Genomic DNA, 72,089 nt, shown 5'->3' with positions numbered 1-72,089 from the left:
GGTCATAACTTCTTCGTTATAACTCGGATTTCAGCGTTCTTTATATATTCGGAAACCGCGTCACGACTACTACAACATTATCCAAGATATCGACTTTATCTAACATTTCATTTTGATGCTTATTTTCATTCTTAATTTAATTAAGACACACAATTAAGCATAAAACACATAATACTCAAATAATACACTTCTATTATTTCAAAATAAGTTACAAAGGTTAACCTAGACTATTACAACAACATTAACGCTTAGCCCAGAAACACGGGCGTTACAACTCTGCCCACCTTAGAATGATTCAGTCCCCGGAATCACACATCAACAAACAAATGCGGATAGCGACTCATCATGTCACTCTCCGTCTCCCAGGTGAGATTTGCCCCATTCGCATGTTTCCAACGGACAAGCACTAATTCGACCATCTTACGTCGTAACTTCTTAGTCTTTCGGTCAACGATTGCCTCTGGTTCTTCAATCAACCTTTTGTTCTCATCAATTCTCAACTCCGAAAGTGGAATCATGTCGGGAACTTCTCCCGTGAACTTCCTCAAATAACACACATGAAAAGTGTTATGAATTCCACTCAGTTCTTCTGGTAGTTCAAGCTTGTAAGCTTGGTTCCCAATCCTCTGAAGAACTTTAAACGGTCCAATAAACCTTGGACTTAACTTTCCCCTTTTACCAAATCTTATGAGTCCCTTCCACGGCGAGACTTTAAGCAAAACCGAATCTCCAACTTCAAAGGTCATCGGTCTTCCACGGCGAGACTTTAAGCAAAACCGAATCTCCAACTCCAATAAACCTTTGACGATCCTGATCTGCTAACATTCTCTCCTTAATTATTTTCAACTTTTCAGCAGTTTGATGGACTATCTCTAGTCCCATAAACTTCTTTTCCCCAGCCTCAAGCCAACAAGACGGCGTACGACACTTTTGTCCGTACAAAGCTTGATAAGGTGCCATCTTTATGCTCGAGTGGAAACTATTATTGTAGGAAAATTCTACCAAATGTAAATGTTCATCCCAGTTACCTTGGAATTCCAGGGTACATGCTCTCAGCATATCTTCAAGTGTTTGTATCGTTCTTTCGCTCTGACCATCAGTTTGTGGATGGTAAGCTGTACTCAAACACAACTTGGTACCCAACTCCTCTTGTAGACTTTTCCAAAACCTTGAGGTGAAACGGCGGTCACGATCTGATACAATCGTTAACGGAACACCGTGAAGCCTCACAATTTCCTTCACGTAAGAATTCGCGAGCTTATCCATAGACCATTTCTCATTGGCTGCTATGAAATGTGCACTCTTAGTGAAGCGATCAACGACCACCCAAATCATGTCGTGACCATTCTTTGTTCTGGGTAGTTTAGTGACAAAATCCATAGTGATGTCTTCCCACTTACCCATAGGCACAGGTAAAGGTTCTAAACTCCCGTATGGTTTTTGATGTTGTGCCTTGACTCTCACACAGGTCACACACTCTGCCACATACTTCGCAATGTCGAGCTTCATCTTCGGCCACCCGTAATAGGGTTTCAGGTCCCTATACATTTTAGTGCTGCCAGGATGAATTGAGTACATGGTTTTGTGAGCTTCTTCCATCAGAAGATCTCTTATTCCTCCTGACTTAGGTACCCAAATACGATCTTGGAATACCTTCAGTCCATGACCGTTTGTACCAAACACCAACGTTTTGCCCAAACGTTCCTCCTTTCGGTCATTTTTCTCAGAAGCTTCTTCTTGAGCTTTCTTTATACTCTCCACAATTGTTGAGACAACTTCTATTCTCAACGCTCTTGGCCTTTTTCTTTCAAGATTGACTTTCCGACTGAGAGCATCAGCAACAACATTGGCTTTACCGGGGTGGTAAAGTATCTCACAGTCGTAGTCCTTAAGTAACTCTAGCCAGCGTCTTTGCCTCATATTCAATTCTTTCTAATTAAAGAGAAATTGGAGACTCTTATGATCAGTGAAAAGTTTGCACTTCGAGCCATAGAGGTATTGCCTCCATATTTTCAGAGCAAATACTACCGCTGCCAACTCCAAATCATGAGTGGGGTAGTTCTTTTCATGCTCTTTCAGCTGTCGAGACGCATATGCTATCACCTTTTCTCTTTGAGTCAACACACAACCCAATCCAACACCGGACACATCGCTATAGACATCGAAGTCTTCAACTCCATCGGGTAGAGAAAGAATCGGTGCTTCACATAGCTTCTTCTTCAGCAACTCGAATGCTTCTTTGTGTTTATCACTCCAAGCATAAGTAGCTCCTTTGTGAGTCAAAGCTGTTAATGGAGTAGCGATCGAAGAAAAGCCTTGGATAAACCTTCGGTAGTATCCGGCTAATCCCAAAAAGATTCGGACCTCCGTGGGACTTTTTGGTTGTTCCCACTTCATCACAACTTCGATCTTTGCTGGATCAACCATTATTCCTTCTTGGTTGACCACGTGACCCAAGAATTGGACTTCTCGGATCCAAAAATCACATTTGGAGAACTTATCATATAGCTTCTCCTTCTTCAAGACTTCTAACACTTCGCGCAAGTGTTTTCCATGCTCCTCTTGGCTTTTCGAATAAACCAGAATGTCATCTATGAACACTATCACAGATTTATCAAGGAACGGATTACAAACTCTGTTCATTAAATTCATGAATGCTGCTGGAGCATTGGTTAGTCTAAACGACAGAACCAAAAACTCGTAGTGTCCATATCGTGTTCTGAATGCAGTCTTCTCGATATCCTGCTCTCTTACTTTCAACTGGTGATATCCTGACCTTCGGTCGATCTTTGAAAAATAACTTGAACCTTGTAGTTGATCGAACATGTCATCAATCCTCGGCAATGGATATCTATTCTTTATCGTTGCCTTATTCAGCTCTCTGTAGTCAATGCACATTCTCATACTCCCGTCCTTTTTCTTTACAAATAGCACCGGGGCTCCCCAAGGTGATGAACTAGGTCTACTGAAACCTTTGTCCAATAACTCCTGAAGTTGTGTCATAAGCTCTTTCATCTCGGTTGGTGCTAATCGGTAAGGTGCTTTTGCTATTGGTGTCGTCCCTGGTAAGAAGTCTATTCTGAACTCCACTTGTCTATCAGGCGGTAATCCGGGAAGATCTTCGGGAAATACTTCCGGATACTCACACACGACAGGAATGCTCTTCATCTCCTTTTTCTCCTTCTTTGCGTCAATCACGAATGCAAAATATGATGTACATCCTTTGGCCAAACACTTCCTGACTTTCATTAGGGAAATGATACCAGAATTTACCCTGCGTTTGTCCCCATACACCATAAATGACTCTTTCCCTGGCGGGTTTACTTTTACTATCTTCTTTCTGCATAATATCTCGGCGTTATTGGCGCTAAGCCAATCCATTCCCAGCACGATGTCGAAACCATTTAGTTCGATAAGCAATAATTCCTCGTGGAACTCATTCCCATTCAGGTCGATTAAGATGTTTTTCATACGATAGCTAACAGGTACAAACTTGCCACTAGCAACTTCGACTAATAAAGCATTATCTAGTCTATCGACAGGCAAAGCTAGTTTTCTACCAAATTCATGCGAAATAAAGGAGTAGTTGGCTCCAGGATCAAATAAAATTTGGGCAGGCAATTTGTTTACGAGAAAGGTACCTGAAGCGACATCAGCTTCTTCTTTAGCAACTTCCAGTGTCATCTGAAAGGCTCTCGCTTTTGGCTTTGGGGGATTGTTGGGTTTTGCTGCCTCCTTCTTTTTCGGACAATCCCTCGAGATGTGCCCCTCCTCACCACACCCGTAGCATACTTTCTTGGTAAGGGTGCATTCGTTGGCATAGTGCCCTGACTTTCCACATTTGAAGCATGTGGCTTCCCCGCCACATTTCCCAAGATGCTTCTTCTTGCATTTGTCGCACCACTTCGCTTCGCCTCCTCCTCCTCCTCTCGAACTAGACTTCGAGAATTTCTTTTTCTTGTTGGACACTGAAGGCCCATCCAACTTCCTCTTCTCACCAACTTCTGATCTCTCCAGACCCTTCTCCCTGATCTGAGTCTCAACATTCTTAGCAGCCCAGATGGCGGCTTTTGTGACATCCCCAAATTTCTCGGCCAGAAAAGACGGTCATACTCTCCTTCTTCAACGTTAGAATTTGGTTTTCTAACTCAAGTACGTTTTGGGCCGAGCAGTACTTGGCTTAAAGTGCACCAAGAACTCTGTCCAAGTCATTTGTAGTGGATCATTAGGGCTTAGGGTTTTCCCCAATGTGTTCCACCAACGAGCAGCACTACCCCTGAACTGACGTACTGCAAAGGTAGTTTGTAACTTGCCTTGGCAATCACAAGTCATGAAAGCCAACTCCATTTCCGAGATCCAGTCCATAACTCCGACAGGATCTTCTTTTCCAGTGAAGGTCGATGGCTTGCAAGTCATAAAGTCCTTATACTTGCACCCATTTCTCTCCACTCTACCCTCGTGGTTATTCCTCCCAACCACAAGTGGTTCACTATGACCAATCGATCTGCTGTTGTTCCCTTCTTCAGATCGATCGTCATTTAGTTCACGTTGTTCAACAGGAACTGAAGGTTCATCCCTGTTGTTCAGCAACATTTGCCTCAACTCCTCCTTCTGATCAGCCAACATGGTCTGAATCATAGTTCGTACTCCAGCCATAGTGATGGGTTCTGGTGCAGCTCCTACTATAGGCACCTGTTCCACCACTTGGGGTTGAGGTTGTTGGTTTCTGTTCGCGTTTGCCGCTCCACTTCGAGTTCTTGCCATTAAAATCTATATACCGAATAAGGCGAATTTAGGTGTTTATCCTTGTTAGATATTTCAATTCCCTTATCACTCCGAAACGTTTACATGTTAGTTCTAATCTCGTAATCGTACGGTTAGAATCCTATACACATAAGGTTTCCAGATCCGGTCGGCAACAGACCATAGATCCGAACAAACAATGGCCTATATGGCAACTTATAGCATTTAGCACATAAAGGCATTTTAGGCACCCATTCCCATTGTCCTCACTTTACGTCCCTAAACACCTAACACAAGGGACTTAGCCTAAGGAATATCATCGGGTTGGACACTACTGCTAAGGGGATACCTTAGCCATACATGTCCTAAAGGCAACCATGAGGGGGATTGGAGTACACCAATGAACATTTAGTTCATCAATACCTACAAGTTGCGAACTTGCTAGTGTACCACTGGACTGTCTAGAAAGGTCCGTGATCGTCATCTATACTCCGCTAGACAACTACAACGATAACACCAACAACAACACCGACACCGACACCGAGGCCTCTCATAATTTTAACACCCACCGACTATTTTGTCTACCCATGTTCTACCCAACATATTTGTAGATAAAATACATATACAGTTTAAAACTTGTATAAAACATCAATTCAACAGTCACCTCAAATAAACAATTAACATATTTACACATAACACGTATTTTAAGGTAAATACTTCATATCTATGTGTAAATTGAAAGTAACTACACACTCACATGTTTTGATGAAAATCGGGCATCAATTCGTTTCCTAAAACGATCGTTTCTAATAAAACCGGGAGTTTTATTGAGAAACCGGGCTCTACAAAAGTCGGGCTTCGAAACCGAAAAGATAATTTTCCGGGCTTCACGGGCACTTTGTGGCGTATTCCGGGGCTTATAATTGATACCAGGGCTTCGGGGGATGATAATATGAAAGAAATATGGAGAAAGGGGTGAAAAATGGCAAAATTCCAAATCTACCCGAGAAGGCACGCAGGACCCTTCTATTTATAGGGGTCCGAAGTCGATCTGGGAAGGGGGAGTCAGCATGCGAGGACACGCGGCAGCAGGGCGAGGGTGCGCAGCACATGGCTCGCATGTGCGAAGTCTCGCTGGCAGCCGCTGATTGGACCGAGGTCTAGTCCGAGACTTCGGACGTGGCCTCCTTCTGCGAGATTCAGACACGAGGAATAGTACACGCGTTGGACTCCTAGTGGACCTCTTCGGATGACGCAGCAGCCTCGATGACTCAGCAGCTTGGACACGTGGCTCGCCTGACTCACCATTTCGGACACGTGGCACGATCTAAGCGAGGGTGACGTGGCAAATCGTGACTATGCGAATTTTCTCGGTTTTTGTGCAAAAACTTCTAAAATCCATAACTTTTGCATACGAGCTCTGTTTTTGACGTTCTTTATATGCACGCGTAGGTAAAATTATGCTCTACAACTTCCGTTTAGACTTCGTCGGTTAATTTTGACTTTAATTTTTATATTATTATTTTTAACAGACCGGGACAGGAAATCCGTTAAAAATTCATAACTTCTTCATCCGACGTCCGTTTTCGTCAGACTTTTTACCGTTGTGCTACTAATGACGAGACCTTCGATTCTCGTTTAGGTTGTGTCGGATAAAAATCATTCGATCTAAAATTCGAGTTTTTAGCTGTCTACTGCTAAGCTGAAACTTCGAAAAATCATAACTTCCTCATACGAAGTCAGATTTGGGCGTTCTTTTTATCGAACTTCTCGGTTTAACGAACACTACGAGTTTCGTTTAGATCACTAAGGCTAAAAAGTAGTTTATCGAAAACTCACTTTTTACGACATTGAGCACCGTGCCGGTTTTGTCGTGAAACTTCGACAGGTCATAACTTCTTCGTTATAACTCGGATTTCGGCATTCTTTATATATCCGTAATCCTTGTCACGACCACTACAACTTTCTTAATAGACATCGACTTTATCTAAAATTTAATTTTGAAGCTCATTTTTTATTCTTAATTAATTAACTCCTAGTAATTAAGCATAAAACACATAAAACACATAGAATTCACATAATTCCTTTTTTCATTTCTTCAAAATGAGTTACAAAGGTTAACCTAGACTATCACCTTAATATTAATGCCTAGGCTAGAAACACGAGTGTTACAATTCTCTGCCCCTTAGGATGATTCCGTCCCCGGAATCACACACCAACAAACAACTGCGGGTAGCGACTCATCATGTCACTCTACGTTTCCTAGGTGAGATTTGGTCCATTCGTATGTTTCCAGTGCACAAGCACTAAATCAACCATCTTGCGTCGCAACTTCATAGTCTTACGGTCAACGATCGCCTCAGGTTCTTCAATCAAACTCTTGTTTTCATCCAACTTTAACTCAGAAATCGGAATTATGTCGGGCACATCTCCGGTGAACTTCCTCAAATAACACAAATGAAATGTGTTATGAATACCCTCCAGTTCTTCCGGTAATTCTAGCTTGTAAGCTTGATTCCCGATCCTCTGAAGAACTTTAAATGGTCCAATAAACCTTGGACTCAACTTTCCTCTTTTACCAAATCTTATAAGTCCCTTCCACGACGAGACTTTAAGTAAAACCGAATCTCCAACTTCGAAGGATATCGGTTGTCTTTTCTTGTCAGCGTAGCTCTTTTGTCGATCTTGAGAAGCTAACATCCTTTCTCTTATCACCTTCAACTTTTCAGCAGTCTGATAGACTATTTTAGGTCCCATAAACTGCTTTTCCCCAGCTTCCAGCCAACATGATGGCGTTCGACACTTTTCTCCATAGAAGGCATGATAAGGTGCCATCTTAATGCTTGAGTGGAAACTATTATTATAGGAAAATTCTACTAAAGGTAAGTGTTCATCCCAGTTACCTTGGAATTCTAAGGTACATGCTCTCAGCATATCCTCCAATGTTTGAATCGTTCGTTCGCTTTGGCCATCGGTTTGAGGATGGTAAGTTGTACTCAAACACAACTTGGTACCCAATTCCTCTTGTAGACTCCTCCAAAACCTTAAGGTAAAACGGCTGTCACGATCGGATACAATCGTTAACGGAACACTGTGTAGCCTCACAATTTCCTTCACGTAAGAATTCACAAGTTTATCCATAGTCCATTTCTCGTTAGCGGCTATGAAATGCGCACTCTTAGTGAAGCGATCAACGAGCACCCAAATCATGTCGTGACCGTTCCTTGTTCTGGGCAGTTTAGTCACAAAATCCATGGTAATGTCCTCCCATTTACCCATGGGTACAGGTAAAGGTTCTAAACTCCCATATGGTTTCTGATGTTGTGCCTTAACCCTAGCACAAGTTACACACTCAGCCACATACTTAGCAACGTCGAGCTTCATCGTCGGCCACCAGTAATAGGGTTTTAGGTCCCTATACATTTTTGTACTGCCGGGATGAATCGAGTACATGGTTTTGTGAGCTTCTTCCATCAGAAGACCTCTTACTCCTCCCGTCTTAGGTACCCAAATCCTATCTTTGAATACCTTCAATCCTTGACCGTTTGTATCAAACACCAATGTTTTTCCCAAACGTTCCTCCTTCCGGTCATTTTTCTACAAAGCTTCCTCCTGAGATTTATTTATACTTTCCACAATTGTAGAGACAGCTTGTTAGGTGCAATTTGTGCACCTTTTTGCACAACTTTTAGTTCCATTTCATGCATCTATTTAGCATAATTGTTCTTCCTTTTTCTTGCATTTCATCATATTCATGTTAGTCTCTAGAACAACCTTATTTGCACACTTTCATGTCTTTTTCAGGTAAACCGGAGCTTGGAATGCGCTTTGGGAGGTGCCGGGAAGCATTGGTGAAGATTTCGGGATGATCGGACGAAGAACAGAAAAGTTGGAAAAATCAAGTTTGGATTCGGAGTCAGAGGGGTACACGGGTCGTGTTGGATTTACACTGAAAAGTGAGCACGGGGCGTGTTTGACCAAGAAGAAGCTGTTGACCATGCTGAACACGGGCCGTGTCAGTTTAGTGGAAATCAACACGGGCGTTGTTGACTGCTGAACACGACCCGTGTCAGTTTAGCCTATTTTGACACGGGCCGTGTTCGACCCAAAAACTGTCTTTTGGCAGTTTTTCCTATTTTTCATATCACGGGAATTGGGTGATTTTTACACACACAGAACACACCAGAGCACTTTTGGAGAGGAGATTTCAAGGGTTTTAGCAAGGGTTTGTCCGTTAATCATTGGGAAACATTTTAATTTCTTCTTTGTAAGCACTTTAGCACTTAATTTCATCTTTTAAACTTGTTAATCTTGTTCTAGCCATGTGTGGCTAGAACCCTAACTTCTCCAATTTCATGTTTTGACTTTTTGGTTGTGAATCAAATCATATGACCTGATGTTTGTGTTTAATTTCTATCTAGTGAAACTGATTTTATTTCAATCGAATGTTTGATTCTAATAATGATTCTTATTGGCCATTTGAATTAGGGTTAGGTCATTCAAGTTAGTCATTTTGCAAAATCCGTAATTGTTTTGTGAATTGAACTAAGTAACAAGCATTAAATTGATTTCTTATGAATGAATTTAGTGTAAATCTTTTCACACATTCTTACGCTCCCGAGCTTGTGAGGAGTATTGGGTGTTATTGGGAACATTCACAATAAGCTTAATGCAATCTTTTAATCTAATTCTAAGAGCTTGTTTAGATTAGGTTAGCAAGGTTAGGATTAATCAAAGAGCTTGTTTTGATTGATTAATGTGGTGAATGGAAAGTGTTAGAGCTTGTTAACACTTTCAAGTACCAACTTAGATATAATGAAACAAATGTCTTGTCATCTTTGATTCACATTGCTGGATTGTCATACATGAAGTTGGAGTCCTTACAAAAATTTGAACTTAATTCATTCGTTTAGTTGTTTACTCGTGTTTTAAAGTTGTTTGTTTAATCATCGCATTCAACCCCCCCCCCCTTAATCTTTTGTGAACAAATACCTTACGCAAAACAGGTATAGACTGATTGTCCCGTGTCTCTGTGGATCGACCCTACTTGCCTTGTACTACCTTTCTAGTGCAATATAGTGGGATTATTTTGGAGTATATCGTACCCCTATTATTTGTTGGGTCTGACACGCCTAACACAGCTTCAATCTTCAGCGCTCTTGGCCTTCTCTTTTCAAGATTTACCTTCCGACTGAGAGCATCAGCAACAACATTTGCTTTACCAGGGTGGTAAAGTATGTCACAGTCGTAGTCCTTGAGTAGTTCCAGCCAGCGCCGCTGCCTCATGTTCAATTCCTTCTGATTAAAGAGATATTGAAGACTCTTATGATCAGTGAAAAGTTTGCATTTAGTACCATAAAGATAATGCCTCCATATCTTTAAGGCGAATACTACCGCTGCCAACTCCAGATCATGAGTTGGGTAGTTCTTTTCATGCTCTTTCAACTGCCTCGATGCATACGCTATCACTTTATCCCTTTGGGTCAGAACACATCCTAACCCAACTCTAGAGGCATCACTATAGACTGCAAAGTCATCATCTCCTTCAGGTAACGAAAGAATCGGTGCTTCACACAATCTCTTCTTTAACTTCTCAAAGGCTTGCTTATGCTTCTCATTCCAAGCATAAGTAGCTCCTTTGTGGGTAAAAGCTGTTAATGGAGTACCGATCGAAGAAAAGCCTTGGATAAATTGGCGATAATATCCGGCTAATCCTAAAAAGCTTCGAATCTCCGTGGGACTTTTTGGTTGTTCCCACTTCATCACAGCTTCAATCTTTGCTGGGTCAACCATTATTCTATCTTGGTTAACCACATGACCTAAAAATTGGACTTCTTGAATCCAAAATTCATATTTGGAGAACTTTGCGTACAGCTTCTCCTTTTTCAGAACTTCTAGCACTTCACGCAGATGCTTCTCATGCTCCTGCTTGCTTTTCGAATAGATCAAGATATCGTCTATGAATACTATCACGGATTTATCAAGGTATGGTTTACAAACCCTGTTCATCAAATCCATGAAAGCTGCTGGGGCATTGGTTAATCCGAACGACATAACCAAAAATTCATAGTGTCCATATCTTGTTCTGAACGCGGTCTTCTCGATATCCTGCTCCCTCACCTTTAGTTGATGGTACCCCGACCTAAGATCGATCTTCGAAAAATAGCTCGATCCTTGCAACTGATCGAACAAGTCATCGATCCTCGGCAACAGGTACTTGTTCTTTATCGTCGCTTTATTCAGCTCTCTGTAATCGATGCACATTCTCATGCTCCCGTCTTTCTTCTTTACAAATAACACAGGGGCTCCCCAGGGTGATGAACTAGGTCGAATGAAACATTTGTCCAATAACTCCTGAAGTTGTGTCATAAGTTCTTTCATTTCGGTTGGTGCTAATCGATATGGTGCTTTGGCTATTGGCGTCGTTCCTGGTAACAAGTCGATATGGAATTCTACTTGTCGATCAGGGGGCAATCGGAGAAGATCTTCGGGAAAGACTTCCGGATAATCACACACCACCGGAATATCCTGCACCTCCTTCTTTTCCTTCTTAGCATCGATCACAAACGCTAAATATGATGTACACCCCTTGGCCAAACACTTTCTGGCTTTCATTAAGGAAATGATTCCAGAATTTACTCTGCGTTTGTCTCCATACACCATAAACGACTCTTTCCCTGGCGGGTTTACTTTAACTATCTTCTTCCTACACATTATTTCGACATCATTGGCGCTAAGCCAATCCATTCCTAAAACTATGTCGAAACCATTTAACTCGATAGGAAATAATTCCTCGTGGAACTTATTACCATCCAAGTCAATGATGATGTTTTTCATACGATGGCTAACAGGTACAAACTTGCCACTGGCAATTTCGACTAATAAAGCATTAACTAGTCTATCAACAGGCAATGCTAGTTTTCTACCGAATTCATGCGATAGAAAGGAGTAATTGGCTCCAAAATCAAACAAAATTTGGGCAGGAAATTCGTTTACGAGAAAGGTACCTGAAGCGACATCGGATTCTTCTTTCGCAGCTTCGAGTGTCATTTGAAAGGCTCTCGCCTTCGGCTTTGGTGGCAGATTGGGTTTCGCTGCGTGTTTCTTCTTCGGGCAATCCCTCAAAATATGCCCTTCTTCATGGCACCCATGACAGACGTTTTTAGTGAAGGTGCAATTATTGGCATAATTCCCTGGCTTTCCACACTTGTAACAAGTGAGTTCCACGCTGCACTTCCCAGCATGTTTCTTCTTGCACCTGTCACACCACTTGGCTTCGGCTCCTCCTCCGAATTTCTCGAACCAGACTTCGAGAATTTGTTCATTTTGTTGGAACCTGACGTTCCTTCAAACTTTCTCTTTTCGCCAACTTCAACCTTGCTGGCGGCTCTCCCCTTGATCATATCTTCAACAGACTTGGCAGCCCAGATAGCTGCCTCCAAAGTAAGTTCCTGACGTACTGGCACCGCATACTCCCATGGAAGTCCCTTTGCGTACCTGTCAATTTTCGCCAGCTCATCTGGGACAATACGCAAAGCAAACTCCATTTTGTCTGTAAAGTTATTCGTATACTCGTCAACGGTCATACTCTCCTTCTTCAACGTTAGAAATTGGTTTTCTAACTCAAGTACGTTTTGGGCCGAGCAGTACTTGCGCTTAAAGTGCACCAAGAACTCTGTCCAAGTCATTTGTAGTGGATCATTAGGGCTTAGGGTTTTCCCCAATGTGTTCCACCAACGAGCAGCACTACCCCTGAACTGACGTACTGCAAAGGTAGTTTGTAACTTGCCTTGGCAATCACAAGTCATGAAAGCCAACTCCATTTCCGAGATCCAGTCCATAACTCCGACAGGATCTTCTTTTCCAGTGAAGGTCGATGGCTTGCAAGTCATAAAGTCCTTATACTTGCACCCATTTCTCTCCACTCTACCCTCGTGGTTATTCCTCCCAACCACAAGTGGTTCACTATGACCAATCGATCTGCTGTTGTTCCCTTCTTCAGATCGATCGTCATTTAGTTCACGTTGTTCAACAGGAACTGAAGGTTCATCCCTGTTGTTCAGCAACATTTGCCTCAACTCCTCCCTCTGATCAGCCAACATGGTCTGAATCATAGTTCGTACTCCAGCCATAGTGATGGGTTCTGGTGCAGCTCCTACTATAGGCACCTGTTCCACCACTTGGGGTTGAGGTTGTTGGTTTCTGTTCGCGTTTGCCGCTCCACTTCGAGTTCTTGCCATTAAAATCTATATACCGAATAAGGCGAATTTAGGTGTTTATCCTTGTTAGACATTTCAATTCCCTTATCACTCCGAAACGTTTACATGTTAGTTCTAATCTCGTAATCATACGGTTAGAATCCTATACACATAAGGTTTCCAGATCCGGTCGGCAACAGACCATAGATCCGAACAAACAATGGCATATATGGCAACTTATAGCATTTAGCACATAAAGGCATTTTAGGCACCTTTCCTAAAATAAACTAGTGCTCATGTCTAAAATATGGTAGACACTCACCTCACAATCATCACTTAGCATTCTAAGTTTAAGTCTAGAAATCCTACAATTTCTTAGTTCGCTTAAACTAATGCTCTGATACCAACTGTGACATCCCCAAATTTCTCGGCCAGAAACGACTGATTTAATTTATGCTTTTTAAAATAAAATCAGAGAAATCTTTTCAAAAGATGTTGCGGAATTGGTCCCCAAACAACATATGATAAAAGTTTATCAAAACCCTTCTTTAAGAAGGTATATATTTCCCATATATATATATCAAAACTCGGGATGTCATGTTCCGATACAGATCAAAAGCATAAACAAGACATTATATAAGCCTTTCAACAGTTATTTACAACTACTGGCCTATAATCAAAAATCTCTCATCGTCCTCCGACTATGCTCGGGGTCCACTACCTGTAATCATAAAAAGCTGAGTGGGTCAGGCTTGGGAGCCTGGTGAGCATATAGGGTTTTCAACCCACAATAATAATAATTTATTAAGTTCACCAATCAACAATAACCCTGATTACCCATTCCCATTGTCCTCACTTTACGTCCCTAAACACCTAACACAAGGGACTTAGCCAAAGGAATATCATCGGGTTGGACACTACTGCTCAGGGGACACCTTAGCCATACATGTCCTAAAGGCAACCATGAGGGGGATTGGAGTACACCAATGAACATTTAGTTCATCAACACCTACAAGTTGCGAACTTGCTAGTGTACCACTGGACTGTCTAGAAAGGTCCGTGATCGTCATCTATACTCCACTAGACAACTACAACGATAACACCAACAACAACACCGACACCGACACCGAGGCCTCTCATCATTTTAACACTCACCGACTATTTTGTCTACCCATGTTCTACCCAACATATTTGTAGATAAAATACATATACAGTTTAAAACTTGTATAAAACATCAATTCAACAGTCACTTCAATTAAACAATTAACATATTTACACATAACACGTATTTTAAGGTAAATACTTCAAATCTATGTGTAAATTGAAAGTAACTACACACTCACATGTTTTGATGAAAATCTGGCAGCAATTCGTTTCCTAAAACGATCGTTTCTAATAAAACCGGGAGTTTTATTGAGAAACCGAACTCTGCAAAAGTCGGGCTTCGAAACCGAAAAGATAATTTTCCGGGATTCACGGGCACTTCGTGGCGTATTTCGGGGCTTATAATTGATGTCGGGGCTTCGGGGGATGATAATATGAAAGAAATATGGAGAAAGGGGTGAAAAATGGCAAAATTCCAAATCTACCCGAGAAGGCTCGCATGACCGTTCTATTTATAGGGGTCCGAAGTCGGTCTGGGAAGGGGGAGTCAGCATGCGAGGACACGCGGCAGCAGGGCGAGGGTGCACCGCACATGGCTCGCATGTGCGAAGTCTCGCTGGCAGCCGCTGATTGGACCGAGGTCTAGTCCGAGACTTCGGACGTGGCCTCCTTCTGCGAGATTCGGACACGAGGAATAGTACACGCGTCGGACTCCTAGTGGACCTCTTCGGATGACGCAGCAGCCTCGATGACTCAGCAGCTCGGACACGTGGCTCGCCTGACTCACCATTTCGGACACGTGGCACGATCTAAGCGAGGGTGACGTGGCAAATCGTGACTATGCGAATTTTCTAGGTTTTTGTGCAAAAACTTCTAAAATCCATAACTTTCGCATACGAGCTCCATTTTTTTCGTTCTTTATATGCACGCGTAGGTAAAATTATGCTCTACAACTTCCGTTTAGACTTCGTCGGTTAATTTTGACTTCTTCATCCGGCGTCCGTTTTCGTCAGACTTTTTACCGTTGTGCTACTAATGACGAGACCTTCGATTCTCGTTTAGGTTGTGTCGGCTAAAAATCACTCGATCTAAAATTCGAGTTTTTAGCTGTCTACTGCTAAGCTGAAACTTCGAAAAATCATAACTTCCTCATACGAAGTCAGATTTGGGCGTTGTTTTTATCGAACTTCTCGATTTAACGAACACTACGAGTTTCGTTTAGATCACTAAGGCTAAAAAGTAGTTTATCGAAAACTCACTTTTTACGACATTCAGCACCGTGCCGGTTTTGTCGTGAAACTTCGACAGGTCATAACTTCTTCGTTATAACTCGGATTTCGGCATTCTTTATATATCCGTAATCCTTGTCACGACCACTACAACTTTCTTAATAGATATCGGCTTTATCTAAAATTTAATTTTGACGCTCATTTTTTATTCTTAATTAATTAACTCCTAGTAATTAAGCATAAAACACATAAAACACATAGAATTCACATAATTCCTTTTTTCATTTCTTCAAAATGAGTTACAAAGGTTAACCTAGACTATCACCTTAATATTAATGCATAGGCTAGGAACACGAGTGTTACAGCTTTCAACGTGGTTGCTTGCTTAACCATTGGACCATAGTCCGCTGGTAGTCTGAGTGCAAACTTATTGACCTTTGAGAGTTCTGTTGGAACTAGGTATGGGATAAGCTTCATCTTTTCTGTGAAACTAGCAGCGTATTCAGTAACACTCATTTTTCCCTTTTTCAGATTCTGAAACTCATTATTGATTTCCAGAAGGTCCTGCTCGGAGCAGTATTGCAGTTTCAGTTGTTCCACAAAGTCTTCCCAAGACATCTTGCTCGCTTCTCCCTTGGGCATAGAGTCAACTAACAGCTTCCACCAACTCAACACGCCAAATTTTCAACAAAGGGATCGCAAGAGCGGTCTTTTGCCTGTTGCTGCATTCGCAACTTTCAAACATTGTCTCCATTTCGGAGATCCAGTCCATAACTTGCACCGACGTCGGGCTTCCGGATAGACACGGTGGTTTGGATGCCATAAAATCCTTGTATTTACATCCTCTTCCATCATTTCCTCCGTCACGATTGTTTTGTCTAACAATTGGTGGGTTGGCTTGACCAATGGTACCACTGAAGTTTCCACCTTCCGACGGCCCTGCATTCACTTCGGGCTCTTCAACTTGGATTGAAAGTTCTTCACGATTTTGTTGAAGCAGACGTCTAGTCTCTTCCATCTGACGATCCAACATCGTCTGAATCATCAATTGTACACCAGCCATTGTTACCGGCTCAGGTGCTGCTGCTACAGCAGGTATTTGCTCGATTACAGGTTGTTGATTCCTGTTTTCGTTTGCGTTTCCAGCGCCGCTTCTTGTTCTTTCCATCGTTGATCTATACACCGAACAAGGTGAATTTAGATCCTCCTTCATGATAGATAATTATCCAAATCACTCTGAAACGTTTACATGCTAGTTCTAATACCGTCGTCGCACGCTTAGAATCCTAAACACATAAGGTTTCCAGATCCGGTTGGCAACAGACCATAGATCCGAACAATTAATATCAAATATGGCAAACATATAACATTTAGCACATAAGGGCATTTTAGGCATCTCTCCTAAAATAAACTAGTGCTCGCATCTCAAAATCATCGCTTAGCATTCTAAGTTTAAGTCTAGAAATCCTACAAATTCCTAGTTCGCTTAAACTAATGCTCTGATACCAACTGTGACATCCCCAAAATCACGCCCAGAAAAGACCGGTTTCATTTTATGCTTTTAAATAAAATCAGAGTAATCCTTTGATTAAAAGAGTTGCGGAATTTGTTCCCAAAACAGAATATGATAAGAATTTATCAAAGCATTTCATAAAGAAATGTATTTTTCATTATATAACAAAATCTCGGGATGTCATGTTCCGATACAGACCAAAAGCATAAACAATACAAATAGACCTTGCAACCATTACATATAACAACAGGTCTATAATCCAAAAATATCTTGACAAAGTCATCCAACTTATGCCCTTGCGCCACTACTTGTAATACAAAGAAACTGAGTGGGTCAGGCTTGGGAGCCTGGTGAGCATATAGGGTTTTCAACCCACAATAAATAATTATATTTAATTTCACCAACCAATAATAACCTGATTACCCATTCCCGTTATCCTCACTTTATGTCCCTAAAACAACAACTATTACAAGGGACCTAATCTTGGATTTTCATCGGGACGGACATTACTGCAAAGGGGCTTCCTTAGCAATAGATGTCCTAAAGGCAACAATGAGGGGGATAGAGTACACCGGTGAACACATCGTTCACAACACCTACAGGTTATGAGCCTGCTAGTGTTCCACTGGACTGTCTAGAATGAGTCCGTGGTCGTCATCCATACTCCGCTGGATGACTAGATCAACAACGACATCGAGGCCTCTCATCATTTTATTTCATCACACACCAACTGTCTACGCATGTTCTACCCAACATATTAGTAGATAAAATATATACATTTATATACAGCTTAAAGCATGTACAAAACCTCCATTCAACAACTAGTTCAAATAAACAAATAATATATAAACACGTAGCACGTATTTTATAAAGAATACTTCATATCTATGTATTAGAAGAAAACGAATATACACTCACCTGATAAGACAATGATCGGACAACACATCGTCTCTTAAAATAAACTTTTCCGATAAAACCGGGATGTTTTTCTTGAAAACCGGGCTTTTCGCGGGCAGAGTTTCGGCTCGGAAACTATACTTATCGGGATCTTCGGGGCTTCGGAACTTGCTTCGGTGCTTGGGAATGATACCGGGGCTTCGGGATAATTCTGGCACGAAAAACGAGACAAAACGGGAGAGAGAGAAGAGAAATTGAGCAAAAGGATCGGCTGCCCTCGCATCCTTTATATAGGGGCAGAAGCCTCGCATTACGCTGGGCATAATGCTCTACGCGGGGTGTACACTTCGGAAATCGTCACTGCATGCGTCATCGGAGCACTCGAGTGTGAGGCGGGTCATGCTTCGGTGTACGCTGGGCGTACAGCTCTACGCTGGGCGTAGTTCGGATAGGATCAACAACTCCTTCGGATAAGCTTTGGTATGCGTGCCACGATCTTCCAAAATTCATAACTTTCGCATACGAGCTCCGTTTTCGACGTTATTTATATCCACGCGTAGGTGAGATTATGCTCTACAACTCTCGTTTAGACTCCGTTGGCTAATTTTGACTTTATTTTTATTATATTATTTTTAGTAGGCCGGGACATGAAAACTTCGTTATAAAATCATAACTTCTTCATCTGACGTCCGTTTTTGTCTGTCTTTTCACCGTTGTACTAATAATGACGAGATCTTCGATTCTCGTTTAGATTGTTTCGGCTAGAAACCACTCGATCTCAAATTCGAGTATTCGGGCTGCATACTGCTAAGCTGAAACTTAGAAAAATCATAACTTCCTCATACGAAGTCAGATTTGGGCATTCTTTTTATGCACGCTCTCGGTTTAATGTATTCTACGACTTTCGTTTAGATTACTAAGGCTAGATATCGCTCTATCTTAAATTCGTATTTTACGTCCTTCAGCGTCCTGCCGGTTCTGTCGCGAAACTTCGACAGGTCATAACTTCTTCGTTATAACTCAGATTTCAGCGTTCTTTATATATTCGGAAACCTCGTCACGACTACTACAACATTATCCATAGATATCGGCTTTATCTAACATTTCATTTTGACGCTTATTTTCATTCTTAATTCAATTAAGACACACAATTAAGCACAAAACACATAATACTCAAATAATACACTTCTATTATTTCAAAATGAGTTACAAAGGTTAACCTAGACTATTACACAACATTAACGCTTAGCCCAGAAACACGGGCGTTACACAACTCATATATCTCCGTTTCAAGAATATAAGATATAATCGCCTCAAAATTACTCGTGACAAAATCCATGATGTAATTCTTTGGGCGTGGGTTTATCCAATACTTAAAATCTCCATTACTAAGTAGTCATGAAAATTGCATCAAAATTATTGTTATGTATAAAACTCTTTAGACCATCTATAATCCAATTCATGACAATCTTAATTTGCTACTTACTTCCAAAAGTACAATCGACTATGGAATTTTGAAAATGAAATTATTCTGGAAGTAAAACATGCAAATTAAAACACAGTAATAACCTAATTAACAATGATCTCAAAGCTATTGAATATAAATAAAACTCTTATTATTTAATCACCATATTAATTATGACTATATTGTATAATGTTTTGAGTAATCAACTAACCACTTGAATTAAACATCAATCATGCCATGTTATGAAAATGCATACTATGTCTCTCTATGGTCCTTCCTTTGTGAACAGATAAATTGGACACTATTCCAATGATGCTTATTTCACAATTCCAAATTCTTATAAATACTAAAACATGCTAGAGTTCCAACCTAGCATGCATTGTTCTTTTGTGATGTCACGACTTCAAAGTCACAGAGACTTAGCCAACAATACTACAAAATGTTCAATTGGAACTTTGTTACTAAAAACAATTCCATGGTAATGAAGTTTCAAATTCAAGGTACACTCCTTGAACACCATTCTTGCATTAAAGTTTCCTACTCACATGTTGATTTTAATAATCAACTCCCACTATGGAAACATTTGCATATTCCCATATGACCATCAATTTTGACCAAGAATCATCCCAATCTAAAGCATGTCACTATGGTTCGTCCAAAATAATACTTCCAACCGTCTACAAGCAACCAATCTTTTGGTAAACCTCATAATATTCTTAACAGTTGTCTAACAACTTTAGTCACACAAAGTTTCTAGTCCTTTTTCCCTCTCAATTCCCAAGGAATTTGGAAAAATCAAAACAAGTGAATATTATAACATATGTAATTGATCCTAATCCGAAGCATATGAGACTTGATTCATTATGTCTTACATAAAGACCTTGTATCTCTTGACATAATATTCCCAAATATCAAATTTCCTATGTTTAGTCATTTCAAAATGATATTCATATATGCCCAAAACTAAGTTCTATTGGACCCTTCAATCTAAACTTTTAGATCTGAAATGAAGTATGAGTGCCCTCTCCTTTAAATCTTTCATACAGAAACAATTCCCAAACTTTGCAACTTGCAAATTGAAAACTTTGTTTCCTACAAATAGTATTACCAACTTGAAACATTAAGCATAACAATTATACTCCCACTAGCATAACAATTATGCTCCTAATAGCACAACAATTATGCTCCCACTAGCTTTGACATGTACCCAGAAATCAACCAAACTTTTAGAAATCAATACTCTAGATTTTCTTACCAAAGTGCATATTTCTGATACGTGATGCTTCTATAAGTCTCCAATTGGATTTCTTAAGTTCACACACCTTTATTAGATAGCATATGTGTGTGTTTAAACCCTTTAAGAAATTATAGCTATGTGTCCTGAAATTTCAAACAATTCCTTGCCATTTCTTACAATTCGAACTATGAAAAGGGATGTCCTAATCATATTATGCATTTGAGAATGCAATTAACAAAACTACTAACCATAATGATATTTATCAGATCTTTAAAATCTACTAGCGAAAGTGTTTCCTCATAATTATTCTCATAAATTAGAGTGAAACCTTTTGCCAACTAGATTTTATGGTGTATACATTCCCATCCATATGAATCTATCATTTCCAACCTACAATCATAAGATAAGATTTATGACAAAACCAAACTCAAATTTAGCTTTCCTTTCATGGACTAAACTTTGTTTATTCTTAATTTCTTGCCTTCTGGAAGCACAAGATCCTACCAACACTTTTGTGTTGTTACTCAGCACACCCATATTGATCAATTTACTATCACCGACCAGCGTGCTTTGCTTTTTCAGTCAAATGAGAACTATAGGACCCATAAGCGTTGCCAAATTAATTGGAAGGAGCACATAAACAAGTATGTATCAACTTAACATGACTGGTCATCAACCTCAATTCGTGTGCTAGTGATAACTAAAAGGTTTATTCTCGATTGAATCCTGAAAATTTCAACATTAATAAGACTCCCACTGACTTCTTGACATATAAGTTTTTTTCTCAAGAAACATTCCATGACAATAAATCCTTAACACTTAAGGTTACATGCAACCTAAGGGTCTATCTCATAACTCTATTAAAGTAATATTCTATTGAACAAAAAAACATGGAACCCTAGGCTAATTTCGAAATTTAAAACAACAAATTAAGGTTTACTTACCTTTTAGTTATTGTCGTGCCTTTAATGGTTCACACCCAAACCCTTGCAACCACGGAACTTGAAGATAGAGAGGAGAGATGTGGAAATTTTGGCCTTAGCTTCTATAAGATGTCATGGATGAAATTTAGGTCTAAAGGGTCTTTATATAATACTGTAACATGGAAACCCTAGATAAGCCCCAAACCAATAAAATAACATTATCTTATTTTTTGTAATTATCTAGCTTCCTAATTATCATCCAAGGATAATTCTAGATCCTCTAGATCCTTACAAAAATCGTCCAAGGTCTTTTAAAGGTTCTAGAATGCCGCTTTCTCAACTATTAAAAAATTACACTTTAACCCCTACACTTTTAAATAATTCTATTAATCCTAAAACTAATTTCAATTAATTTCTTATTAATTATTAAATTAAATATTACTATTTCTAATTAATGTAGTATTCTTATAATATATTAAAAAATCATTTATTTTGATTTCTAATTAATTTATTAATCATATAATTAATTAATAAGTCAGTCTCTCCTATAAAAGTTGCCTATTCAATTACTAGGTTTGAGGGCAACCCAAAAGGACTGTGCAATAAGCAATCCAAGTTTATACCAATTATAGTTATGGGCTTAGACACCTAATCCAACAACTTTCACCTCATTAACACCTTTCTCTTATTTCTTTTTGACAGCTCGTTACCAACAATCATCTGCTAAAGAAAAAGAAAAAAAAATGTAAATTAAGCCTTCTTAAATCAAACAAATAAATCTATATGTTCAAAACCTTTATATCATGAGTTGTTCAACCCTTCTTTCATTAAAATACCAAAGCACTCTACTGAACCATGTGAATTACATAAAAGAATCCCCAAAAAAACAAAATGAAAATAAAAAAATATGGAAAGTGAAGTAATTAGGTAGCAAAGGATTATGGGATGAGAATTAGGTTTTTGTGACATAAAATCCAAACACTGGTTAAAAAAATAACACATCCCCAAAATGATGTTCATAAAAAAGCCTCAACTTCAAAGGGGAACCACAATAGAAACATATGTTAAAATGAAAGAGACTCATGGATTACAGGATTTACTGATGATGATCAAAATCAACAACTAATCAATTTCTAGAGAAGCATATAAGAACTCAGTTGAGAAATAGGTCAGACAAACCTACATACCTTTAGCACAAAGCTCCAAGTCTAGTATCTTGAAACCAACAGTAAGAATCTGGAACATATGAACAAAACTACTTCATATACAAATATAACATAAATAAAAGTGAATCAATACTTAAATAGCATCCAAGAAAACCATTCACCCGAATTCAAACTGTAGTAAAAACAAGTCAAACTTCATAAGGCTGGAAAAATATTAGGAAATATAAACTTTGTTTGTGTGTTCATGGATTCCTCCTTTAATGATTACAACCAGGTAAAATCATCAAGGATTTTTGGTGCAAATAAGGTGATTCTTTTTCTACACGCCAAGTGTTTGATAAAATGTTTAAATGAGTTTTCAAGGGCTACAACCAGTTTTAGACTAAAAAAGATGTAGAGTTTCTACCCAGTGTTGGATTCATTGTGCACACGCCAACCTTTTGTTGGAGTGTCACATTTTCCTTTGGGTTATTGCTTATAATTTTGGGTCTCACCTTGAGGTTTATATAAACTATGCCCAAATGGTATTGTAGGAAGTAAATGGATTTCTCGTATGATATGTTATCTCAAGAGCTTACACCTCCCTACAGATGAACACAAAGTTCTGTTACAGGAGGCTAATACTTCTGACCGTGGATTGTTTATGTCTGTAGCAGCAACATTGAAGGTGTTTGGTCAATGGATATGTGGGAATTGCATGAGTCTTCATGCCCTGATTCGTTCATGTTACCACCCGGGTGGTCTGATAAAGTTTATTGATGGGGCTGATGACATGAGTGGGTATATTGTTGGCATTCCAAAGCCACCACCCAATGAACCGGAACTCGACCTTAATGATGGGTTGGTGTTGGATACTCATCTACTTGATCGTGTTTTTAAACTTCCTATCACCACCATCAAAAGCATCCCCTATAACTGTCGTATGGCCTTCTCTCAGGCTTTGAAAGCAACCCTTTTCATGGTGGTAGTGAAGGGTTTTGAGCATTCTAACACTCCTATGGTGTACATGCAACCCTAGAAACCTTGGATCTATGTTTTTCTATGATACATGCAAATTTGTTTTTCCAAGGTTTATAACCTATCTAACATACATGGGGATCTTTTCTACATAAAAGTTAGTAAGAAATACATACCTTTAGTTGCTTGGATTCCTTGAGAACCTTGTGAGCCTAGCACCTCAAGTGTGATGCCTCAAATGTCTCACACAACACCAATTGCACTTGGAATAACTTAGAGAGAAATGAAGAACACTAAGAAATCGGCTAGCCCTCACTTGTCTTACTTAGTGGCCGATTTTGGTGAACATAAGGATGCTTATATAGTGTGTTACAATTAGGGTTACACCATGTAAACCCTAACTGTCATGGATGTTCATTTCCATGATCCATGGGTTCAAAACACACCATGGAGCATCCTATGTGTTTTAGCCCAACTTGATAATACATGGAGCATTAGCCCACTACACAAGTATGAATGATTTACACAATCAACCCATATATTTAATTAGTCTTCTTTTGATCACTTAATTAATTCCAAATTAATTCTTGATCAATACTAATTAAATAATATTATTAATATATTAGAACTTATAATATATTAATAAACCATAAGTGTTATTTCTCTCATTTTAGTCTATCCAAATGCATGATGCCATGCAACCCAAATGGACCATGCTAACCGGGTCAAGTACATCCCAGAAATAGTTATGAACATAGACACCTAATCCAACAGTCTCCCACTTGGATAAGTCTAATAACTATATCTGCGAGAATAACTTCAGAAACCGATCAACAATTGTAGCTCTTTCAAGGTCTCGTGGAACTGAGATAAAGAAGATACGCCATTTAAGATAAGTGATCATATAATCCTCTGTTCTAGATATCAGCCGGACAAATACATGGAACAATGTCTTACTTATTGTCAAGCAGTTTGTTTCCCGATTTACGATTTTTTTGACATAGAACTTATTTGAACACATCAACTTAGTTCTGACCGGGCCCGGTACACGGGTCAACACAACATCATCAAGGGGCCCAGATATCGCTTCTAATCCAAGAAGGAACAGATAAACTTCGACTCATATGCTTGTTCTACTACTTGTTGAATCATACACAAAGGCACGTTTTATAACATCGATTTACCAATGCGTTTACGTACAATCAATGTATAACCAACTCATAGGCAAAAAGTCATATCTCTAGGTTTGAAGACTTATATGATATTACCGTCTCACGATCACTCAAGATAAATTCCATGAAGTGATAACAGTGAGCGTGGGTTGAATCCAATACTCAGAACTTATGAGCACTCATGAATGTTGCAGCAATCCTTGTTATGTCCCATACCTTGGACATCTACAATCCAGCTTCATGACAGTCTTGATTCATATCTACTTCCAACATATGACCGACTGTGGATGGTTTGAATAACTTAGTCATTCAGGAATAGCGACTTAGTTATTCTGGAAGCCAAAACATGCAAAGTGAAACACAAGAATAATCGAATCCAATATGGTCTCAGAACTTATGAATATAAATAAAAGATCTTTTATTTATCACCATATTGATTACCCATCATTCATTGCATGCTGTTTTAAACTATCAACTTTATACTTGAATTTAAAAAACAATAGTTGTCCCATGCTCCAAGCATGTACACCATGTTTTTCTAAACACTAGTCATGCCATACACCAAGTATGCACACTATGTTTTCCAAACATTAGTTATGCCATACACCAAGTATGCACACTAAATTTGTCTATGATCTTTAATCTGTGAAATAGATCGATTGAACATAATTCCAATGATACTCATTTCACAATCCCAAATCCTTACCGCAAATGCAAGAATTTCAAATTCCTGCCATTTACCTAAATCTGTTAGATTCTAAACTTATATGCATTGGTCCTCTTGTAACGATTATGCACAAAGTCACAAAGACATGTCAACAGACATTATAGAGTATTCCAATAGAGATCAACTCCATGGAAACGAACATTCTTCTTGCATTAAGTTTCCTAATATTACACAGATTTAATGAATAACTTCCACCTATGGGAACATTTCCATATTCCCGTTTTGACTATTACTCCTGAACAAGAGTTGACTCTTTTCAGAGTATGTCAATATGGTCCTTCCAAACTTAACACTATACTTCCAACTGTCCCTGAGCAACCAATCTTTGGTAAACCTTAGATTGTCCTCAACAATTGTTTAATCAAATTAGTCATATCTAGTTCTAGTACTTTTTCTCTCTTAATGCTCTGGGCATTTGGAAAAATTTAGAATAGATTATAGCACATGCAATCGATCCTATATCCGAAGCATATGGGACACGATTCATAAAGACATGATACTAGACCAGTCTTTTGCTATAATATTTCTATTTCTATTTTCCAAGTTCTCATAATTCAGATTATGAAAAGGGATGCCGTAATCATAATCGAATTTTAGAACGCAAATAATGAACCCATATATAGAATTTCCTAATGTTGAGCCATTCCAACATAAAATTCATATATATATATATATATATATATATATATATATATATATATATATATATATATATCCTTGACTAAAGATGATTAAAACCTCAATCTAAGCTTTTAGAATTGAAATGAAGTATAATTTCCTCTCCCTTAATTATAGCAAAACAACCTTTTCCCAATTGAAACCTTTTGTTTTCTATAATTAACATTGCTAACTTGTAACACTTATTATAATTATCATGCTCCCACTTGCATGATGATTATTAGCATAACACTTATGCTCCCACTAGCTTTGACATGTACTCAGAAATCAACTGGACTTCTAGAAATCAATACTTTATTGACCTTCTTACCAAAGTTCATATTTCTGATACGAGATGCTTTGATAAAACTTTATCAAAATCATACACCTTTCCTTAGATAGAATACATGTGTGTCTAAACAATTTTAGAACTATGAAAAGGGATGCCGTAATCATAGTCTCAATTGTTTAGACGTTTGCCATTTCTCACAAGTCCAAGTTAGTGTGCCGGTTAACCACACACACTCCACTAACGACTTTGAGAATGCAAATATCACAATTGCTATCTACTTAAAATCTACTTAGTGAAAGTGTTTCCTCACCATCATTTTCATGAATCGGAGAGAAACCTTATGACACTTAGATTTTATGGTGTATGTGTTCCTATCCATGTGAATTTTTCAAAACTATAATCACCAGATAAGGTTAGTGACAAATCCAAACTCATATGGATTGAACTTGTGCAGTCTCAACCTCTTGCCACATGGCAGCACAAGGGCCTGCCATTGCTTCCAAGCTGTTATGCAACCAATTGAGAACTCTCAGAACTCATATGCAAAGCCAACTTTAACTGGAATGGGCACATAAATAGGAATATGTCAACACGATAGGTTATAAACCTCAAGTCGTGTGCTAGTGATAAACTACAGGTTTTTCTTCTTGATTAGATCTAGAAGCTTGTCCAAGATCTTTAAGCCTCCCACTGTCCTCTTGACATATAAGACTCACTTGCCAAATATTCAAGAGATAGTGTGGATTCTTTATTAAGACAAACACTTCACACAATTGGCCTTAGTTGGTCTTTGTTTTATCCAAAACATCACAACTTACCAAATTCAAATGTACAAGAGTAGGATACATTTTACTCTTACATTTGACAAGTGTTATAAACCTTTCTTTAAGATATTTCACTCAAGTTACAATCTTGGAGTATGAATCTAAGACTTGTTTTGGAACGAAGTATGACTCATCTTCTTGATTTAACCACTTCAACAATTCATGATTCCTCTTCTTAGCCATAAGAATGCACTAAGAAGTCCTTAGAGAACCAATTGTGATATGGTTTCTTAATCATTAAGATGATCACTAAACATGATACTAAAGTACTGTCCCATCTTTTCAGATATGAGAAATGTTTATCCTTCTGCCTAATTTGATTCTTCTCATTCGTCCTGCAAAACATTGAAACTTTTCCAATGTTTCAGAATTATACTTAAACTGGTAAGTATAACCACATTTACTAAACTTTAGTAAATCATGACGAATAATCTTATCGATCTTTTGTGGTGGACTTGACCAGTGCACAAGAATGTTTACTCGATCCCTTAGTCCTTCACTTGACTCACATATACATGTGAACAAGGAATTAGCCTTAATTTTCCAAACCTGAAAGTTCTCATTCATCATACTATACAACTTGTATGATTCCAAGTTTCTATCCAACTGAACACTTGGGTGATGAGAATCTTTCCTTATTTGGTAAATTTAGACACTACCACAAATGAAAGAATCAAATTCATATTTCCATTATTGCTAGAAACATATAAACATCAATTTTCCATAAAAGCCATTGCAAGGAGATATAAACTAAAATAAAATCAAAATTTATTTATTTATAAAATGCGGAAATTTTTTTTCCTTACAATGCAGCTTTAAATGAAAACTATGCTATTACATATTTCCTAGCAATCTATCATAACTCCTAAGTAGTTGCTCAAGAATCCGATCTTCGAACCATGCGATTGAAATCCATCTTCGCGGTCAGATTCAACATACTCTTTCTTTAAGTGTCCTTCCCTTTGCTTGATTCTTCCAAACACCAAAATGTAACCGAGTCACATTTTGTATTAAGAATCATCAATAAGGAACTTAACAGAGTTAGATAGTGGACTTACCTAAAGCAGAATCAAAATTTCTGACTAGACCTTCTCCTAGATCTTTCAGGTAGTTAGGGAAGCTTTGCAACCAATGCCCTTTCCTTTTTGGCAATAGAACCATATGGACCCTTTGGGAATGGTACACAGGACTATCTCAGACTTAGCCTTTCTCTTTACCATTTGGTCAACCGAGTTGACTATGGCCGATCCCTTTCCATTGGGAAGAGAAAGCTTTCTGGATTTCCAATGTCACCAATTTGTCACTGTCCATGGTAGTTTGGGAAGTTGATCTACTAATAAAATTTCCTTTACCAGAGCTCCAAATCATTTCTGATTCAGCAGCACCAAGCAAATAGATAAGATCATTAAGGGTCAGTTCATAGTCTTTTACATCTTAGTCCCAATGGACACTCACTATGTTCCTTAGAAAGTGATTGAACAACCAACTTTCTCAAGACTTTGACACCCAACTCTCCTGACTTATCAATATGTGACTTCATCTCCAAGGTTTGATCACACATAGACCTTGCTTGCCAATAGGGCTTGAGTGACCTTGAACTTATGGGTTAGGGAGAATAATTGGATGAGGTGGAGGAATTGAAGTATGATTTCCATGATCCAGTCACGGGACATCATCTTCATTAGGAAAGCTTATTCCAAGATTTTTGGGAAGATCATAATTGTCTGAACCAGACATCTTTTGGGAGATATTCAGGATAGTTGATTTAAAGTCCTTAATATAACACCCAATATGAAGTATTAAGGCTAGGACCCAACACAATATTTTATAACTTGGAAGAGGGATGCCGTAATCCAAGCTATAAAATATTTGAAGGTAGGTGAATGACGATTCACCAATTTCCACCATGAAAAACGAAATAAATTATTAGGTTTTAATTGGATTTGAAACTCCTAGATCTTTTGAGATTCATTGAGCTTTCAATGGCATGTTTCAATCTCGAGTGTGCCCTTCAGGTTTTGTGACTGGGATGCCGAGGATCACAAAACAAGGTGTGAAGTAACCATGCAAATTCCTTGGTACCCTTAATGTATTACCCCTCAATCGATGTGCCGGTTAGCCACACGCGCTCCATCGATACTATGATAAACATTAAGTTACCCTTTTCCTACCTTGTTAAGTCGAGCTAGTGTGCCGGTTAACCACACACGCTCCACTAACCGACTTAAGCAAAGTGCAAAGTGTAATTTCATGGGTTAGCACCTTATTCACATTTTTCCTAAAGTAACTAAGATTGGGAATTATAAAACATTTAGTTACTTTATATTTATGATTAATACTTTTAATGAATAATTTAAAGTCCTTGTCCTACCCGTTCGGCTAATGACCCTCCACCAATTAAGGAAGCGGTGGGTGAGAGTGGACACCCATTAAGCTGCCATTTTATAGGCAACAACCTTATACCCCCCCCCCCCTTATAGACCGACTTCGTGAATGAGGCCTACTAACGGTAAAACGACTTGTTCTTATACATATATAATTATTATTAAACTTATAATATTATAAAGTATAAGGGTTGAATTTTAACTTTTAAAATTCTAGGGGTTGGAACTAAAGTTTTTAGAGTGACTTTACATGTTCCAAAACTTGAGGGAAAGTTTTGTAACTTTCAAAACTTTTCATCTTTCATAACTTATGAGTTAAATGGTTTATTAAAATGAGAGATTTTTCATTTTATGTAACCTATGTGTTTCTTTAATGGACTTTAAAAGAATGACTTTTGGTAATCCATAACTTGAGGACAAATTATGGATTCCATTAAAACACATAATGATCAAGAATTAAACTAACAAGCAAGTTACAAATAATTCCTATGATCTTCTAAACTCATAAGTTCATGAATCTTCATATCAACAATTTCAAGAATCATAAATAAAACATACAAAGCTTGAAATTTTGATAATAACCTTTGAAATTGGATTAGCATAATTATTACCACATCAAAAACAGGTTTTAAGGATCAAAAAACAGTTTAGGGTAATGATCCTCATCCAATACCAAGCAAAACCCCGAAATTCTGCATACAGGGGCATCACCACGTTGTAGTAAAAACTGCCACATCGTGGTGAGCAGTCAGATGCAAAAAAATATAGAATTTCAACTTTTGAAAAAAAATGTAGCATCAAGTATCAAGAAAACAAACCTAGGCTCTGATACCACTGAAGGGATTTGAGTATTCTAACACTCCTATGGTGTACATGCAACTCTAGAAACCTTGGATCTATGTTTTTCTATGATACATGCAAATTTGTTTTTCTAAGGTTTATAAACTATCTAACATACATGGGGATCTTTTCTACATAAAAGTTAGTAAGAAATACATACCTTTAGTTGCTTGGATTCCTTGAGAACCGTGTGAGCCTAGCACCTCAAGTGTGATGCCTCAAATGTCTCACACAACACCAAATGCACTTGGAATAACTTAGAGAGAAATGAAGAACACTTAGAAATCGGCTAGCCCTCACTTGTCTTACTTAGTGGCCGATTTTGGTGAACATAAGGATGCTTATATAGTGTGTTACAATTAGGGTTACACCATGTAAACCCTAATTGTCATGGCTTTTCATTTCCATGATCCATGGGTAAACACACCATGGAGCATCCATGGAGCATCCTATGGGTTTTAGCCCAACTTGATAATCCATGGAGCATTAGCCCACTATACAAGTATGGATGATTTACACAATCAACCCATATATTTAATTAGTCTTCTTTTGATCACTTAATTAATTCCAAATTAATTCTTGATCAATACTAATTAAATAATATTATTAATATATTAGAACTTATAATATATTAATAAACCATAAGTGTTATTTCTCTTATTTTAGTCTATCCAAATGCATGATGCCATGCAACTCAAATGGATCATGCTAACCGGGTCAAGTACATCCCAGAAATAGTTATGAACTTAGACACCTAATCCAACAGGTAGTTCATCGCGGGCCTGTTGAAGTGTGGGTTACATTGTTAGTTCTTCCTATGTGTACTCTTCAATTGTTTAGGCCCAATAATAGGTTAGAAGGTAGGTTTGGGAACAGGAAGTCCTTATAACATTGTAATATTCTAAGCGCTTTAGCTACTTGGGGTACAAAAGGTGGTATAGCCAAGATTGTTAAAATCTTGGTTGACAATGCAAGGTTGGAGCAACAAGGCAAAAAAGAAGAGTACACTAAAAATGATAGTACATAGGGTGGCACCAACGTCAGATATTGTCTCCATAAGGTTGTAGATGGGCATTTAACAGCAACAATGGAAGTATTATGTTTTTAAGGAGTTGCTCCATACGAGGATGATACCACGAAGGCATTCCACACAAGCCACCACCTTCCATGCCGAGTACCATACTTTCAGAACCCTCCCTTCTAGTGGATATTGACAATGTCATTGGAGGCATTATATCATTCCTTAAAGGAACCTTATGTGGGAGATATGGTTTGAGAGCTCAACACATTTTGGATGCTCTTTATGGAGAAGGTTCAACTATAGCTAAAGACCTCGTACATGCTATTACATATGTGGTTAATTTATGGCTACGGGAAGATTCCCTTCATGCTTGGCAGAATTTGTTGTCTATGCTCCTCTTACACCGCTCTTAAAACTTGACAAGGGGATAGGATGTATTGTAGTAGGAACTATATAGATACGTTTGGTTTCCAAGTTGTCTATGAAAGGTGTTGGTAAAGAAATGGCCAAGTATCTCAATGATTTCTAGTTTGAGGTCGGGGTGTCGGGTGGCGCTCACGCCGTATTACATAGCGCCAACAAGGTGTTAAGTGAGCGCCACGATGACAGGTCTCTTTCCATGCTTATCGTGGAATTATCCAATGCATTTAACTTTTTCGATAGATCCACATTACTTCATGAGGTCGGATCATGGTGCCCTTCTATATCCATGTAGGTAGAATTTTTATATGGTCAAGCAGCAAGGTTATATCTAGGAGACACACATATTTGGTCCACTACTAGGGTTCAACAAGGAGACCCCTTGGGACCACTTCTCTTTACCCTTGTGTTGCACCCACTCTTGCATAATAATAGAGACAATTTAAAACTTCTTCTCCATGCATGGTACCTTGATGATGAAATACTTATTGGAAATTTAGAGTAGGTGGCCAAAGCGTTGGACATCATTAAGGTGATTGGCCCAAAATTAGGCCTTCTGTTGAATATCAAGAAAACTAAGCTATTTTGGCCCTAATGTGATGACAAAAAGCTGTGTGATGGGCTACTCCTAGTTGGTATTGGGAAGACGCCATTGGGAGTGAAACTTCTTGAAGGATCTGTTAGTAGGGATGCTAGTTTCGTTAGCAGCTTAGCCATAAAAAGAGCCGAAAATGCTGTGAATTTGATGCGTCTTCTTCCACAATTGTCTAACCCCCAGAGTGAGCTCCTTTTTCTTTCGATCTTGTATGGGTATTGCTAAAATTTTCTTTGGGCTAAGGATGTGTCAACTCGTGCATATGGAGGCGGCGGCGTAGTTCTTTGAAAATGGGTTGCACGGGGAGACTGAGGACTTTGTGGTTTGTGGTGGCCCTTTCTTTGGCGACATACAATGGCGAAATGTTTCCCTACCTATTAGATTTGGTGGTTTGGGTTTATAATCAGCAGTAGAGGCTAACTTATATGCTTTTGTTGCCTCGAAGGCCCAATCTTGGGTATTGCAAGACCACATCTTACGGGATAGCGGCATATATTGTATGGATTCTAATTATGCATGTACATTGTCTTCTCTTTGTAACAAACTTCCAGACATTGACCTTAGCAGCTTTACTACTAAGGACACCACCCCTAAAAAAAATCCCATAATACATTGGAAAGTGCCCTTTTTAGTAAAATTGTCCAAGATATGGAAGTGCATCTGGACATGATGGGTCATCAGAAAGCAGTTTTCCAATCTTTACTTGCACCACATGCTCAAGATTTTCTTCTAGCTATCCCTATTGATGGGCTTGGACAATATATGCCTCTTGTGGAGTATCGTACTATCCTCAAATATCGACTCATGAAACCAATATTCCTAACTGACGAGATATGTACGATGTGCCGCAAGGCATGTTTGGACACATTTGGAGAGCATGCAATTCATTGTAAGGAACTCTCAGGGTTCAAATACAGACACGATATGGTTAGGGGTGTTTTTTTGATATATTTAAGCATGTCGGGGTTTCCGCCAAGAAAGAGGCTCCTGTGAATTTCTTGACAAACCCGACAGAAGGAAGGTCAACCCTTAGACCGGCGGACATTCTAGTTTTTGGATACGTTGGAGGGAAACACACATGTGTGGACCTTACAGGGGTATCCCCTCTTGTGGGATGGGGGTTTCACAATGAGACATGCTGCTTTAACAGCTGTTGCAGGCAAGGTCATCAAACATGAGAAATTATGCATGGAAAATCAACAAAGTGTTCATCCCATTTGTATTTGATACGTTTGGTTTCCTCGTACCGAATGTAGTGGCGCTTCTTAAAAGAGTACAACGGATCATGCATAGCAATTTTATATCCCCTAGATCTGTATATGTAGTTTTCAAAAGAATTGGCTTTACCATAAAAAAAGCTTATTGGCGCAACTTGTTTCCCGTTTGCCATCTCAGTCATTGTACGATGATAACTAAGTTTTTTATTTTATTTTTTTTAAACGAGAGAATAGTAACATATACCTGAATATCTTAATAGGAAGTGTATATCTTTTACATTGGATTTTTCGTGTTGGGGAAGAAGGTAAACCCCCAAATAATCCATTTCATATCAAAAATGTCAAATCTACCACAATAAACTTCAAAATTGAGTTTTTATTTCAAAGTTCACAAACATTTTCAAATTTTCATTGTTTTTTGAGTGGTTTATGGCAACAAAAGCTAAGCAAATCTAAGTGATGAAGTAACTAAGAGGCAGTCACACCAAAAATCATTTACGCTTGAAAATAAAAAGGTTAATGAGAAGCTTTCGATTTAAAATTTGAACAATACCAAGAGAAAACATTTACGTGAATACATAAGAGATACCAGTGGTCAAAAGGAGAAGATTCGGAACTTGAAACACAATGTTGTGGTCATGGTGGCTCGTGATTGACAACATGGTGACTTGAGTATGTGTGTGTGTAACGCCGTAAATTTCCAAAACAATTTTTCATTTTAAAAACATACTTTCACTCATAGAAAATCATAGTAACCAATGTATCACATGTTATCACAATGAACAAATCCCAAGATCCTCAAATACATAAATCCTCTCAGTGTGTACGGATCATGTCGGCGCCTTCCCGCGATCCTCGCTAGTACCTGAAACACATAACACAGCAACTGTAAGCATAAATGCTTAGTGAGTTCCCCAAAATACCACATACAACATATACGCCACTCGAGGCTATAATACGACCCTCCGGTCGATGTGTCTCAGCGGGACCCTCCAGTCCCGTAGCTCGTTGGACCCTCTGGTCCGGTCATAGCTCGTCGGACCCTTCGGTCCAGTCTGTATCGTTGGACCCTTCGGTCCGGTCTATATCGTTGGACCCTTCGGCCCGGTCTATATCGTTGGACCCTCCGGTCCAGTCTATACAACATATAGCATACATATAACACAATGCACATAATCTCATACATACACATAGCATACAAGACCCTCCGGTCTGCATATAAATACCACTCTATGTAATGTATAGTGAGAAGACTCACCTCGGATGAAGAATAGCTCCTATAAACACTGCAGCTACGCACCGGCCTCTAACTCTGTGCCAAACCCACAATTATCTCAATTAGGAGCTAAGTCCAACCTTTTTCTCATTGGGTCCAAAGATAGGCCACCTACCAGCCCATTAATGCCCTAACCCATTGGGCCCACCAAGGCCCAATAATAAATGGGCCCACACACGGCCCAATTCCCAAACAAAAGACAAGCCCAACCCAAGGGCCCCAAGGCACTTATACACACTTCTCTGGTCCAAGACTCTATTGCATGAAGCCCAAACTCCAGGCCCAACACTCAAGGCCCAACACGAAACATAACTCAAAAGCCCACAGAAGGAGTTACGCGGGGCGTACCTCCTTGGTACGCTCAGCGTACTCAAGCGCTCAAGGAACTGATCGGGGACCTCAACCCAGTACGCGGGGCGTACTGGAATTACGCGGCGCGTACCATCAGGCTTGCTTAATCTATTCTCTGGGTCTTAACCCGTTAAGACCTTAGCTCAACTCTTGGATCTGGACTTCCTAACACCTTCTACTCCATAAAGTCGAGACCTTTAAGCCTTTGCATGGCTGTAAAGGTTCCTAATCAGTTTAACACATTTCCTTCTTCCTCATAAAGTCTAGATCTCATGCATGGCTCAATACTCACGTCCAAGATTGGATTTTTATGAACCTACAACTCATTTTACTCTGAAATATGGCAGATCTAGGCTTATGGAGACCATTTGCTCATAAAGTCTCCATCTTGGGACCAAAACCCTAGAAATTGGTCCAAGAAGCACACAACACAAATGACAAGGCAAGTTTTGAGCTTTTTACCTCAGGAAGAAGCTCCATCCTCTAAAAAGCTCGGATCTACTCTTTCCCACAAACTTCTAGCTTCCAAAATGGCCTCTTCTTCTCTTCCACCACCTTGAAATGACACTTAGAAGCTTAGAACACCAACACACTAGCTAGAAACGAAGGAGGACTCTCTTTTAGGGTTTCACTCTCTGGAATGGAGGCTGAGGTCAAGGCCATAGCATTCCTTTTATAGTCCTCTAGTCCCATTTAGGGTTTTGCATCTGGGCCAGTTACGCCCAGCGTAACTTTGGTATGCCCAACATACTTCATGGAGTCCGCGTTTATAATAAGCGGACGAGTACGCGCAGCGGACGAGTACGCGCAGCGTACTCTTCAGTACGCCCAGCGTACTCCTTTGCAACATTTTCCATTTAGGGGCTAATCTTGACAATTTGGAGAAGTGGAAGGGTTAAATAGATATACCCAGATTCCCGGATGTTACAGTGTGGATCTAGCAGCAATGACAGAAGGAGATTAATGGTGAGGCTATGACTTCTAATAGAGCGGAGGTGCTGAGGAAGGGTGATGAGAGAAAATGAGAGTAAGGTTAGGGAACAAACAACAATTTTTTAGGGTTTATTCGATTTGTAACTAAATTGACCGATTTTGAAATTTAAAAAGTTTTCCCGAAGTTTTTTGAATAGGCCGCTCAAACTGTTTTTTATGGTTTTTCAAATTGGTTTCAGTTTTTTTTTTAATTATTTTATTCTAATGCATAGCATACTGTACCTCTTAGTCTTAAATATAACACTTTCATGCATCAAGTGTTTGTAAGTTATGTATGCATTATAAATTGTTATATTATATATATATATATATATATATATATATATATATATATATATATATATATATATATGACATTTGAGTGTTAGTCATATGAAATTAACAAATATAACTAGATCCATGAAGATTTTATATCATCTTTTGCATAAACTCATTTATAGCAAATCATATGTCGTTTTGTCGGTTTCAACATTTTAAGCAAAATGTTAATCACGTAGACCTTAAGTTAATAAAACCAATTTATGTAAACAAAACATGATTTCACAAGTATTCTCCTCCAAATCATAAAAAATAAATAAGGCGTCGTACAAACTCATCCTCGAAGTGTATAAATGCTCATTTAATAGATCGGGTTGTTTTTTCGATTTTGAAATTTTGCTCGGGACACCTTTTGGACAATTCGAGCGAACATGAACGTAGATCATCATGAAAGGAACCTGGCAAACCATTTTTCGCGAAGAATGGAGTCGTGGAGGGGTTCGTGATAGTCTCTTAAAAACCATCGGCCACGGTGACACTGCAGGTTGTTTTGGACTAGTTTGGGGCTAACTTCGACGGTGATAGAGAGGGGCTGAGTGAGAGAGTGAAGGGGGTGGTGTAGGGTGGCGTAGGAGGTGGTGGCTGACGACCTTTTTCCTCAACGGAGATAAGATTCGATATATATATATATATATATATATATATATATATATATATATATATATATATATATATATATATATATTGAGTTCGAGAAAGAGAGAGGGAAAGATTAGAGAGATAGAGTGAATGAATGATATTCCATGTAGAAAATCTGATTTTGGATAGCTTGGAATATACTTAGAAGATTTTATGATGATTTATTAGTAGATGAAATGTACTTTCATGGTTGGTGATCATGTCATCACCCGTTTTCTCGATTGCCACTCATCAGACATTCTAAAAGTATTCCAAAAGTGCTTTTTAATAGTCCTATACATGGTGATTTCAAAAAAGAAAACGGAATTCCAATCCGAAATAGAAAACTACGTCAAAATATTGTTTAAATTTGTACGTTTAAAAAGCTCATGTCCGACAGTTTTCGCGAAACTAATTGAGCTTTGGGATAAAAATATCGTAAAAATGAAATCAAATATTAGACCTAAGCTTGAATTCGAAGACATGCTCAAAAATAATTTATGAAGAGCGTATCTATCCCAAACGAAGTAGTGTAGAGTTCGTTTACTGGAAATATCAGTTATATACTGATTTTCCACCTAAAAAATGGCATAACTTTTTCGTATGATCTACATTTTAGATGCTCTTTATATCTACGAATTCTTGAGAACATATTCTATCCAAGAGAGATAGAGAGAGAGAGAGATGGAAAGATTAGAGAGATAGAGTTAATGAATGATATTCCATGTATAAAATGTGATTTTGGATAGCTTGGAATATACTTAGAATATTTTATGAAGATTTTGTTGGGTTATTTTGTGTTGTGTCAATTATGTATTGTATTGTTATAGTCCATCTTTGGAACGGGTTGGGCCTGTCCACCCGGTTTTTAATGTGCTAGGGTTAGACTATTTATAGTGCATGCATGCCATGTGTTTTGCAATCGATTATACTTGCCCTACGCTGCTTTTACAGTAGAAGTTCTTCATCGAGGTCTTCTAAGGCAGTGGTTTTTAATCATTAAGCACATCTCTAATCATTTTTTTATTGTTTTGATTCATACACCAGCTTAGAATCTATCGATCTGCTATTATTGTTCTAACAATTGGTATTAGAGCAGGAGATTGTGTAAACCATATGCAATTATTTTGTCGAGTTTCATTAGGGTTTTCCGCTTTTCTTGGATCTGCTCTTGCTATCTTCATGGTCTTTATCGATTATAGACGTTGGATCTTGATCCTTATTCTATCTTAAACTCGATTTCCATTTTACACATCTGATTCTTTACAGGTTTTATTGAGTCGACAACATGCAGCCTGAAGATTCACACAATCTCTCATTCAATCTTTCAAGCAGCATCAGACCTACAACCAGGATCCCAATACTCTTTCCATATGAATATGAGGTGTGGGCACTACACTTCGAGGATTACGTCCTAGGTCTTGAAGATAATGGTTCCTTGATATGGGAATCCATGACCGTGCAAACGTTCACTCATACTACTACAAGAAGAGTAATTAAAACTCAAGCCAATTATGACAATCTTCTTCTCCAAGTTAAAGATGTTCCTTAGGATGAAAAAGACAAGTTAATAAGTAATGTCAAGGCTATGAGTATAATCAGGTTTGGTTTACCTCCAGACACATTTCGTCTGGTGAGTTCCTATGATACATTGAAAGAGATATGGGATAGGATGAGAGAACTCTATTTTAGTGATGCGGATCTTGAGCATTCTATTCAGACGCTGCTACTTTTGGAGTTTGGCGCCTTTGTTCAGAAGCCTGAGGAGAAACTTGATCAAACGTTCAACTGTTACAACCATCTTTTGAATAGGATGGTAAAACACAAAATAAGACGTGAGTTGACAGAACAAAAGGTCACGTTCATGAACAGTTTGAGGTCTTAATGGAAATCTATGGTGTCAACTGTTAAAACACATGAATTGTTTAAAAACTACACCTTAGCAAAGCTTGTGGGAATTCTTAGGACCCATGAGGTGATGGGTTTTTGAGCATTCTAACACTCCTATGGTGTACATGCAACCCTAGAAACCTTGGATTTATGTTTGACTATGATACATGCAAATAATTATTTTTCCAAGGTTCTTATCCTATCTAGCATGGCATGGGGAACTTGAATCAAATAAAGCTAGTAGAATTACTTACCTTGTAGTTGTAGTTGATTGCTTGGAGTTTTAGAGCCTAGCACCAATAGTGTGGATGCCTCAAATGGAAATCACAAATCACCATAAACTTGGAACTTTGAGAGAATAGTAATCACCTTCTTGAAATCGGCCCTCTTACTTTACTTACCACAACTCATATGATTTCAAGAACCAAAGCCTCCTTTATATAGTGTGGTGGATTAGGGTTACATTCATGTAAACCCTAATACCCATGTCTTTTCATTTCCATGAGATCCATGGGTTAAAGCTCCATGGAGTATCCATGGACTTTCCATGCAAGCCTAGCCCATTCCAAATAAGCATTAGCCCACACTATATAAATACAAGAGACCATATTTAATTTGTCATACTTTTGATCGCTAAATTAATTCTAGATTAATTATAGATCAATACTAATTAAATAATATGATTTTATATTAATATATTAGGACTTATAATATATTAATAAATCATAACTTATACTATTCTCAAACGATTATCCATAAATTGTTCGGGTGAAGTGCAACCCAAATGGACCATGCCGGGTCGGGTCAAGTACATACCAAATATAGTTATGGACTTAGACACTATATCCAACAGTCTCCCACTTGGATAAGTCTAATAACTATAGTTGCAAGTATGACTTCAGGAACCGATCAGCAATCGTAGCTCTTTAAACTCTGTTGAACTATGAAGCGCCATTTTAGATAAGTGATCATATAATCCTCTGTTCTAGATATCAACCGGACAAATACATGGAACATGGTCTTGCTTATTGTCCAGCATTTGTTTCCCGATTTCCAATTTGTTTGACATAGAACTTAACTGAACACATCAATTTAGTTCTGATCGGGCCCGGTACATAGGTCAAAACAAAATCATCGAGGGGCCCAGATATCGCTTCTAATCCTAGAAGGAACAGATAAACTTCGACTCATATGTTTGCTCTACTACTTGTTGAATTACACACAAAAGCACGGTTTATAACATCGAGTTACCAATGCGTTTTCGTGCAATCAATGCATAACCAACTCATAGGCAACAAATCATATCTCTAGGTTTGAAGACTTATATGATATTACTGTCTCACGATCACTCGAGATAAATTCCATGAAGTGATACAAGTGAGCGTGGGTTGAATCCAATACTCAGAACTTATGAGCACTCATGAGTGTTGTAGCCCCGCTTTGTCTAACATCTTAGACCTCTACAAGCCAACCCATGACAGTCTTGATTCATATCTACTTCCAACATATGACCGACTGTGGAGAGTTTGAATAATATGATATAAACCATAACATAATTATTCTGGAAGTCAAAACATGCAAAAAGAAATAATAGTAAACGATTGACAAGAGATAGCAACACTTTACTCATAAATAACAGCTTTTATTTATCATCAAATGTCAATTACATTTTACAAATTTCAAGATTATCTAACTACTAAAACTAATATCATCCTTCAGCCCTATGCTCCGAGCATGCTGGAGATGCTTAGCCCGAGTCAGTCCCTTCGTGAGGGGATCTGCTGGGTTCTCATCCGATGATACCCTCTTTGCCACGAGGATTCCTTCTTCTATTCGATGTCTAATGTAGTGATATTTTCTGTCAATGTGTCTGGATCTCCCATGATCTCTTGGTTCCTTGGCTAAGGCAACCGCACTATTGCTGTCACAGAAAATCTCCATTGGCTCCTTTATAGCTGGTACAACTCCAAGGTCTCCGATGAAGTTCTTTAGCCATATAGCCTCCTTTGCTGCCTCGCTTGCTGCTATATACTCTGATTCACAAGTGGAATCAGCCATTGTCTCCTGCTTGGAGCTTTTCCAAGTAATTGCCCCTCCGTTTAGAGTAAAGACCCAGCTCGACTGAGAGCGGAAATTATCCCTGTCAGTCTGAAAGCTAGCATCACTGTACCCTACAACTCTCAAGTCCTCACTGCCACCGAGGGTAAGGACCCAGTCCTTAGTCCTCCGTAGGTACTTGTGGATATTCTTTACCACAGTCTAGTGTGCCTTGCTAGGGTTCCCCTGATACCTGCTAACCATGCTCAAAGCAAAGGCTACATCAGGTCGAGTACACGTCATAACATACATGATCGATCCTACAGCTGAAGCATAAGGTATTCGACTCATTTCTGCTATCTCAGCCTCAGTACTAGGGCTTTGTGTCTTACTCAATCTGGCGTTACTCTGGATGGGTAACTCTCCTTTCTTGGAGTTATGCATGTTGAACCTTTTCAACACTTTGTCCACATAGGTGCTTTGACTAAGTCCAATTAGTCTTTTACTCCTGTTTCTCAAAATCCTTATCCCTAGGATATAGGCAGCTTCTCCAAGGTCCTTCATAGCGAAACACTTCCCAAGCCAGGACTTTACTTCCTGCAGGGTTGGGATGTCATTTCCTATGAGTAGTATGTCATCCACATACAGTACCAAAAAGCCGAGTATACTCCCACTAGCCTTGATATAGACACAAGATTCATCTTCACTCCTTGAAAAGCCAAATTCTTTGATATTCTCATCAAAGCAAAGATTCCATCTGCGAGGTGCCTGTTTTAATCCATAAATGGATTTCTCGAGCTTACACACTCTACTGGGGTACTCTATACTGACAAAACCCTCTGGATGAACCATGTAAACATCTTCAGCCAACTTTCCATTAAGGAAAGCGGTTTTGACATCCATTTGCCATATTTCATTATCATGAAATGCAACAATGGCTAACAGAACCCTAGTAGACTTAATCTTGGCCACTGGTGAAAAGGTCTCATCATAATCAACTCCCGGAGTTTGAGAATAACCCTTTGCAACCAGTCGTGCCTTATAAGTGTGTACATTACCATCCATGTCGGTCTTCTTCTTGAAGATCCATTTGCACCCAACTATCTTACGATCAGGTACATTGTCAACCAAGTTCCAAACTTGATTGTCATACATGGACTGTATCTCGCTATCCATAGCCTCTTTCCATTTAGCAGCCTCAGGGCCTGCCATGGCTTCCGTGTAGCTGTTAGGCTCATCCAGATTTACCAGTGTGTTATCACTGATAAGTGTCTCACCTTCTGCAGTAATATGAAAACCATAATAATGCTCAGGTGCATTCCTAACTCTGGTGTAACGCCTCAGAGGTATAGATTCTTCAGTCGGCTCAACAGGAGTTTCCTCCTCAGGTTGAGGGATAGGGTTTGAGGTTCCTTCACCACTTGACTCTTGAACTTCCTCAAGGTCAATTTGCCTCCCACTGTCTCCTTGGCTCATGAATTCTCTCTCTCGAAAGAATCCTCTTCTTGCTACAAAGACCACATTATCACTGGGTCTGTAGAAGATGTAACCAAAGGATTTCTGTGGGTAGCCGATGAAAATACACCTTTCGCTTCGGGGTTCGAGCTTATCGTGAGTCTCGCGTCTCACAAAAGCCTCGCAACCCCAAATCTTGATGTGGTCTAGATTGGGAACTTTTCCAGTCCACACCTCGTGAGGTGTTTTGGCAACCTTCTTTATAGGGACTAGATTAAGGATATGGGTGGCAGTCTCTAAGGCATACCGCCAAAATGAGATTGGTAGCGAAGCTCGACTCATCATGGAATGAACCATGTCCAACAAGGTCCGATTGCGCCTCTCAGCTACACCATTCAACTGTGGTGTCCTAGGAGGTGTCAATTGTGAGACAATCCCACATTCCTTAAGATAGTCAAGGAACTCAGTACTAAGATACTCACCACCACGATCGGATCGAAGCATCTTAATGTTCCCTGCCCAACTGATTCTCCACTTCTTTCTTAAACTCTTTGAATTTCTCAAAGGTTTCTGACTTATGCTTGATTAGGTAGACATATCCATATCTACTAAAATCATCAGTAAAAGTCACATAGAACCGATTAGCATCTCTTGTGGCGGTTCTGAAGGGTCCACACACATCCGTGTGTATGAGGTCCAACAAACCTTCACCCCTAGCACAAGTGCCAGTAAAAGGTGACTTTGTCAATTTACCAAGCAAACAAGATTCACAACTATCATCTGACTTTAGGTCAAATGACTCCAAGACTCCATCCTTTTGGAGTTGGCCTATGCGTTTCTTGCTTACATGTCCAAGACGACAATGCCATAAGGATGCTTTATCTAAGCTAGTGGAAGAGTTAATACACAATACATTATTTCCTAGATTATCTACAACAGATACAGTTTCATACACGCCATCACAAGGTAATGCTTTAAAATAAAGAACATTATTAAAGAAAGCATCAATAATACCATTATTATTATCAAAATAAAAGGTAAAACCTTGTTTATACAATGCATGAAAGGAAATAACATTTCTTTCCATTTCTAGCGAATAATAACATTTATTCAAATCTAATGTAAACCCACTATTTCGCACTAAGGAATAAACTCCTATCTTGGTGACAGGTGAAGCTTTCCTGATTCCCATGATCAAGTTTATCTTTCCCTGCTCCACATTCTCACTTCTTTTTAGTCCCTGCAAATCACAACATATGTGAATACCACAACCTGTATTAAGGACCCAAGACTTAGAATGAGGTGAGTTATTAGACAATATAGTGTATATACCTGCATGGTTGGGTTTTACTTTCCCATCCTTGAAATCTTGCTGGTACTTTGGGCAGTTTCGCTTCCAGTGCGACTTTTCATGGCAATAGAAGCATTCAGCCTCATTAGGGTTAGCAGAAGGAGTGAAAAAACCTTTCTTGGTTTTGCTTGAAGAGGAGCCTTCAAGGGTCTTACCCTTGATACCCTTAGAAGGGTTCTTTCTCTTCTTCCCTTTGCCATGCCCGATTGCCAAGACATTGGCCGCAGTTGGAGTAGGAGTAGGAGTAGTAACAACCGACTTACCCTTTAGACCACTTTCGGCGGTCTTCAAGAGTCCTTGAAGTTTGCTGAGGGTGACTTCTTCCTTGTTCATGTGATATGTCATGCGGAATTTATCATAACATGATGGCAAGGAGTGCAAAATGATGTCTATTGCTAAATCCTCAGAGAAGTTCACATTCAGCTTCAGTAAACGGTCCACATACCTTTGCATTTTCTACATGTGGCCCGTGATGGGTTCACCATCCTTCATTCAGGTTGTTATCATGGAGGAGATTATCTCATATCGCTCTTGACGAGCACTTTGATGGTAGCAGTCCATCAAGTCCTGGTGCATCTCAAAAGGATAATAGTCCTCATAGGACTTTTGGAGCTCGGCTGTCATGGTGGCCATCATGATGCATGCCACTTTTGTAGCATCACTTTCATGTACCTCATATTCAGCAAGTTCTTCAGGAGTAGCAGTTAGCTCGGGTACCTTCAGCTCCTTGTTGAGAACATATTCTTTGTTCTCATACCGAGTGACCATCCTGATGTTTCTGATCCAATCTGTAAAGTTGGACTTATCAAAGATGACTCTCCCACAAAGATTCATGAGAGAGAAGGAGCTAGTAGGGTTTGAGCCAGAAGCATTGTTATTGGAAGACATCTGAAAAGAAGAGGGAATGGATTAGATTAGATATAGAGATAGTCCTTAACAAAACACCCAAATGTAATATTAAGGCTAGGACCCAACACAATATTTTATAACTTAGAAGAGGGATGTCGTAATCTAAGCTATAAGATATTTGAAGGTAGGTGAATGACGATTCACCAATTTCCACCATGAAAAACGAAATATTTAATTAGGTTTTAATCGGTTTAGAAACTCCTAGATTCTTTGAGATTCATTGAACTTTCTTCAATGGCATGTTTCAATCTCGAGTGTGCCCTTCAAGTTTTGTGACTGGGATGCCGAGGATCACAAAACAAGGTGTGAAGTAACCATGCAAATTACTTGGTACCCCTAATGTATTACCCCTCAATCGATGTGCCGGTTAACCACACACGCTCCATCGATACTATGATAAACATTAAGTCACCCTTTACCTACCTTGTTAAGTTCAAGTTAGTGTGCCGGTTAACCACACACGCTCCACTAACGACTTAAACAAAGTGTAAAGTGTAATTTCATGGATTAGCACCTTATTCACATTTTCCTAAAATAACTAAGATTGGGAATTCAATAAAGTTTAGTTACTTTAGTATTATCATTATACTTTTAATGAGAATTTATAAGTCCTTGTCCTACCCGTTCGGCTAACGACCCTCCACCGATCAAGGAAGCGGTGGGTGAGAGTGGACACCCATTAAGTTGCCATTTTATAGGCAACAACCTTATACCCCCCTTATAGACCGGCTTCGTGAATGAGGCGTACTAGCGGTAAGACGACTTGATCTTATACATATATAAATATTATTAAACTTATAATATTATAAAGTATAAGGGTTGAATTTTAACTTTTAAAATTCTAGGGGTTGGAACTAAAGTTTTTAATATGACTTTACATGTTCCAAAACTTGAGGGCAAGTTTTGTAAACTTTCAAAACTTTTCATTTCTCATAACTTATGAGTTAATGGTTATTAAAAATGAAGACTCTTCATTTTTTGTAACCTATGTGTTCTTTTAATGGTTATTTATATATGTGACTTTTGGTTATCCATAACTTAAGAACTAGTTATGGACTCCATTAAAACACATAAAGATCAAGAATTAATCTAATCAATTATTAGCACATAATTTCTATGATCTTCTAAACTCATATGTTTATGAATGTTCATATCAAAAATTTCAAGAATCGTAAGTACATATACAAAACTTGAAATTTTGATACGAGCTTTTGAACAAAACTTCGATTTTCAAGTTTTTTTTTTTTTTTTTTTTTTTTTTTTTTTTGCCTCAAGTATCAAATAAACAAACCAGGCTCTGATACCATTGATGAGTTTTTAAGCATTCTAACACTCCTATGGTGTACATGCATCCCTAGAAACCTTGGATCTATGTTTGACTATGATACATGCAAATAATTATTTTTCCAAGGTTCTTATCCTATCTAGCATGGCATGGGGAACTTGAATCAAATAAAGCTAGTAGAATTACTTACCTTGTAGTTGTAGTTGATTGCTTGGAGTTTTAGAGCCTAGCACCAATAGTGTGGATGCCTCAAATGGAAATCACAAATCACCATAAACTTGGAACTTTGAGAGAATAGTAATCACCTTCTTGAAATCGGCCCTCTTACTTTACTCACCACAACTCATATGATTTCAAGAACCAAAGCCTCCTTTATATAGTGTGGTGGATTAGGGTTACATTCATGTAAACCCTAATACCCATGTCTTTTCATTTCCATGAGATCCATGGGTTAAAGCTCCATGGAGTATCCATGGACTTTCCATGCAAGCCTAGCCCATTCCAAATAAGCATTAGCCCACACTATATAAATACAAGAGACCATATTTAATTAGTCATACTTTTGATCTCTAAATTAATTCTAGATTAATTATAGATCAATACTAATTAAATAATATGATTTTATATTAATATATTAGGACTTATAATATATTAATAAATCATAACTTATACTATTCTCAAACGATTATCCATAAATTGTTCGGGTGAAGTGCAACCCAAATGGACCATGCCGGGTCGGGTCAAGTACATACCAAATATAGTTATGGACTTAGACACTATATCCAACATGAGGATGAAGTGACAAAGGAAGGAAAGATGGTGTCTGGAATGGGTTCTTTGGCCCTGGATGCAAGGGTAAGAAGGTTGTAGAAAAAGAAGGTTCGGAGTCTGATCTCTCCGATTGTGAACTCACAAAAGAGGAATACGCACTAATTGTGTCAAACCCCATAAAGTTTGGAAAGAAGAACTTTGGACGTTCCAAAAATAGGAGCTTGCAAGGGTGTTATAGTTCTGAAAAGGGGAAGGATGAAAGTTTCAACAACTCGCCAAAGGATGAAGTGAAGAAAGAAAACAAGGTAGTGGGAGATTCTGGCTATGACTGCAATTACTGTCATGGAAAGAATCATTTGGCAAAAGAGTGTATGTTGAAAAGGTTGAATGAGAAGAAGGACAAAGAAGAGAAAGATGAAGCTTACTATCTTCGGAAGATAGAGGAGCTAAAGAAAAAGAAAAGTGCTGATACTGCTAAATCTGTTTTGATTGTGCATGAAGATGATGACGAGTTCGGAAGAGTCAATGTTTGGTCGACAAATTCAGAGAATGAAGAGGTTCGCAGACCCACACATGGCAAGAGGTTCATTGCGAAAGCTGATGTCCCTAATTACGAGGGAAAGTGCATGATGGTTCGCAATAATGTTTCAGAGCAAAGAGGATATGCTTCAGACAACTGCTTCGCTGTGAAACGTGTCATTAAGCAGATTAGCGAATGTGAGAAAGTGATCAGCAAGGTACATTCCATTCTTGAATCTCTAAATATTCATGTCTCTCAGTATGAAACTGAATTAGATGATTTAAAATTTACAGTCTCTAGTTTCAGTGATAGTCTAAAGAGAACTCGTTTAAATAATTCTAGCTTAACTGATCAACTCAGCAGGGTTACGAACAAAAGTGAAGGGAGGCGAATGTGGATTGAGAAGTTAGTGTTGGAGTTATCTAGGTCTAGGGATGCTTTGATTTATTTGCAAAGAGACAATTTAGGGCTTTTGAAACAACAAAACATTTTCTTTTGATTGCTAAACGCCTTTACTTTAATATCACTCAGCTGCATATTGACTGTGAAATAGGGAATCATATACATAAAATGATTTTTCCCTTTCTTGAATTAAAAAAGGATGAAATTGACGCAGACTGCTACAAATGTGAATCTATTATCTCATCTGACGATGTCTCTGATTCTTACAGAGTTGGACTGGACAAAATTGAAGCTTGCATACAGTCCAAAGAACATAAAAAATGTTAAAACAAATTTTGAGTGAAAAAGATAAGGAGAAAATTAAATCTAATACTGTACAAAAGTTTGACTCTTTATGCACTAAATTGAGTTCAAAAAATACTCTTAATGTTGAAAATGTGTCTGCATTCGATGATGAAAGTGACATGAGTGAGATTTCTGTGGAAGATGAGGTTGATTGTTCAGAATTTGTAAAAACTGAACCTGAACCTGCAGAAAATTTGATTTTTGAAAATTCAGTTGTGTATGTTCGCATTTCTGAAAATGGTTCAAAACTTTTAAAAGAAAAGGAAACAGTTTTTCCAAAAGTTCAAACTGTTCCGAACCAGGTTTTCGCAACTTCTGGACTGAGCAAAAAATCAAACCATAGAATTATCGTCCCTCGTAGAAGAAGACAATGTTGATGGGTGCGACGAATACTTTTTGTATGCTCCCATTGACAATGTTGATGAAACCAGAAGTCTTTCTGAACTGACCTCTTGGAAAATGTCACAACTAGCATTTTAGCAAGGAAATTCTATTCTTGTGTAATCATTCAACGATTGTAAAACATATACTCTAAGTAAATATCACCCAGAGCTCATTTAAATGCACCTCTCATGTTCATCAAAGAGTCTGAAACCCTAAGAACCTTGGTTTAAGTCCATATTGGACTAGGATTCCTTATTGGGCCTAATGGACCAATAAGCATTCAACTCAACTATTTTGGTCTTGGAAACCCTATTTGGATTCTAAATGGACCCAAATTCACAAATGTAAAACATTTTGGACCATTTGGGCCTAGAATGATTCATTCTAACCCTAATGGGCCTTATTGGGCCATAACTAATCCAATTAACCATAGTAAGCCATAAATCCATTCTTTTATGTCATTTTGGGCCGTGAACTGCCCTAAAGGCCCAATGGGCCGAAAACTTCTCTATGGGCTTTAAAATTTCGAGTGAAGACCAAGATTGGGCCCAAATTAATTCACTTCCTCCTTCCTAATCCAATTCTCGGCCCATCATTAAAAATAAGAAATGGATAATTATCCAAGCCATGCCACCTCACTAATAAATGGAGGTAATCCATGCAAATTACCCTCTAAAGAAATACCCAATCCCATACATCTATGCACCTATCACATCTTAATCTCTCTTCCCTCTCTTTTTTTTCTTCCTCTCGACCGAAGGTAAGCACACACACGCACAACATCAAACTCTCTCAAACACTCACAAGAAACACTCCTTCCTTTCCTCTCAAATTTTCGAAGATTTAGGGTTGATCAAGAAGATTTCCACCAAAAATCATCATTTTCTTGGTAAGTCCTTACATATCCAAGTTACATAACTTGATTCTCATGTTAGATCACTCCTTCTAAGCAAATTTTTGGTGACCATACTCCTAGAAACCTCCTAAGTTCGAGATCCACTCAAGAAAGCTTGTTAGGATCAAAAATCTCTTCATCTCTTCTTCAAAAACCGAAACATCAAAGCAAAGGTGAGTTCATACCCCCTTGTTTTCGGTTTTTACATAATTTTTGGGGGAGAATACAAGTAAAATGTGTAGATCTATGTGTTATATGCATGTCTTTTGTGATTTCTTAGTTTATTTTGTAAAAATGTGTTAGATCTTAACAAATCTCGACATCTTAGCTAACATTGAGTAAAGATCCATGAACTAAGACACCTTATACATCATTTTATCAAGTTAAAAGTGTTTATATGTTGAAGATATAAAAATTTAAGGCAAAAACCTTGTTAAGAGTCAAAATTGTCAAGAAAACAAAAGATAAGGCCAAAAAGTGACATTTATGTTTTTATAAGGATCAAACAGGTCCTACTTGTATAAAAATGGATTTTTATGATAAACATGGTTTCCAAAGGGGCAAAAAGGTAAATTTTAGCTCAATGGGCCAAACATTTGGGCCTCACGGTTTTGGGCCCAAATTTGCGAAAAAAATGAAAGTTTTGGGATTAAAAATGTTATTTGACCAAAGTTTGAGTCATAAATGTAAATAAACCAAATTTAGGGGTGAAAATAACATTCATTTCTAAATAGGACCAAAAATGTAACTTTTATCAAAATTGGGCCGGAAATAAACAAGGGGCTGAAAATGCACTTTTCTGCAAAACTGGGCCAAAAATGTCAAAATATAAAATTTTGGACTAAACCCGTGAATTTCTAAACATTTGGGACGAAAGTACAAATTTTTATAAATTTATGGACTATAGTGTTATTTTTACAAAACTTTGGGCCTTAATTGAAAATTTGAGGCTTATTGACCAAGAACGTCGTTTTTACAAAAAGAAGACTTTTTATAATCAATTTGGTAAACCTCGAGTTAAATATAAACAACGAAACAATAACGAATGGACGAAATACATCGATAACAATTTTATTAGGCCTAATATTCACATTACATGGCCAATGGGCCTTAAAGGCCCATTCAAGTGTATATTGAGCCCAATATCTTCCATGACATGTTTATTGGGCCTTGCGACCCATTTACATGTTAATTTGGGCCTGAGCTATGGGTCACATGTTTGTTGGGCGTTGGTGGTCCATTTACATGCCTATTGGACCCAAATTACCCTCTTACATGTTGTTGGGCCTTTGTGGTCCATTCACATGCTAATTGGGCTTGGACTGAGTTTCACATGCTTAGTAGATCGTAACTCTATCCCTTACATAATTATTGAACTTCGTATACTTATGTATGTACCTTTGGATATGAAAACATGCAACATACATGTAAACATTAAACATAGTGAAAAACATAACGAACATGAAAGGTTGAGAATCTAGTGAGACTTGTCGGTTGGCACCTTTGAGTGTATAATCGTAGCCTGTACTTATAACCAGAGTTTCCTGGAGGGAGAGCGGGAGTTTGTGTATTGATCTATATGTGGTGACCCCCACGCCTTAGCTGTTCGCTACAGCTAGACTAGGCCACTCTAGGGCAACAAAACCTTGAGCAAATACCGGCATTTTGAAAAATGCCAAGACAGGCAACCTAGTCATTATCATGTATGGTTATAACGGCTCATATAAAGATCCAATACCAATTTAACATTTCGAAGATTAACCCTTCGATTATGTCAATACATAATAACTTAAATTAATGATCTAAGAACCTCGACATTATTATAAATAAGAAAATATCGGATTTTCTGGGGAGATACTATTATTCAATTATCACATACTTACAATACAAAGAAATCTAAACTGCATTCATATATGTTACTACTACGAAATTCACACATGCATCTATACTTGATTTTCACGTCATTTTCAGACACTTTACAGAAAATATCGGATTTTTCTGGGTTTTTACAAAAGATACAAAGACTTTTATCTAAACATACTTATGAACTCACCAACATTATATATGTTGATCGTTTTCAAAATAACTTGTATTCTCAGGTAATCGTTAAGCAGGAAGATTTTCAAATGTGTATGGATTTATTTTGTGTAACATCACTCATCGTACTATTAATACTTTAAATTTATGTAATTTATAACAATGTACTTGATGTGAACAATGCTGGTTGTTATATGTAATGTTGGTGATGAATGTGTTATGTTTCATGTATATTCATTGTGATGATAATTCAATTATTAGTCACACGAGCCCCCAGACGTTTCCGCCATCTGGTTTGGGGGTGTGACAGGTTAGTATCAGAGCAATGTTTATAGTGAACTAGCATATCTAACCATACATGATATGCAACTATAAAGACAATGGGACTAAATAACTCTGAACAAAACAAAAATTTCACACTTATGTGCGCATATTAGAATAATAACCTAACAATATTTAATAAAAGCTTCTGGAGGAAATTGAACACTATGGTTAAACCTGGGCAGTTATGTTGTCATATTAAGGATAAATATAGCCTGATCAACTATATTTATTCAGAATATGATCAACATGTGTTCGGGAGTAATCATAGCAGGAAATGAATCCAAAAGCCTACCTCACTCTCCAATAACTATAGGGAACCCAAACCTAAATAATTAAAATATACTATAGGAATAATCAAAACATGACTTATTCCTGCGCCCCCATGCAGTCACCATGGATGATGATCAGCAAGGGGTACATTTTTATCAAGCCCTAGTGGCTCAGGGGATGCTTGAGGAGGATCCCGAAGAGGAACAATGGGGAGCCCCTAGCATTGGGCCCGACGAGTACACTGATACATACTATGAGTTTGATGGGACTGACGAAGACATGGAGGAGGATAGGGACACAAATGAAGCCCCCATCGAACCACCTACCGATGAGGCACACCAGGACCACCCTGCTCCACCAGGGGATCCCGTTGGTGAAGATCGTTCTCTGGAAGCAGAGGTTGCCACACTTCGGCAGAAGCTATTTGCTATGGAGGCACGAGCCATGCAGGGTGAGTAGGAAAGGGATGAGGTCATCGGAGAAATGACCGAGATGGCTCAGTTGTTGGCACAACATTTTGGGATATGATTTCGCTACCACCATTAGGCTCTTCTCAGTATGATCGGGATCCGTAGTATATCTTATTTGTATTAGGTTTCTCTTAGGTGTACTATGATATGTACTATCGACCTTATGTTTAAGTGTCCACACTACTCATAGGTTCGTCATGCTGCCGGATTTTATATTTCCCCATGTACTGTATGCCTTCTGGTAAATTTTCATGTATCAAAACAATTAGTATTAATGAAAATGCTTTATGTTTTATCATGACATTGGCATCTGCTATGTATTTTACTTCCTTGTTTTATCTTAATGCATGAAATTACTTAAATACACACACTATACGCCTAGTCTATGGGAATCGAAAATCGCAAAACAATTGGCACTCAACATCTTTCCGTTCCATGAAAGAAAGATGCCTCAAAGACCCAACCATGGAAACAACGCAACACCGACCCCACCTGAGATAAACTCGGTTGCATTCCAGGCAGCAGTGTCCATTGCGGTCATTGCAACACTTGCGCAGATTCGCAATGGAAACAACGGAGAAGGCAACAGGCAGGGAACCGGAAGCACAAATCAAGGAACTAATCACGGAGCCGCTCGAATATGCACATACAAGGACTTCACCAACGCCAAACCTCGAACCTTTAATGGGACAGGAGGCATAATAGCCCTAGAGCGATCAATTGAGAAAGTAGAATCCGTTTTCGAAATCTGCAGGTGTCCGGATGAGTGTAAGGTCAAGTTCGCAGCCTGCACCTTCATTGATCAAGACCTCTCCTGGTGTAATGGCCACATAGAGGCCATGACACTCCAGGTGGCGAACTCGATGCCCTGGGAAGAGCTTAAAGAAATGATGCTGGCTGAATACTGTCCAAGAGGCGAAATCCAGAAGATGGAACAAGAGTTGTGGAACCTCACGGTTCAAAACTCCGATATCAACGCATACATATCCGGGTTTAGTGAGATATCTCTTCTGTGTCCCGGAATGATCACCTCAGAAGGGAAAAAGATTGAGAGGTTTATCTAGGGATTGACTGCACCTATCCAAGGGAATGTCATTGCGGCAAACCCTGAGACGTTTGATAGCGCCAAGAGACTGGCCAAGAAACTGTATGATCATGGCAACAAGAAGGGTGTCGAAACAGCAGAAGCGGAGGTCAAGAAAGAAGGTGAGAGCAAGAAGGGGAAAAACAACAAGCTAAAGGGAAAGAAAAACTCGAAATCATCTAAGAAGCAACAAACTGTGACTGTCCATGCTGCAACTCAAGCTACCACCACACCACATGCTCCAGCCTCATCCACGCCAAATGCTCCAAATCAGTATTCAGGAAATCTCCCCAATTGTAACAAATGCAACTTCCACCATCACGGGGAGTGAAAAGAGATGATTTGCACAAGGTGAAACCGGAAGGGCCATACATCAAAGTATTGTAGGGCTCAGTTTCAACAAAACCTGATGACAAACAACAACAACAACAACAACAACAACAATAACAACAACACCAATACTGGGGCCAGTTATACCTGTTACGGATGTGGGAAAACCAGGCATTTCAGGCGAAACTGCCCCAACGCAAACAATCAAGGGGCAGGAGCAGCAGGGAGAGTGCTGACAATGGGTCAGAGTGAAGTAGTGCAGGACCCATCCGTTGTCACTAGTACGTTCCTACTTAACAACTCGTATGCATGCATCTTATTTGATAGTGTGGCGGAACGAAGTTTCGTTAGTAATAAATTCAAATACTTGCTAAATCAACAACCCCAGAAGCTCAACGAAGCCTTTACGGTGGAAATGGCTAATGGGAAAACGGAAACAACCAAAGATATCTATATAGGATGTACGTTAGCACTAAACAACCACTCTTTCCAAATAAATTTGATACCAGTAAATATTAGGAGTTTTGATGTAATCATCGACATGGATTGGTTAAGCCCCAATCATGCCGATATTATGTGTCACGAGAAGGTCGTTCGCCTTCATCTCCCTAATCACGAAACCCTAATAATCTACGGAGATAAACCCAGCGCAAACCTTCGCCTTATATCATGTATCAAGGCACAAAAGTGTCTACAAAAGAAGAACTACGTATTCCTTGCTCATGTGGTGGATAAAACCAAGGAGGAAGCGAGCATTCACAACAAGTTAGTGGCATGTGACTTCCCGTATGTGTTTCCAGAAGATCTTCCGGGAATACCTCCAGAACGACAAATCGAATTCCGAATCGACCTAATGCATGGAGCCACTCTAATTGCCAAATCACCCTATAGGTTGGCTCCTGCTGAAATTCAAGAATTATCAAGCCAACTAAGAGAACACCTGAATAAATGATTCATCAGACCCAACTTCTCGCCATGGGGAGCTCCGGTTCTTTTTGTTAAAAAGAAAGACGGATCCTTCAGGATGTGCATTAACTATAGGGAATTAAATAAACTCACCATCAAAAACCGGTATCCAGTTCCACGACTCGATGATATATTTGACCAACTTCAAGGGGCTAGTTACTTTTCAAAGATAGATCTGAGATCCGGTTATCATCAACTCAAAGTCCGAGATGAGGACAATCCTAAGACTGCTTTCCGAACTCGTTACGGTCATTACGAATTCGTCATAATGCCCTTCCGTCTAACAAATGCCCCCGCTGCATTTATGGACCTCATGAATCGAGTCTGCCGCCCATTCCTTGACAAATTCGTAATCGTTTTCATCGATGATATTCTTGTATACTCTCGAAGCGAAGAAGATCCTAGCCAACACCTCCGATAGATGCTAGAAACCCTGCGGGCTGAAAGGTTGTATGCGAAACTCTCCAAGTGTGAGTTCTGGCTCCGCAGTGTGAACTTTCTGGGCCATGTAGTCAGTCAGGAAGGGATACATGTGGATCCCTCCAAGATCAAGGCAATCGAAAGTTGGGCAAATTTGTCAACACCAACAGAAATTCGCCAATTCTTGGGTCTTGCAGGATACTACCGAAGATTCATTCAAAACTTTTCCAAGATAGCCAAACCCCTCACCACATTGACGCAAAAAGGCGTACCCTTCAACTGGACCGAGAAGCAAGAGCTTGCCTTCCGAACCTTGAACCAAGCCCTCTGTAGTGCTCCAGTGCTATCCTTACCGGAGGGAACCGAAGACTTCATAGTTTACTGTGATGCTTCGAATCAAGGTTTCGGTTGTGTCCTTATGCAACACGGGAAGGTAATTGCATATGCATCCAGACAACTGAAAACACATGAAGTAAATTATAACACGCATGATCTCGAACTGGGGGCAGTGGTCTTCATCTTAAAAATTTGGAGGCACTACCTATATGGTACCAAGTGCACCATCTTTACAGACCACAAGAGTCTCCAGCACATTCTAAATCAAAAGGAACTAAACATGAGGCAACGAAGATGGGTTGAACTGTTAAATGATTATGAGTGCGAGATCAAATACCATCCAGGTAAGGCTAACGTAGTAGCCGATGCCCTGAGTCGAAAGGAGTATTCAATTCGTCGTGTGAAGACTCTATCAATCACCATCCAATCTCATCCAGCCTCACAGATCAAGGAATCCCAATTGGACGCATTAAAGCCAAAGAATGTCGCTAGTGAATCACTACATGGAATGGAGAAGGAGCTCGAATTTAAAGATGACGGAACTCACTACTTCATGAATAGAATGTGGGTTCCCAAAATTGGGGGATTCAGAGAGGTAGTCATGCATGAAGCCCACAAGACGCGATATTCTATTCATCCGGGGTCAGATAAAATGTATTTGGATATCAAGCAACAATATTGGTGGCCAAATATGAAGGCAGAGATAGCCACTTTCGTGGGCAAGTGTCTTACTTGCGCCAAAGTGAAAGTGGAATACCAAAAGCCCTCGGGACTATTGCAACAACCAGTGATACCCGAGTGGAAATGGGAAAGGATTACTATGGACTTCGTGACCAAATTGTCAAAGACAGCATACAGATTGGATGCTATCTGGGTAATTATTGATATATTAACAAAATCCGCTCATTTCCTGCCAATAAAAGAGTCCTACAAGATGGAAAAGCTGACCCGAATCTACATCAAGGAGGTTGTGAGACTCCATGGAGTGCCAGTATCTATTATCTCGGATCGAGATAGCAGATTCACTTCAAGATTTTGGTAATCTCTTCAGAAGGCGATGGGAACACAACTATATATGAGCACTGCCTACCACCCACAGACGGATGGTCAGAGTGAGCGCACCATCCAGACACTCGAGGATATGCTCCGAGCTTGCGTGATTGACTTCGGAAAATCATGGGATGCCCACTTGCCTCTGATCGAATTTTCTTATAACAACAGTTACCACACGAGCATCAAGGTTGCTCCCTTCGAGGCTCTTAATGGTCGTAAATGCAGATCGCCCCTATGCTGGGCTGAGGTGGGTGACACTTAACTAGCAAAAGGGCAATCGCCGGCCAGTGCTCTTACAGGACCCGAAATCATCCGTGAAACGACCGAAAAGATAGTCCAAATCAAAGCTCGACTTCAAGCATCGCGAGACCGACAGAAGAGCTATGCTGACAAGCGGCGAAAGCCATTAGAATTTCAAGTCGGGGATCTCATGTTGTTAAAGGTATCTCCTTGGAAGGGAATGATTCGCTTTGGGAAACGAGTAAAATTGAACCCGCGATACATTGGACCGTTCGAGATTCTTGCCCGGATTGGTCTAGTGGCTTACAAGCTGCGGCTACCTGCCGAGCTCAGCAACGTACACCCAGTGTTCCACGTCTCGAATCTAAAAAAGTGTCTATCAGATGAAACCCTTGTCGTTCCTTTGGAAGAGATTGAGATAAAGGAGAATCTCCTGTTCGTCGAAGAACCAGTCGAGATTATGGATAGGGAAATGAAGCGTACAAAGCAAAGTCGCATTCCGATTGTGAAGGTTCGATGGAACGCTAAACGTGGACCAGAATTCACATGGGAACGTGAAGAGCAAATGAAGAAAAAGTACCCTCACTTATTCTTTCCTTCACAAACCTAGTTTCAAAAGAATTTCGGGACGAAATTCCCTCTAACGGGGGGATGATGTCACAACTAGCATTTTAGCAAGGAAATTCTATTCTTGTGTAATCATTCAACGATTGTAAAACATATACTCTAAGTAAATATCACCCAGAGCTCATTTAAATGCACCTCTCATGTTCATCAAAGAGTCTGAAACCCTAAGAACCTTGGTTTAAGTCCATATTAGACTAGGATTCCTTATTGGGCCTAATGGACCAATGACCATTCAACTCAACTATTTTGGGCTTGGAAACCCTATTTGGATTCTAAATGGACCCAAATTCACAAATCTAAAACATTTTGGACCATTTGGGCCTAGAATGATTCATTCTAACCCTAATGGGCCTTATTGGGCCATAACTAATCCAATTAACCCTAGTCTGCCATAAATCCATTCTTTTATGCCATTTTGGGCCGTGAACTACCCTAAAGGCCCAATGGGCCGAAAACTTCTCTATGGGCTTTAAAATTTCGAGTGAAGACCAATATTGGGCCCAAATTAATTCACTTCCTCCTTCCTAATCCAATTCTCGGCCCATCATCAAAAACAAAAAAAAGAAAAAAAAAAAGAAATGGCTAATTATCCATGCCATGCCACCTCACTTATACATGGAGGTAATCCATGCAAATTACCCTCTAAAAAATACCCAATCCCATACATCTATGCACCTATCACATCTTAACCTTTTTTCTATATTTTTTTTCTTCCTCTCGGCCGAAGGTACACACACACACACAACATCAAACTCTCTCAAACACTCACAAGAAACACTCCTTCCTTTCCTCTCAAATTTTCGAAGATCTAGGGTTGATCAAGAAGATTTCCACCAAAAATCATCATTTTCTTGGTAAGTCCTTACATATCCAAGTTACATAACTTCATTCTCATGTTAGATCACTCCTTCTAAGCAAATTTTTGGTGACCATACTCCTAGAAACCTCCTAAGTTCGAGATCCACTCAAGAAAGCTTGTTAGGACCAAAAATCTCTTCATCTCTTCTTCAAAAACCGAAACATCAAAGCAAAGGTCAGTTCATACCCCCTTGTTTTCGGTTTTTACATGATTTTTGGGGGAGAATACAAGTAAAATGTGTAGATCTATGTGTTATATGCATGTCTTTTGTGATTTCTTAGTTTATTTTGTAAAAATATGTTAGATCTTAACAAATCTCGACATCTTAGCTAACATTGAGTAAAGATCCATGAACTAAGACACCTTATACATCATTTTATCAATTTAAATGTGTTTATATGTTGAAGATATAAAAATTTAAGGCAAAAACCTTGTTAAGAGTCAAAATTGTCAAGAAAACAAAAGATAAGGCCAAAAAGTGACATTTATGTTTTTATAAGGATCAAACAGGTCCTACTTGTATAAAAATGGATTTTTATGATAAACATGCTTTCAAAAGGGGCAAAAATGTAAATTTTAGCTTAATGGGCCAAACATTTGGGCCTCACGGTTTTGGGCCCAAATTTGCGAAAAAAATGAAAGTTTTGGGATTAAAAATGTTATTTGACCAAAGTTTGAGTCATAAATGTAAATAAACCAAATTTAGGGGTGAAAATAACATTCATTTCTAAATGGGACCAAAAATGTAACTTTTATCAAAATTGGGCCGAAAGTGCCAATTTTTACAAACAAGGGGCTGAAAATGCACTTTTCTGCAAAACTGGGCCAAAAATGTCAAAATATAAATTTTTGGACTAAACTCGTGAATTTCTAAACATTTGGGACGAAAGTACAAATTTTTATAAATTATGGACTAAAGTGTTATTTTTACAAAACTTTGGGCCTTAATTGAAAATTTGAGGCTTATTGACCAAGAACGTCGTTTTTACAAAAAGAAGACTTTTTTATAATCAATTTGGTAAACCTCGAGTTAAATATAAACAACAAAACAATAACGAATGGACGAAATACATCGATAACAATTTTATTGGGCCTAATATTCACATTACATGGCCAATGGGCCTTAAAGGCCCATTCAAGTGTATATTGAGCCCAATATCTTCCATGACATGTTTATTGGGCCTTGCGATCCATTTACATGTTAATTTGGGCCTGAGCTATGGGTCACATGTTTGTTGGGCCTTGGTGGTCCATTTACATGCCTATTGGACCCAAATTACCCTCTTACATGTTATTGGGCCTTTGTGATCCATTCACATGCTAATTGGGCTTGGACAGAATTTCACATGCTTAGTAGATCGTAACTCTATCCCTTACATAATTATTGAATTTTGTATACTTATGTATGTACCTTTAGATATGAAAACATGCAACATACACGTAAACATTAAACATAGTGAAAAACATAACGAATATGAAAGGTTGAGAATCTAGTGACACTTGTCAGTTGGCACCTTTGAGTGTACAATCGTAGCCTGTAGCTATAACTAGAGTTTTCTGGAGGGAGAGCGGGAGTTTGTGTATAGATCTATACGGGGTGACCCCCCCCCCCCCCCCCCCCACGCCTTAGCTGTTCGCTATAGCTAGACTAGGCCAGTCTAGGGCGACAAAACCTTGAGCAAATACCGACATTTGAAAAAATGCCAAGACAGGCAACCTATTCATTATCATGTATGGTTATAACGGCTCATCTAGAGATCCAATACCAATTTAACATTTCGAAGATTAACCCTTCGATTATGTCAATACGAAATAACTTAAATTAATGATCTAAGAACCTCGACATTATTAGAAATCAGAAAATATCGGATTTTCTGGGGAAATACTATTATTCAATTATCACATACTTACAATACAAAGAAATCTGAACTACATTCATATATGTTACTACTACAAAATTCACACATGCATCTATACTTGATTTTCACATCATTTTCAGACACTTTACAGAAAATATCGGATTTTCTGGGTTTTTACAAAAGATACAAAGACTTTTATCTAAACATACTTATGAACTCACCAACATTATATATGTTGACCGTTTTCAAAATAACTTGTTTTCTCAGGTAATCGTTAAGCAGGAAGATTTTCAAGTGTGTATGGATTTATTTTGTGTAACATCACTCATCATACTATTAATACTTTGAATTTATGTAATTTATAACAATGTACTTGATGTGAACAATGTTGGTTGTTATATGTAATGTTAGTGATGAATGTGTTATGTTTCATGTATATTCATTGTGATGATAATTCAATTGTTTGTCACACGAGCCCCCGGACGTTTCGGCCATCTGGTTCGGGGGTGTGACAGAAAACGAAGGGAAGATATGTGGCAGAACCTCTATACAAGGTCAATTCAAGCTACTAGAAAGGAAGTCCGAGTGGAACCAAAAATGTTCCAACTGATACATCATCCGAACAGACTGAAACCCCTATTAGAAAGTCGAAACCTAGGGCTAATTATCATAAGTCTGCTGAGCAATTTGCGGCTCAGAAACGTCAACGAAATGCTAGATATCATAAGAATCTAAAAGAAAGAAAGCATTTTTGGAAATCCAAAATCCCAAATTTGTTTATCAAGAAAGATCAGCAAATTTGAATGTGAAAGTCTCTTCAAATCCAAATTCTAAAAGTTTCTCAAAACTCCAGTCTTCTTCTCTACAAGTTTCAAAAACAAAAACTTTTCAAAAATCCACGTTTTCAAAACAGCGAAACCTTTGGAAAAGACAAAACCCCATTTGGTTCCTAAATCAAAAGTTTCAAAGTCTGCCAACGTGTCAAAAGATGTTAAGGGCAAAGGAAATTTTGTTTCAAGCAACAAATCAAAGATAAGCAAAGAAAAATATCTTTGAAAGAAAAGAACTCTTAGGATAATAGGATTGTTGTTTTTAAAATCACAAAGAGAGATAATTCCACTTTGATTAAGCGATCTTACTTGGTTGATGAAGCAATTACTTTTCCTGTTTCTATGAAAACCTCACGTGGACCCAAAAAACTTTGGGTTCCTAAATCTCTTTGACTTTTGTAAGTCATTAGTGACGAGCAGTTTGACTCCGAATGGTACATTGATAGTGGCTGCTAGCATTACATGACGGGAAGGATAGAAGAGTTGAGAGAGTTCAGATCGCTGAAGGATGGAGGGAGAGTCAAATTCGGAAATAACTCACTCAGGGAAATCATGGGATACAGAATGATTACGAATGTGGAATTCTCCATTCGGAAGGTAGCCTACGTGGAAGGCCTGCAACACAACCTAATTAGAGTTTCTCAATTGGTTGTAGGTACTTGGTTGAAAGTGTCGTTCAATGATGAGGGATCCGAAATCATAGAAAAGAAGACCAAAACAGTGCTTCTGAAGTCCAAGAGAAAAGGAGAGATGTATCCATTAAATCTGAACCCTATCAAAGGAAAGCCTTGCATCTACCTTCTTACGAAAGCATCTTCGGATGATAGTCGGCTCTGGCACCGAAGGCTATCGCATCTCAACTTCAAGGACATCAATAAACTCGTACTTGGTGATCATGTGCGAGGACTTCCACTTCTAAAGTTTGAGAAGGAACATATCTGTGCAGCCTGCGAACTAGGGAAGCAGAGCAGGAAGAGTCATTCAACAATCATAAACACCAAAGTGATTGAACCACTTGAACTTTTGCATATAGATATCTGTGGTCCTCCTGCTATTGAAAGCATTAGTGGTAACAAATATATTATTGTAATTGTTGATGATTTTTCCAGATTTACCAGGGTATACATTCTTAAACAGAAATCAGAAGCCACTCCTAAGCTTCAGGAGTTTATACAGCAGATCGAGCTTCAACTGTGAAAGTTGGTTCGTAACATTCACATTGACAATGGTTCGGAGTTCAAAAACCAAGCGTTTGAATAATTCCTGACTGAAAAGAGAGTTGCCCACAATTTCTCGGCTCCCTATACTCCTCAGCAGACCGGGGTCGTTGAAAGACGAAACCGGTCTCTATGCGAAGCTACATGAGAACCATGCTATCATTTGCGAATCTGCCACTTTACTTATGGGTTGAGGCTATTGGAACCGCCTGCATCACACAAAATCGATATCTCCTCAATAAACGATTTTCTATTACTCCCTCTGAGATTTTAAATAATCGAAAACCTAATGTCAAGCTCTTTCATGTATTTGGCTCCAGGTGCTTCCTTTTTAATTCAACAGAGCAAAGGAATAAGTTCGACATGAAGGCGGACGAAGGAATTTTCTTAGGGTATTCTCTGACTTCAAAAGCATATAGGGTTCTCAATAAAAAGTCCAATAAGATAGAAGAAATCTATTATGTCACGTTTTATGACAATTACTTAAAGAAGTATCAGAAGGCAAACAATCAATCAGAGGAGATATTTCCCACGCCAAATCCGATGACGATTCCAGTTTTCAATCTCTACGAGGAGTTCATGAACCTATTTGACGAGCCAGAGAAGGCGATCTCTTCGGAATCCAAAGCAGCTGATAATAAGGAAGATGAGTTAAAGAAGATCATTGATGATACTGTAAAGAGTCTTGAAAATGAGCCACCGAATCCGAAAGCTCCACAAGCTGCGAATGCTCCATTTCAGGGGGAGGGTTCCACTTTAACCTCCACACCGAGTACACCTATTCAGGGGGAGGATTCAACTCCTCAAGTATACCACAAAAGTCCATTCAAGGTGGCGAATCCTTTTCTGGACGAAGAGCCACATCCATCATTCGAGGGGGAGAATGAGTATGCAAATGATGATTCAGATGCTCAATCGGAATTTGAGGACGTGAATGTTGAACTGAATCCAACTTATGATCCAAATTACCCTCCCTTAACCAAATGGACCAGAGATCATCCTAAAACATAAGTAATTAGAGAAACATCTTCAGGAGCTCTTACGAGAGTACAACAAAAAGCGAAGCAGACTGGATTATTCTCTAAAGTGGAGTTTTGCATGTTTAATTCGTTTATCTCCAAAATTGAGCCTAAAAATGTTAAGATTGCTCTTGATCTTTCTGATTGGGTGCAAGCAATGCAGGAGGAGCTCAATGAGTTTGAACGCAACAAGGTCTAGAGACTGATATCTGTCACACCCCCAAACCGGAGCGGCGGAAACGTCCGGGGGTGGATGACTTCATGTTTTAGTATCACAACACATGCATCATACTAATCAAAGTACAACAACAATTATATTATAGAAATAATAATTTTACATATGTGTTCGATCATTGTATATTGACACTAAAATAGATATAATAAAACAAAAGACGCAACTCTATACTGCTCCGTCTTCAAAAGCTTTAGAAGGTACCTGTTTCCCTGAGAATACAAGTATTTTGAAAAAGAGAGTATCAACATTTAATTTGAGTGAGTGCATAAGTATTTATGTTTAAAAGTTTGCTAACTGATCCGTGGAAGAGAGAGTATGTTCATTGTTCCAGAAAATCCTATAACTTGCTCATTAATTTCATAGATCTTGTTAACTATCATATTTGTCACTTTTTGGTAACTTTAATGCATAATTTTTCGATCTTGAAAGCCTGTTAGCTTGTTATGGATAAAGTTAGAAACTTTATCCATCTAAACATCATATTGATTCAGTTCTGAAGGTTGGATACTTGGACTTAATGGATTAAGTTGAGAAAAATACACTTTTGATCCCTTTGATACTTAAAGAACAGATCTTGGTTGTTTGGACCATCCTAATGTATAAAGTTGGAAGATTTATAAATTATTGAGCTATTAGGAATCATAAAAATATGATCTTGGTCCTTCTATACCCTCCATGCAAGAGCTATGATGTCTTAATGGATTATTATGTTAGGATTTTAGCTTTTGGACCTTTTCTATCCATGGGAAGTCATAAAGGTGGAAACTTTATGACTTAGACTGATGTTTTGCGTCTAGATCTGAATTTGGATGAAGCGTATTTAAGGAATAAGCACTTAATGAAGGAAAATGGAATTAGTCGAGTACGTTTAGCGTACCTGGTGGTACGCTAAGCGTACCAAGCTGGAGCCTCATAATCTGGAAGGGATCTTCTACGTTGAGCGTAGTGATTGAGTACGTTGGGTGTACTCAGTCTGTGTTGACCTCCTTTAACTTTGTAACTGTTTGACTTTGACCATGAATTTGACCAAGTTTGACCTAAGGGCATTTTGGGTAATTTGAATAGTAGTTTGATATTTGGGTCCCTATTAATTATATAGGTGACTGGCAGAGATAGCTTTTGAAGCAGTGATTGGTGTAGCTATTCTTTCACATTGTGAGGTGAGTCTCCTCGCTATTAAATGATTTCCATAATTGTATGTATATTAAATGATATCTATAATTATAATTCTCTTTTTATGGAAATTAATTAAATTCATCATTAATGTCAGTAATAACATTCTTTCAGAATGAATTTGTATCTAGGTTTTCATGTATGGGTTCATGTTTTTGTTTATGGACCCACTCACTTAAAATACAACAAAGTTGCATGGAATATGAACAACAAGAGTGTATTATACTAGAATACACTTTCGTTCTGTTAGAATATACTCTCATTCTTCTAGAATAAACTCTCATTCTACTAGAATACACTCTCGTCGTCTATGTTCTAGGCAACTTTGTTGTATTTTGAGTGAGTTGGTCATGAAAAAAAAAATACAAACACATACATGAAAACTTAGATGCGAATTCATCCTGAAAGAATATTATTAGTGATATTAATGACGAATTTAATTAATTTCCATAAAAATGAATTATAATTATGGATATCATTTAATATACATATAATTATGGAATTCATTTAATATCTATCTTTATTTGATTAAATAATAATTTAATTTATACTAAATTCTTATTGGTGTATTCTAGCACACAATAGATGTGAGAAAAATTTGAACCTAGCTCTCTCTCTCTCTATATATATATATATATATATATATATATATATATATATATATATATATATATATATATATATATATATATATATATATATATATTGTTAGAATAAAGATGAGTAGATCGACAGATTTCAAACAGGTAATTGAATAAAAAACGAAGAACACAATGATCGAATATGTACTTAATGATTAAAAAGCACTGCCTTAGAAGAGCTCGATAAAGAACTGCTACTGTAAAGGCAATGTAGGGTTACTAGATAATCGACACTAATCACGGTGCATGCATGCACTATTTATAGCTAAACCCTAAACATTAAAGACATCGGGTGGACAGGCCCAACCTGTTACATATAATGGACTATACTAAATATTTACAATTGACGCAATCCATTAGGTCCAACAATATCCCCCTTTGTGTCAATTGAGGAAGGAGACTCTTCTTGGAAGTGTTCGCTTTTGGGTCTTGAAGAGCTTAGGCATGATACTAAGCAGAGTACTGCGAACTGTAATGTACCATTGTATCATATCTGAGTAGCACTTCTTCGCAGCTGCATCATTCGCCTTGCATTGCTCAGTTATATCCAAAACATAATTCAAACAGGAAGTGGAGAACAGGTGTTTATCAGGGAATGCGAACAAACATTTCTGGATATTGCCTCTTTCTTTTGATCCTTGTTGAAACATCACGCTCCTGTTGTCTTTTTCGATTTTGCCCATCCTCATCTTCTCGATGTCTTTCGCAGAAGCTTTGGGAAGGACTATTGGTTTCTTTCGCAACTCGGAGGCAATTTCAACATCCATCTTTGCTACTTCAAGGATGTACGGAACCAACATCCTCTTGATTTGAGCAACAATTGGTTCGTATTTCTTCTCGTCCTTTATTAGGAGATGCATCTGAGTAATCCAATTAAAGGGATTTAAACATGGCAGATCAGCAAGATAGAACTCAAACACTAAACTCTCCGAACCTCGAGTAGTCTTAAACTTGGCATTGACGAAGCTCTCAATTTCTATTGGCCCAATAACCTTCACAACAGTTATTTTCATTGCACTCCAAGTATGGTATTGTGGCTTGCCATGCTTTAGGTAGAATGCGATCAAAGACTTGTTCACATTATCATCTGATTCAGGAGCGTTCGCAATTACCTCAAAGCTACGAAACAAAAATGCTTTTGGGGTAATTAGAAAATCAATTTGTGAATCCAATGTGCTCTCTAGATCAAACGAGGTAACTGGCTCTAACCAATAGATGCTCGGGTTGTCAACTGCTTCGGTTAAAATTCTCTCCATGGACCAAGGAGGAAATAATGTCTGTTTAGCTTCTAGAGCAATCTGAGCATCATGAAACACTTTCTCTTTTTCTTCTGCTTCTCTCATGATTCGCAAATTTTCATCAAGTTCTTTATCACAAGATTTTTGCTTGAGATTTGCACTTTCGTCTTCTTCTTCATCATCCTCATCGGTGATATTTTCGTTTCCTTTTGATCCCGAAGCTATATTATCCTTCGAATCAACGTTCGACTTTGGCTTTTGATCATATTCTTCATTAGTACCGGTTGGTTTATTGGGTTCTTTCGTAGATTGCTTCTCAGTGTCTCCCCATGTTTCGGAAGTGTACCAGACTCTGAAACACCCTCAAGCATGTCTAGCATCACGAACACAGGCTTAAGTTTATCAGCCAGATACTTCCTTACAGAGATCGTGATTAGAGAATCACGAGTTTCAATGAAATTATTCAAGTAAGCATTCACATCAGCTATGCAACTCTTCATCGCAGCTTTTTCGGACAAGAGATCGTCAATTTACTTATTAGCATGAGTGAGCTTGACAGATAAAACTTTCACCTTCTCTGTTTTGATGGCGAGCTCATCCATTATTTTGTTCTCAAGAGCCAAATCTTCATGAAGATTGTCTATTTTGGAAGATATGGAGGTGTGAAACTCTGTATTGTCAGATTGAATGCCAGTGCGAACTTTCTCAAGAGCATCCTTCTCAGTCCGAAGGGTAGTTCCAAGACTGGTTATCACTATATTCTCCTTTGCAGTGTTCAATTCAAAGGAAGTCTAGATGTAACGCCTGTCCCAAGAATTACTTAAATTATTAATTTAAGTTTAAGGTTTTGTGCATGGACTCGGCGAGTTGGGAGTTCGACTCGTCGAGTAGGAGCCTTATGGGTTGACGCGAGATCGAGACTTACTCGATGAGTCGGCAGGCCGACTCGACGAGTAGGAGTTGTAAAGAGAAACCCTGATTCTTAAGGGTTTGCACCCTATATAAAGAACATAACCTGCCCTTGTGGCCTCCCTTAGCACCTTATTACCCAGAGAAGATAGTTTGCGGTCGTAAACCCCTCTTGAGTGAGAAAAATAGCCATTGTGAGTAACCTTGAAGTGATTGTGAAGAACCTTAGAGCTTGAAGAAGGAGACTGGAGAGGGACAGTAGATCCAATATCTACATCATTTTTGCTAGCATCCTAAGGTATAAAGTCTTGATCTTAACCTCTAGTTACTTAGATCTCTTTCTTGGAAGTAAATGGCCATTTTGGGGCAAAATGGAGTCAAGCTTGGATCTGAACATATCACAGGGATAGGGTTCCAGATCTGGACCTCTTTAGGTCCCAAATACCATAAAGTTGCTTCCATTATGCGGTTTAGTCTCTTCCTATGCACAAAAACCTTGTAGGAAGCCTAGTTTTGAAGTTATAGCATTGAAGGACCTTGCATGCACGCAAAGTTTGCAACTTTACGTGATATCCACACTAGCAGAGCTTGGATCTGGAGTTTGGGACCCTAGATCCCACGGAAAGGGCCGAACTTAAAGAAGACTGAAGGAACTCGTTGAGTCCCTTGGCTCCTTGACGAGTCGAGTAAGGTTTACTCGTTTGCGGTTGTGATGAGTTTACGGTTGGTTTGAGTTTGCGGTCCCATGAGTTTCATAGGGGACTCGACGAGTCACTAGATACACTCGGCGAGTTGAGGTCAACATGGACTGTTGACCTTGGCTGTTGACCTTGACTTTGACCAGGGTTGACCCGGGTTGACTTCAAGGGTAATTATGGGATTATGACATGTTAATCACATGATGCTTAAAGGCAGCTGAGTTGGAGTTGCACGTGGGACATATCTGATTCTAGCTTGTCAGTTCAACATTCGTGAAAGGTGAGTCTTCTCACCATCCCAATGGGTCTAAGGCACCAAGGCTGGCCCATTTTACGATATGTGGTACACTAGCTGTAGTAGAGACATGTGCTATGATAGTTAGTCTTATGCTAAGTTGTATGCTAGTGATTTTTTGATATTTGCATGAAAGACCATGGGGGGAGCCCATGACACCTGGATGTAAGACCATGTGGGGGAGCCTATGGCTGTTCGGCAGGGAAAGACCATGAGGGGATCCCATGGAACTTAGGAGTTAGACCATGTGGAGGAGCCCATGGCTTCCTTGTGAACGGATGTGTGGTAGAGATAGCTTTTATAGCTAATGTTATATGGTAGAGATAGCTCATGGCTAATATGATATGTTATGTGGTAGAGATAGCTTTTATAGCTAATATGGTATGCGTTATGTGGCTTGTGTGTGGGGTATGCTCTGGGCGGACTCACTAATAATTAGCTTACCGTTTGTGGATTTGTTTCAGGTACATCTGAGCCCAAGGGCAAGGGAAAGGCTTGATGGCGCGGTGTATACTCTCTCACCGACATTTTGGGACACTCTGATGTTTTAAAATAAAGTTTTAATGAATGTGAATTTGAAAACAATTGTTTTGGGATTTCATGGTTTATGGAAATGGTTTGATTAATTAAAAAAAACAAAAATTTCTTTTGAAAATTTGGGTCGTTACAAGTTGGTATCAGAGCCTTGGTTTGAGGGATTCGGGCACACTCTTGGGTGTGTCAGGACTCAAACTAAGGAAATGGTAAAATTGTTTTTAAAAATAAAAGTTAAAACTTTTAAGGAATGGAAAAGAGGAGAGTGCAACGCCCGTGATCGGCCGAGCCAAGTAAGTAGTTCCCCAATGTGTTAGCCATGTCATACTGATATTTGAGCTTGATGATCGTATGGAAGTTGCTATGTGTATGCTTTTAAATCTATATACGGTTAGGAGCTTATAGCCTTAGATTGATTGATTTGGCCTTATTTTCTTTTCCTTGTTTTGTTGTGGTCCTAGGGTAGAATCTTTTATTCGAAAGTCTATTTGACTCTTTTATGTGTATAATTTACATGCATAAAGGCAACCGGTTATGATTGGTCTATTTGATATGGGTAGATCAAATCTTAAGACGGCCTGGGATTTAGGTTATGCGGTGGTTTGTGGTATATGGTTTATTTTGGGACGAATTGGAGTTAGCAGGTAGAGACTTTGCGAAAGGTATAGGAAGGTGTGGAAGGTAGTATTGGGCCCATACTACTGAAAGCACAAGACCTATACCCGAACCAATGTTAGATCTGACAGCTCTAAGGAGGACCGGTGTGGGAAGATCCTATATACATATATATATATATATATATATATATATATATATATATATATATATATATATATATATATATATATATATATGTCCTGAATATTATGGTTTATGACATTTCAGTTCAGCATGGTGGTGACATGTTTGGGACAGGGGAATCAGGATCGGGATCAGGATCGGGCGGCGGTGCTGAGACCGTGGATGACAGGCTGCGCGAGATCATTGTAGTAGAGGTTACGAAGGGCATCCTTGACGCTACCCCATTGATCATTGGGACGGTCAAGGAGGGTATTATGGAGATCATGGTGGAGACGCTCAGGTCATTCAGAGCCGAGATTACTGCGGGCCAGATAGGGGCCCGAACTCCCTCATTTCGGGAGTTCAAGGCCTGTGGAGCGCTGGAGTTTTTCGGGGTCAGGGACCCCATCATTAGCCGATGCTGGGTAGCGGACATGGAGAATGCCCAGCACACGAGTTCTTGCCCTGAAGCGGCGAAGGTTGGTTTTGCTTCTTGTATGTTGAGGGACAGAGCCCGAGATTGGTGGGGAGAGGTGACCATCCAGGTGGGAGCAGTCGGTGTGGCTGAGATGACATGGTCCGACTTTGTTCGGTGATTTGACTTGGAGTTTGCACCAGCCGTTGAGGTGCAACAGCTTGTGAGGAAGTTTCATGACCTTCCGCAGAACACCGAGACTGTGGCGGAGATCATCGCGAAGTTTCGTGAACGGGCTTTGTTGATTCTGCAGTACGCTACAGATGAGGACATGAAAAGGAAATGATATTATTCCATGTTGAGGGATGATATTCGAGAGTTTGTGAGCTTCACAGGGTGCAAAACCCTGAACGAGATGGTGGAGAAGACCCATGAGTGGGAGATGGAGTTAGACTTCCGCACCAAGCGGAAGCCTGAGCAGGCACAAACAGCAGTGGGTCAGGCTAAAAAGCCTAAGACCTCGGATTCATCTAGCAGAGGCCAGTAGGGTCGGGGCCGGTGCGCCAAGTGCGGTAAGCCGCACAATGGAGCTTGTCGGATAACAGGCTCGAGATGCTACGTATGTGGCCAGCAGGGCCGTTTGAGCAGGGATTTCCCCATGAAGGGCTCGATATGTTTTCACTGCAACCAGACCGACCATAAGCGAGTCGATTGTCCGAGGTTGCAGGCAGGGGGAGGAGCAGTGGCGGCGTCCGCACCCGCCACGATGAGGATTACTAATGGCCGCCCTACTACGGCGGATGCTCCAGCGGTAAAGAGCCGCGCATTTCAGCTGACTACCGAGGGGGCCTGGGCAGAGCCAGACATTGTGGCTGGTATGTGTTTATTCTTCTCTGCTCTCAATTTATTTGTACTGCTGATATGTGCATTGTGTTTATGTATAAGGGCCTTTTTGGTCAATGGTGTGTCAGCTCATGTTTTGTTTGATTCGGGAGCTACCCGATCATTCGTGTCTCTTGCGCTTAGCAAGAAGTTTCGGGATGCGCCGGGAACTTTGGATTCCCCGCTTGAGGTAGAGATTGCTGACGACCGCACTATGAGTGCTGCGAGGGTGTATCAGGACTGTGTTTTGAATGTGTTCAGAGAGAGGTTTCACGTTGACTTGGTTCCGATATCGTTGCGGGGGCTGAAAGTGATTGTCGGGATGGATTGGTTGGGGGCCAATGGGGCCATGATCGACATCGAGCGACAATTAGTGAGCGTTCGAACCCCAAGTGGGGGAGAACTAGTGATATCTCGGATACATGTTGAGAGGGCCTCGCAGGGACCAAATCTCTGTTCGGCTGCGAGGGCAAGGAGATTTCTGCAGCACGGATGTACGAGATTTCTGGCTTATATCTCGGATACAAGGATTAAGACTACTACAGATGTGGGCAGTGTGCCGGTGGTACAAGAATTTCAGGATGTTTTTCCCGAGGAGTTACTAGGAGTGCCTCAGGAGAGGTAGGTTGAGTTTCGCATTGACTTGGTGTCAGGTGCCGCTCTGATAGCGAAAGCAGCATACTGACTAGCACCGCCCGAGATGCAGGAGCTATCTACGTAGCTTCAGGTGCTGCTAGACTGAGGGTTCATCCATCCGAGTAGTTCCCCGTGGGGAGCTCCGATCTTGTTTGTGAAGAAGAAGGATGGATCTAACAGGATGTGCATTAATTATCGAGAACTGAAAAAACTGACAGTGAGGAACCATTATCCGTTACCGAGGATCGATGATTTGTTTGATCAGCTACAGGGTGCATCTCTGTTTTCCAAGATTGATATTCGGTCGGGGTACCATTAGATGAGGATTCGG

This window comes from Lactuca virosa, chromosome 1, assembly GCF_052849685.1.
Source record: "Lactuca virosa cultivar CGN04683 chromosome 1, Lactuca_virosa_CGN04683_v6, whole genome shotgun sequence".
NCBI lineage: Eukaryota > Viridiplantae > Streptophyta > Magnoliopsida > Asterales > Asteraceae > Lactuca > Lactuca virosa.
Note: the sequence above shows the minus strand (reverse complement) of the source record.